This window comes from Plecotus auritus (assembly GCF_963455305.1).
Source record: "Plecotus auritus genome assembly, chromosome: 11".
Taxonomy (NCBI): Eukaryota; Metazoa; Chordata; class Mammalia; order Chiroptera; family Vespertilionidae; genus Plecotus; species Plecotus auritus.
This window is the reverse complement of record NC_137777.1, coordinates 54515270-54585667: the sequence shown is the minus strand read 5'-3', so window position 1 is coordinate 54585667 and position 70398 is coordinate 54515270. Positions and strand designations below refer to the sequence as shown.

Genomic DNA, 70398 nt, shown 5'->3' with positions numbered 1-70398 from the left:
ACTTAGCCCAGATGAAAGCCTATCAGAAACACAAAGGGGTTCACTCTCCTTACAGCAGGTGTGAAGTAAGACATAGGAATGAGCGCTAAGCACGGCCGTGGTATCCCACGGAGAAGAGGGGACCCCTGCGGGTGGAAGTGCGGGGCTGTAAGGCTCTGAGCGCGGGGAAACGCGTGACTCATTTCACGGACTGGCGCGGGTCCTGGTCTCCAGGGCGCCGCAGAGGTGAGGGCAGTGGCCGCTGCTGGGACCAGGCCTCCGGGGCCGGGGGCAGAGCAGCAGAGTGGGACGGCGCTTGCAGTGGGCAGGAGACAAGGGTGTGAGCAGCAGTCGGGCCGCAGGTCCCACGGACGCCGGAGGAGGCCGGACCGTGGAGGTGACCCGAGGACCAGAGCGTCGGGCATGCACGTGGGCGGGGGGCAGCCACGGTGCTGGGGTTCAGCGCGTCCACACCGGCAACGGGGCTCCTCCGCAGGTGCGTTCCCGACAGAGCCCAGTCACACACACTCATCTGTGTCCCAGCTGTGCCCAGCCCCCGGCATGGAGGGGAGGCGGGGGGAGGGGAGGCGGGGGGAGGGGGGCGGGGCGGGCAGGGATCCGACCACGGAGGGAAACGAAGCATGAGCCCGTTTCCTGGTCATTGTACCTGAGGTCAGACTTGGCTCAGTGCCTCCAGGGAGGACCTGGGCTGGGGATGGGGGAGCTCTGCCCAGCAGGGGAGGGCCTGATGCCCCGCTGGGGGGGGGGGAGGGGGGGCTGGGCGCCCTGCTGCGGGAGGTGGGGTGGAGCTGAGAGCTGCCTGGCGCGCCGCCCTCCTGCCCTCTCCGATGGCGATGGCGTCTCTCAGCACAGGCATGAGGCATGAGGCATGAGGGTGGGGCCCTCAGGGTCTCACTGTCTCGTGTGCCGAGGAGCTGGGCCCGGCCTCGGGGAGAAACAGCCTCGGCAGCAGCCGGAACACCAGGCTTCTCTTCCGCGATCTGCTGTCTTGCTGTTCAGGGAGGCCCGGCCAGTGAGGCGAAGCCCCGGTTCGGAGGAAGATTTGGTGGAGCTTTCGCAGTGGCAGTGCCTTCGGTACGGATTCGAGGCCCTGCTCTGCGGGTCGCTGCCCAGCGGACGGGACTGCCATCCACACGAGGCACCTCCTCCCCAGAGCCGGGAGCAAACTGCTCCACGTGAGGGTCGACGAGGAAGGGCCGTCCTGGGTCAGAGAGAGGGAATAGGAGGACTTGGTGGCAGTTTTTATTTTTAATAAAGGAAGTGTTACAAGGAACATGCTGTGTCCAGGGGAGCACACTGGGATTCTGCTTCTGATCCAGGAGCAACGAAGCATGAGGCCAGGGTGTGCTGAGAGGAAAGTTCAAGACTAGGGTGGAGGAAAACATGGAAAAACCAACACTGCCCCACCCTCCCCGAAAGAAAGGAAGAAACCAGAAAAGCCAATACGGGAGCGAAGGCAGGTGACCCCAGGAGATGGGAGGAGGGGCCCAGACTGAGAGCAAGTGGACGGCAGGGGCCATGACACGAGCCAGGACAAGTCAGAGCAGGGACGGGCAGACCGGCCGGAGCTGGACCATCCCGTGGCTGGAGCTCAGCCCACACAGAACAGGAGGGGTGACCTCGGCGGGAGGGAACCCCGCCCCCGCTCTTGGGGAGCCCCTCTGCCCCTGCATGGCGGGGAGCACCGAAGCCGAGTGTAGGCGCTGTGCACCAGTGGAATAAGACTTCGCAGTGGATCTTTGCTGCGCAGATTACAAGCAAGAAGACTTAAAACGGCTTCCAGGAGTTTCCTTCCGTCATTCATCATGCCGGAATTTTTCCCTTTCAAAGCTCATTGGAGGGCCAGCAGGAGAGGGCCAGGCTCCCCAGCAGGAGAGGGCCAGGAGGAATTATCCACAAAAATCCAGCCACGTTAGCAAGTTCTGAGGCAGCATCGGTGCTTTTCTCGTTGCTTCCATGCACCCTGTCCGCTTCAGTGCTGGGCACAGCGGGGGCTTGACACATTAGCAAGAAGAGAGCTTCGTCCAGGAAACTGAGACTGTGCAGTGTCCACGCTGTCCACCTTGTCCACTTTCTCCACATTGTCCACACTGTCCCTGCTGTCCCCGCTGTCCACCTTGTCCATGCTGTCCACCTGTCCCTGCTGTCCACACTGTCCCCGCTGTCCACACTGTCCACCTTTTCCACACTGTCCACACTGTCCCCGCTGTCCACCTGTCCACACTGTTCACCTGTCCACGCTGTCCCCGCTGTCCACCTGTCCACACTGTCCATGCTGTCCACCTGTCCACCTTGTCCACACTGTCCACACTGTCTACACTGTCCCTGCTGTCCACCTGTCCATACTGTCCACCTGTCCACACTGTCCCCGCTGTCCACCTGTCCACACTGTCCATACTGTCCACCTGTCCATGCTGTCCCCGCTGTCCATGCTGCCCACGCTGTCCCCGCTGTCCACCTGTCCACACTGTCCACCTGTCCACGCTGTCCACCTGTCCACCTGTCCACGCTGTCCACCTGTCCACTCTGTCCATGCTGTGCACTCTATGGTGGCCTCTGGGTTAGTTACTAGAGCCATTCAAGTCCTCCAATTAGATTCACGTCACTGGGTCCACACGCTCCTCTGGTTATGACAACTGTAAATTCCGATCCTTCATTCTACAGCTTTCAATGATCAGAGCAGTTCTAGGAATTTGAGTTATTTTATATTTAAAGCTTTCTTTTTAGTGTCTCCTGTTCCTACAAGAAAGAACTAAATTCTAGTGCCTGAGTAATTTCAAAAAGTACACTTGCAGTTTTTACGGCTTTCCTCTCTTTCCCCTGCGCCATAAGCAGAGTCTCGGATGTCTTCTGCACCAATTGCCCGGCTCTGGACTCACCTCTTCCATTCAAATATTTCTGTTTTCTAATATTTTCTATTCACTTATCTAAGACTAGTTCCTGATAGTCACCATGTGCTTTTTTTCTCGCTTCTATGCCATCTTTTTTCCTTCCCCAAATTAGTCTTTGGCACATCAATTAGTCATTATTTCTGTTACTTTGCAGAAAAAGCCCTGCTTTTCTCACAGGTCTGGCATCCTAGCAGTGTGACCATTAACTTCCCAATTCATGGAGCTGTTTGGTGTCCTGCCTCTTTACCAGGGAGGACATGTTTCGCAATAGTTACTCCCGGAATCTCTTTATAAGGAGATGTGCACACCGATGCGTGCTCGGCTTGGACCTGACTCATCGTGCTGGCTCACTGGTCTCTGCGCTTCTGAGAGTCCCTCTATTGATCAAGTCGGTATTAACCTTATGTGTTTCCACTTTAAAAGGTAAGTTTATCCTTGAAACATCAAGGCAAGGTGCCACCATGCTTCGATTTATCCTTGCAGATGGAGCACAAAAAAGGACATAGCAATGGGGAGGCACGCATTGCTAATTCTCAAGAAATCATCTTCGTCGATGGAAGAGTGGGTGGGTGCTTACACCAGTGACAGTTCCAGGCACCCTGCCATTATCCTCGCTTCATATTTTAAAGCAGGTGTTCAACACTGTTATCATAGTGGTGGAATTATCTCACATATATTTGCCATTTATTAGCTTCCCAATCCTTAGAATCTAATTCACAATTTTTAATTAAAAATGTGAATTCTAGACATATAAATTAAATATATATAATTAAATGATGGAAGATAAATTGTAAGTACTTGGAAAAAATGAGTACTTGATTTTTTGATATAAAAGTAGAACAGTATACTTGATGTGATTAGGAATTTTCATGAGGCTACTTATAATTAAACTAGTGGCCTGGTGCATGAAATTTGTGCACATTAAAAGGGAATTAATTAGAGGAAATATTTTAATATTGCTATTTGCCCTTTCTCTATAATAGAAATGTCAGAGATGAAAGAAAATTAGTAAAATGTATATGAAAATATTCTGTCAGAGTCTGGGGCATGCCACAGGACCCAGAGTCAAGTCCCCGCCCACCCACATGCACCTTGAAATCTCAAGAGTCCTAGACCTGGCTGGCCCCACTCCCGTCAAGACCCGCTGGGCAGGGGGTGCAGCCTCAGGTCCCTGCTGATCACTCATTACGGCTTGTTACGGGAACCCCGCCCCCATTGTGGGTACAGCCATTTTGTTTTACAGGAATCCTGCCTCTGCTGTGGGCACAGCCATCTTGTGACAGTGTGACAGAGTGAGGGTCAATTTGCATATTACCTCTTTATTACATAGAACTAGAGGCCCGGTGCATGAAATTCATGCATGGAGGTCTGTGTCCCTCAGCCCAGCCTGCACCATCTCCAATCTGGGACCCCTCAAGGGATGTCTGACTGCCCATTTAGACCTGATCCCAGTGAGATTGGGCCTAAATGGGCAGTCAGACATCCCTCTCACAATCCAGGACTGCTGGCTCCCAATCACTCACCTTCCTGCCTGCCTGATTGCCCCTAACTGCTTCTGCCTGCCAGCCTGGTCACCCTCTAACCACTCCCCTGCCAGTCTGGTAGATGCCTAACTGCTCCCCTGCTGGCCCGATTGCCCCCAACTGCCCTCCCCTGCAGGCCTAGTTCCCCCCAACTGCCCTCCCCTGCAGGCCTGGTCCCCCCCAACTGCCCTTCCCTGCAGGCCTGGGTCACCCCAAATGTCTTCCCCTGCTGGCCTGGGTCCCCCCCAACTGCCCTCCCCTGCAGGCTTGATAACCCCCAACTGCCCTCCCCTGCAAGCCTGGGTCCCCCCAAAATGCCTTCCCCTGCTGGCCTGGTCCCCTCCAATTGCCCTCCCCTGCTGGCCTGATCGCCCACAACTGCCCTCCCCTGCTGGCCATCTTGTGGTGGCCATCTTGTGTCCACATGGGGGCAGCCATCTTTGACCACATGGAGGTGGCCACCTTGTGTGTTGGAGTGACGGTCAATTTGCATATTACTCTTTTATTAGATAGGATAGTTACAAATACATTATCTTCATAAAAAAATCCAGATGATTTTTAAAGTTTGACAAGTCCTGAGACAGTTCTACCAGTAATAGGTAGAATTGTGTCCATTTGCTGTTGAAACTATGAAGTGTTTTTTAATTATTACTGATTCCAGAGAGAAAGGCAGAGGGAGAGAGAGAGAGAAACATTAATGATGAGAATCAACAGAGACCTCAACGTGGCTGGTGGGTGGCCCTGTCCCTTCATAACCAGAAGAATGTCCCATTAACATTCAGGCCAAAAACAGCCTTTCCCTGTGTTCCTCTGAGAACAGTGATCGGCGCTCGTCTGGAACTCCTGTGTCGGCTCCTCTGTGCTTTCAGACCCTGGGAGTTGCTCTATTTCCAAGTGCGCTGTTAGTTTTCACTTTAAAACCCCATTTCCTTGTGAGCACAGGCCCTTCCTCTGCTGGAGGTCATGCGGCCATTCCCGTAAGAGACCCCTGACCCCCATACAGACATCTGCGTGGATTGGAGGGGGAGGGCGGGAGGGCGGATACTCAGGTGCAAGGACAGCTGTGCCTCGCGAGTATTAGGGACAGGGTGGCGTGACCCTTGGCCCTGGCCTGAGACACACTCACCTCCTTCCTTCCCGAAATACTGTTCTCATAAATGGCAACATTCAATTTTTAAAATTTAAGTCTGTGATCTTACTTCCCTTTCCACGGCTTTCGCTATGAAGTCAAATAAGTACGTTTTTCATAAAGGGTCTCACTAATTTAAAGCATTTGAAAAGGTAATGAAAACCTTTTCGGAATCCAAAGAAAGCTCTAACATGCAGTTTCTTCCAGGTTTCATTCTACACTTCCGTCACGAGAGGGAGCGGAGGGCTGGCTAACCTGACCTTGAGGTTCCCCTTCCCCGAAAGGGAAGTGGGGGAAGTCAGAGGCCCCAAAAGTAGGCTGTGCAGTGGGGAGAAAGATCCTCAAAATAAATGGCAGTTGGAGTGTAACTGTTATTTCTCATTTAGGTAATAAGGAAAGAAAACAGAATATTCACGGTGCTGATTTCAAAGAAGAAAACACCTCCTGGGAGCCAGCTGCTCCCCGTGTGGAGTCTGCACTGGCGGATGGCAGGGAAGGGGGTCTCTGCCTGCGACCCTGGGACGCAGGTTTGCTCACACTCGGGGCCGAGCTCCGCGTGGCCGGGAAAGCCTGTCGGGGAAGCAGCCGGGGCCTCACTCAGCCCTGCACTTGGAGCACTGGGCCCACGTGGCCTTGGGGCCTCGGTCAGTACTGAGTAATTTGTAAAGGGAAACGCCTTAAAGTTCCCAGTCCCTAAACCCTTAATAAGCAAATGCCAACACCTCTCCAAAGGCCATTTCGGGTTCTGACTATGAAAGTGCACCAAGGTTACCTCTGAAGGCACGGCCCTGTCTGAAGAAAGAGCCTTATTTCTGGCAGACCAGGCCCTCGCCCAGCCTCGGCCACGGGAATTAAACAAAGAGAAAATGTGTGCATGCAGTGACAGAGCCAGCCAGTCATGCTAAGGCTTCGGATGAACAAAAACTCACATTTAGAAAAGAGGGTCTATTCTCACCTCATCCTTGGAACCATTAGCCAGGCACAAACAAGAAACTGCTGTTCCTGAAGCCTGCTCTCGCTGCCTCCTCGCCTGGTTAGCTGTGGATTCAAATGAGGTCCTCGCGTTGAGTAGACTGAGCGTTCAGCTCAATGACACCATTCAGCTAGATTCAGAGGGTCCCTCCTGCTTCTCACTAGGGGTTACGTCTGGGTCTCGTGACGCAGCGGGGCCGTGTCCCCGAGGTGCCCAGGCCAGGGTTCGCGCTGTGCAGGCCGGTGGGGCTGCCCCTGCAGTGCCTCAGGGCCTGCCTCTGCGCCTGCTCCCGGACTCCATGCCGAAATGTCTGGGTTCCAATTTAACTGAGTCATTGCTTAGCCTGGAGGCAGTTTAGTTTCCTCATCTCCAAAGCAGAGCAAGTACCCTTAGCAAACACCGCTCCTTTGAGATTAGAGAGATCTCAAGGTAACGTATGTTACATGTGGCAGGAGCCCTGGCTGGACACGCCGCCAGGATTCAGGGCACACGGATGTGTCTGGGGAGCTTGCCACCGAGGCACCTGAAATCTACCAGGTTCGCTGGAGGATCCGACGCAGGCACCCGAGTCAGGAGGGACACATCGGGTTCAGAAAGGAGGGCTGATCAGTTCAACATGACGGCATCTTTCTCTTCAAGCTCAACTCCCAACCGGCTCAAGACTCTCTAAATACATAGTGAGGAAGCTGGATAGTATTAAAGGCATCTCCCCTTTCGCCCCCTTCCCCCATATCCGTAATACCATCAACAATAAAAGTTTATAAAAACAAAAGAGGCTGGTGGAATTTGAATTGTTTCTGTCAAGGTGACTCCATTTGTACCGCAGGTGGTGTGAGACCTGGGAAAATTAATTACATGTAGCCATATATATCCATATATGTAATATCCATAGTACGGTATATCCATGTATAATATATAATGTATTATATGTCTATGATGTATCCATAATATATATTTGAAATATGTATTAAATATATTCTACATTTGCCAGCCTAACAAATATAGAAGGTAAACATTTCCTGAACTTTATCCTGTGTACTTCATGACTTTATATACAGTTTTTGGTGAGACTAATGAAAATTTCAGTTTCCATTTCTTTATCTTTGATCTGGAAAAGTACAGAGAAGTACCAGGTTTCGTCGGGCACCAGAAGATGGCTTGCACATTACCATGAACAATGAATTACTACTCGGAAGCAGATCTTGAATGATGGATGGAAATGCCCTCTCTATGTTTGGAAGCTGGTTATCAACGAAGATGAATCACCAGTACTGTTGACTTCATTACGAATGGCAGGAAAATCAGAAATAGCCTCAAAGGAGATTGATGAATAAGGTCTCACAGACATTCCCACTCCTGCCTCAAATCCACAGCAACGCACAGCCTGAAATACGGAATTCAGAATTTCAACGTTTCCTCAAACTGTGAGCAGACGAAGGGGGAAGAAGCCAGCACATTAGTCTGCTCACAAAGCAACTTCAGACAGTTCCAAGTCAATAATACGGTACATCAAAATCAAGAAAGTAAAACTAACATCTCAACAAAGAAAGGTGACAGTTAGGAATGGGCTGAATGATGTCTCCCCGAAATGGATATTGAATCCTAGCACCCATATCTCAGAATGTGATGTATTGGAGACAGCGCCTTTAGAGAGATGACTGAGGTAAATGAGGTCATCCATCGGGGTGGGCAGATCCACTATGACTGGGTCCTTTTAAGAAGAGATTACGACAGAGACACACTCAGTGGAAATACCATGTGAGGCGGGAAAGGAGGGGTGTGCGGGGGCATCTGTAAGCCAAGGAGGATGCTCAGAATGAAGCCAACCTGCTGACTCCTCGGTCCGGGACATCCAGCCTCCGGGGCTGTGAAGAAACGCCTGTTTGTTGTTTAAGCCCCTCGGATGCGGTCTGTGATGACAGCCCTGGGAGACTGATATGGTCTCCTTCCCCACACAAAGGAGGGGGAGCCCTAACTCTCTTGGATCCATGAACACTCTTACATCTGGATTGCGCCTGTGCTTTTCAAAGCAGCTTCACCTGTGGCAGCAGCAGAGGTCTGACAGGACAGGCCCTCATGACCCCATGTCACCAGTGAGGAGAGTGAGGGGCCCTGGGATCGGTGCCCCCCAGAGCCCGCCTGGCAGGAAGCAGCCTGGCCAGCCTGATGCCAAGTCCTCAGACTGGATCCCAGGGTTTCTGCATCTCCGAGGGGCATGCATTTCCTCCGCAGCCTGGATGAGTCTGAACTTCCCTCCCCTCCTTCCTTCCTCTCTCCTTGCCAAGGAGACGCCTGCTCTAGGGACTCAGGGAGGACACCCCGTGGGGCATGGGCTTTACCACTTTGGAAAGCGGTTCGTAATTTCACAGACATAAATTTGTGTTTCTAAACTTAACTTTTATTCCTAAAGAGAAAGAAAAGGACAATCTCTGTGTGACAGAAAAAAAACAAGTCATTCCAGCCCCTCCCTCCACCACCGCTCATGCTATTAGACCCTTCTAGGGAAGGGTTTAGGGAGGAAGGATTGCTCTACATACAAGGACAGTCCTCTGGAGAGGCAGGCTCTTTGTGGGGCTGAGGATGTGAGGACATTTGTATAACCACAGAGAACTTGGGGGACAGAGAGGGTGTCTAATGAGGGAGTTAGGAAGCTGAATTGATAATGTACTATGTAAACCCCACCATGGAATTCCCACTTCGGTGTCTCCAAGAGTTTTTCAGTAGAGGTCTACATTACTGTTCAATGATTTTGGGGGCTGGAATTCTCTCTCTCTCTCTCTCTCTCTCTCTCTCTCTCTCTCTCTCTCTCTCTCCACATGTCACACTAAACTGGGACAGGTCTTAAAGTGGGCCAATTTTATTTGAATCACAATTGTTTCCCCTTAGGTCCACTGAGAAGTGAGCTAGAGTAAAGATTAATCATGTAAACTACAGGTAAACAGTCAGAAAGACATGGAATTCTCTAGATCTCAAAATATGACTCCATACAATGTCTTCTAGATCAGCTAATACTTCTCAACAAGAGCCACTCTTAGGACTAAAAAGAAATCAGCCTCTCCCTCTCTCTCATTCTTTCTATTTCTCTTTCACCATCCATCTTTCCACGCATTACCCATCCATCCATCCATCCATCTATCCATTCACCTATCCATCCATCCATCCACCCATCCACTTATCCATCCATCCATCCATCCATCCACTTACCCAACCATCCACCTACCAATCCACCCACCCATCCACCCACCCATCCATCCATCCATCCACTTACCCAACCATCCACCTACCAATCCACCCACCCATCCACCCATCCATCCATCCATCCATCCACTTATCCATCCATCCATCCATCCATCCATCCATCCATCCATCCTTTTATTCCTCTATATGTCTGTTTACATATGTCTGTATATTATTCTGAGAAGTTTCTGTAATCTGTCTCTAGTTTGTAAAATCTTCCCGTATGCAAGTTCTAAGTGAAAAAATGGCCATAACTGAAGTAAGAGAGTGTGACTCTTGGAGCTCCTGCTCATTGCTCCACATCCTCACAGGCTGAGTGACTCATCTCTCACCTTCAGGACATGGAGCCAAGGGGTGAAGGAGCAAAGGACACCACCTTTCACCAGGAAAGGGCCTCCTGTTGTCTCTGCTCATGTCACTGGCCTGGGTTTCTTCGCCGCGCGGTGGCCTCGGGTCAGCCAGACTCCTCACCGGAGGCTCGGAACCCAAGGCAAGTGTCCCAAGAGAAGGAGCGGAAGGGCATGAGGTTTTTATGACCTAGCTCCCAAGCCACACGGTGTCATCTCCACCACACGCTGTGGGTTGAGGCAGGCACAGAGTCCTGCCGGTTCAAGGGGAGAGGGGATGGCCCCCCTGACCTCTCAGTGGGAGGAACGTCAGCTTTGGTTGTGAGAAGAGCATGTGTGTGACGCGGTCTGTGGCTGTTCTTGAAGATACAGCCCCGCAGGCAGCAGTGGGGCTGCAGGCCCTCCGCGTTCTGTGACGCCTGAGGGTAGAGATAAGTTCCCACTTCGTGGCCCCTCACTGCTCTCTCCCTATCAGGGCACAGGCAGGGGCAGCTGGGGCTGGGTGACAAGTGTCTCCCAGGAGCCAGGGCCACAGCAGCCCAGCAGCAGGGAGGGAGGAGGGCCGGCTTCCCCTGCCCCCAGAGAGGGAGAAATGTGCCAAGAGAAACCTGGGGCAGGAAGGCCTGCATATAGGAAGGGCTTCTTGGTTGTGGGAGGGAATGGTTTCTCCACAGGAAAGTGGTGCCTACCTTGACCCTGAAGGAGGTGGGGTCCCCGCTTCTCAGGTGTGCCAGGGTGGGGGTGGGGAGCCAAGAGCAGGTAGGCCAGGTGGCCAGGCCTTGAGAACGGTGCCGACCCCTCCAGGAGCTGCCATGTAGCGGACACTGAGCGATGGCCCCTGCACCCCGAGCCTGAAGCTCCCTTGGCCCTGGGGTGCACCTGGCCTTTGGGGGAGACAGAACAGGGAGCATCCTGAACTGACCAAGTTTGTCTGGAAATGGCCAGGTTACCTTGGAGCTCAACATATAACCTTTGCCTTGAGTTGTAGAGGAGGAACGTGACCAATTTTGTTTTTATATCGGGTCTGGCTAGCACAAATGGCACCCACTGTCCAGCTATTCCCGCCACCATGGGTGCTTAACCTGTTTCCAAATTTTCACTTAGAAATTCGGCTGCATGACAACTTCCCCATGTTTACTTATGCACACACCTACTTCTCCAGAAAAGATACTTTCAAGTGAAAATTCCATCGGTCCCTGCTTTCCTACAGGGACCTGCCTTTACCGGGGCTGGAATGTGGGCTACTTGTAGGCGGGGCCTGTGGGCGGGCTTTCCGTATGGCCCGTGTGCTTTCTGCAGTCAATGTTTGTCCAACAAATAATTCACATTTACGTACAAATAACTATGCTATCTTTTCTAAATTTTTATTTATTGATTGATTTTTAGAGAGAGAGAGGAAGGGAGAGAGGAAGAGAGAGACATCGATTTGTTGTTCCTTATTTATGCATTTATTGGGAGATTTTGATATGTGCCCTGACTGGGGATTGAATCCGCAATCTTGGCATTTGGGGATGACACTCTAACCAACTGAGCCCCCGGCCAGGGCCTATGCTGTCTTTACACATGTTTGTCTTTGAGAGAATTTCATGACCAACTTACTGCCAAGACAGTTCCCTGGTTCCTGAATGAGATGAAAGCCGGAAGCAGTCCCCAGGCCGGCGAGGAGCCGAGAGGAGCAGGTGGCAGCCGGGCTGGGGTTCCAGGAGTCAGTTCCATCCCCAGGGAAGCCCCAACTTCGCAGCCTCATCAACGGAGGGGTCGCTCTTCTAAGAAACGCGCTCAGTAGGCCTCACATCTGCTCCCCCAGGCTCCCCTGGGGACTGCTGCAGAGGTGGTCCCTGAGAATGCAGACACCACCGGCAGGAAGCAGCGCGTCTGAATGAGCTTCACAGGACCAGGAGGCCAGGGGGACGAAGGCCCACCTGGGACACTGGGCACCTAACTCCGTCTTGCCTGGGGCTACCTTGCCTGAAGCCAGAGATGACGGAGTGGCACTGGCAGATCTCTGGGACTTAGCGGATCTCACCTGTGACGGTCACTATTCTCTGCTGCTCGGGCTTTCCCTTGTAACCTGTCCGCCAGGCGCCGCAAGTTCATGGGATGAGGGCTCTGCCTGCTTCCGCGCGGCGTGGAGGCCGGCTCCTTAGCTGGCGCGGGGAGTTGACACCACGATGCCATCGCTGAGGTGGTGGGTCTCACAGTGCTGTCAAGGCCGGTCGCCCCCGCAAGCAGACCAGCCCGAGTAGCGTCACCGTGGAAATGGACGGCTCATGCCCTCTAACAAGTCCCTGTAACAACAGGGGAACCGCAGGCCGCGGATGGACACGAAAAGCCTAGACGATTTTTCCGTGAGTTTAAGATTGTTGAACACAATGCAACTAGAGAGTCCCAGGCCTTGGAGGGAGCAGCTGGCAGTCCCCTCCGGGCTGTCCCAGCGTCAGGAGGACGGATGCTTTGTTCTGTTTCTCTAAGTCAGCAAGCCCAGCAAGGGTCTGGGAGGAAGTCAGTGCAGTGACACAGGAATCTAATGAAGCCTGGCATGGCTCTCATTCTCACTTCCTGCAGCCGCTGGTCCCCGACAGGCCGGGCGGGTTTTCTTCAGGGCTGGCTTGTGGTGTTTCCCTGAGGGAGGCCCTGGCATTGCAGAGAGGCTCTAAGGACGACCGAGCCCCTCGCTCCGAGCAAACCAGGCGCCCTATCTCAGGGCTCCTCCTCACCCCGGCCCGCGGTTCGATTGCTTCCAATGGAGACTGTGTCCCAGGTGTGCGGCGCTGGGCGCTGGCTGCGTGCCCTGTGCCTATGCGCACCACGCTCATTCTGACAGCAACGTTAGGACAGCACCGCTGTAAGCCCATTGCAGAGAGGAGGACGCCGAGGCTCCTGTGCTGAAGGCACAGACCCTAGCCATCACACTGATGTCTGGCATTACATCCAGGAGGCCGGCTCCCAGGCCCCTGCCTGACCAGGGGAAGCCATCTCCTCAGTGACCACCCTCCTGGGCGCTCCTGGCCATAAACCCCTCCCCGCACCCCGGCCCTTACAAGGCTGCCAGGTGGCGGCCTGTTGGATCCCTGTGTGTCCTCCTCGAGGTCTCCCCCAGCACATTGCCTGACATGAAGTGTGTGCGCAATGAGCATTCTGAGCAAGTGATTTCCTTCTCATGAGAATAATAGTGAAGAGCCTTTCCAGCTAGGCCTCCTGGGTTCAGACCCCCACGTGGGTGCTGCTGTAACTGTGACTCTGACTCTGACTCTGGCTGTGGCTGTGACTGTGGCCGTGACTGACTGTGACTCTGACTCTGGCTGTGACTGTGGCTGTGGCTGTGACTGTGACTGTGACTCTGGCTGTGGCTGTGGCTGTGGCTGTGACTGTGACTGTGACTCTGACTGTGCCTGTGCCTGTGGCTTTGGCTGTGACTGTGGCTGTGGCTGTGGCTGTGCCTGTGGCTGTGGCTGTGACTGTGGCTGTGACTGTGAATGTGGGCGCTGCTGCTGCTATGACTGTGACTGTGGCTGTGGCTGTGGCTGTGACTGTGGGCACTGCTGTGACTGTGGCTGTGGCTGTGACTGTGACTGTGGCTGAGGCTGAGGCTGTGGCTGTGGCTGTGGCTGTGGCTGAGGCTGTGGCTGTGGTTGAGGCTGTGGCTGTGGCTGTGTCTGTGGCTGTGGCTATGGCTGAGGCTGAGGCTGAGGCTGAGGCTGAGGCTGTGGCTATGGCTGTGGCTGTGCCTGTGACTGTGACTGTGGGTGCTGCTGTAACTGTGACTGTGGATGTGGCTGTGACTGTGGCTGTAGCTGTGGATGTAGATGTGGCTGTGACTGTGGGCACTGCTGTGGCTGTGGCTGTGGCTGTGGCTGTGGGTATGCCTATGGCTGTGGCTGTGCCTGTGGCTGTGGCTGTGGCTGTGGCTGAGGCTGTGGCTGTGGCTGTGGGTGCTGCACCTCCTCCCCAGGCTGCTCAGGCTCCACAAGGGGGAGCTCCCGCTGGACCTGGCCCCGGGGATGCATCTCCAGGGCTCCAGCTCACACCTGTGTTTCTTGAGTGGAGATGGGAACACACCAACATCAAGGAAATTCCAAATCCCATTCCTCGAGGTGAATTAGGATTCAAAGGAAGAACTTGTTAACAACTGACATCTTACAAAACGCCAGTATTCCCCAGTCCTCAGCGGCCGGCAGGGTTCCCATATTTGATGAGTGGGACCCTCACCCCTCCTGGCGTGAGAGCCATGAGAGGACACCACCTGTCAACGACTGCCCCAATGGGCTCCTCTCCGCGGCTCGGCGAAGGACCCCCCGCAGCTATTTAAAGACACAGGCACCTGGAGACGGAGCCCTCAGCCTGAGGGGACCAGGGGGTCTGCACGTGGGTGGTCAGGTGTTGCGTTTTGTCTTTCTGGGCCCCCCGCTACATGACGCTCCTGTCCCCCTGGCCCCCCGTTTCTGGAGAACGCAAGGACAGCCAGGGCCTGCCGAGAGGTCACCTGGACACAGCCCGTGCTGGGCTTCGCCTCACAGCTGCTCAGCCTGAGGGCCTGCCACCAACCACTCAGCCCTCCGCCGGGCTCAATAAGTATCAATATTTAATCTCCTCGCTGATAAAAACTGTGGTTGAGGTTTTTGACTCAAAAATGTTTTAGTAAACACTGGCATTTTAAGAAATCGAAGCAGGTGAATTATTCATGCCCAGGAAATAATGGAGCTACGAACATTATTGAGTTAGTCTCGGCCACCAGCTTATTTCTGGTTTCTCACGTGAATTCCTCCGTTTATGAAGCCAAGCCTGTGAGGAGGATCCACTTCACCGTCTTGTTGATTAGAACACGGACATTGGTTTGGAGTCGCTGAGTCAGTTGTACAAGATGCTGGCCAGTCAGAGGCGGAGCTCAGGTTCAAGTCCAGCCTCTGACTCCATGCCCAGAGCTGAGTCCCCGAAAGAGTCAGGGTTTATCTAATGCATTATCCATTTTTCACAACAGTTTGAGCAGCAAAGACTTTGTTGCTGGCATCACTGGCCAGCCCCACAGTGTGGCCGTGAGCACTGGCGGCCCGGTCAGTCCGAGTGGCTGGCACACCGTCCCTGTGACGGCCCTCGGGGAGCCAGTCCGAGTGGCTCGCACACCACTGTCCATTTCCATTCATCCGTCCATTCGCTCACCCACTTCTTCCACACGTGCTCTTTAAGGGGCAGCGGTGTGCCAAGCCCCCGGGTGAGCACTGGGTAGGTTAAGCAGCTGCTGTCTGCCCTGGAGAAGCCGGCGAGGTGATTTCTAAAAGCAGCCAGGTAGATGTGGCCCCCAGCCTGTGCCGGGCTCCGGGGGTGCACAGCGGGGCCAGGCACGGGCTACAGGGCGAGGGAGACCTTCCTGGGCGGCGCTCAGCCCGCTCTCTGTTTTCCAGCCTACATCCTGCCCGTACGTACAGACCGGCGGTGCCAACCTGTTCCAGCTCATGGCACATAAACTAATTACCAGAATCCCAATTTGGGCTCATTCACACCGGACGGCTCTTGTTGTGTTGGCTGCTGTCAGTTTTTAATCCGTCGGTAGGGGAAGAGCGGTCAGTGCCCCTGACTGAACAGCCAGTGATGCATGTTTTAAAAGTCCTGGCGGTGCACCGGGTGACGATTGCTGGTGTGGGCCATTTGAAGTTGTAAACCAGATCTGAGCACAGTTCCTGTGTGTTGTGAGTGTGCAGACCGGGGTGGAGATGACGTGTGTTATGGGTTGTATTTTGTCCTCCCCCCAAAAGATACGTTCTAACTCAGCATAGGGCTTTACTCGGAAACGGGGTATTTTCACAGGCATCCACGTTAACCTGAGGGCATTAGCATGAGCTCTCACCCAATATGGCTGGTGTCGTTATAGAAAGGGGACAGTGGGACACAGAGACAGACACACTGAGGAAAGGTGAGGAGGAGGTGAGGAGGAAGCCACGTGGGGGTGGAGGGTTCAAGGGTGTGTCTGCGAACCAATAGTCCTAGGAAGCTGCCCCCCAACCCCCCACCGTTCAGCCGGGTGCGGGAAGGACTATTGTTCCCTGCAGGTGTCGGGGGTGGGGGGGGGTGCCGCCTGCCGTGATTTGAACTTCCAGCCTCCAGAACTGAGAGGCAACACGTTTCTGTTGCTTGAAGCCCCTCGCCTGTGGCGGTGCTCGGCCTCCCGCCCCGGGAAGCTGCGGCAGTATGATGGCATGTCTTTATGTCTAGTGGCTTCTTACGATGGAGCTACTGTCGACACTTGATTGCTCAAAATGCTTGTAAACATGGAAAGGAAGCGTCACACACATCTACTTACTGCACGCAGGCTCCAGGAGCCGCAAACGACCGAGAGCAACCTGTGTCTGAGCTTCGTGCCCCGTGGCGACCACGGAAGTGCTGATGGAAACGGGGTCAGTGGCCTTGTCCCCCGGGAAGGGACCAACACAGACACACCGCACAGAGGACCACAGGTGCCCCAGCTTTCCCAGGAAGGAAGGCGGCCGTCCTCCCAAGTCAGGGCTGTCCCCAACGTTGTGGTGGTTGCTGTGCAAAGAGGAGGTGAGAGTCCTGGCCGAAGCCCCTGTCCCCAAGCCGGGTGGCCCGGGGGCTGCTGGGAACGTCATCTTTTCTCAATTGAGAAGCTTGTGGCTGAAACCTAACACGAGAGCCCATGCTTTCCTTCTTAAGGCCTGGGCACCCCAGCATCTCCTCACCCACCATGGAAGTCTCTGGAATCAACCCCAAACTCATTCAACATTTCTGTCTTCCAAAGAAACACGGAAGTGGCGTGTGCCGACCGCAAGCAAGATGCACAGCGGCCCAGCACACGGCGCCTGCGGGAGCTGGGGCTCAGCGGCCGGTCCCAGGGACTCCAGGAGTACAGTCCACGGTGCCTGCTGGTGTTCTGTGGCCACGGGTACAACTGCTGTTGGAAGAATTTTCAGGTCACATTGTTTGTAGTCATGATGTGTGGCCCGAAACTCGGAGACTCACCTCTGTTGACCTTCACATGGTTTTCTGAGGAGCGTTTTGTCCCGGCCGTCGGAAGTCCTCCTGTGGCATCTGTCTTAGCCACAGCGTCCCCGCTCTCTGCCTCCCTCAGGAACCAGCCCCCTACCTGCAGGCAGGCTCCTGGCACAGCCACAGCTTCCACCTTCTCTGGCGCATCCAACTCCTCAGCGAAGCCTGGTGACGGAGTGGTGCTTCTGAAGACACCTGCTGGACGGCTAGTCCGCTCCCGGTTCTACATGCTTCCTTTGGGCTAAAAGGTGCAATACAAATAACCACCACCAGCCATGAGCTTGCCTCGTGCCACGCTGCTGAGACCATCACCTAACTGTGCGTGTGTAGCCTTGTCACGGCGGCTACTGTCTTGTTTTACACAAGAGGTGGAGCTGGCACAAGAACCATCTGATCCAAGCGAGCTCCCTGCATCCTCGCGGCCAGAGGTCCTTCCCAGGAGCTGCGTGCTTACGTCACATCCTACGGCATTGGGCCCTTAGGGATGATTTTTGGCCTGACTTACAGGATGGCATCGCAACATGTCCCTCGAATATGCACATAAACCGGCAATGTTGGCGGTGCGGGCCCGTCAGAAGTTATCCCAGGTCTCTTGGTCCAAAAGGCTGAGATTCTCCTGAGTAACTGTTGCTGGTCTCAGGGCACTATGCCTGCAGCTGGCCCTGCCCTCCTGCACTGGCCCCGCCCCTCTGTGCTGGCCCCGCCCCTCGTGCTGGCCCCCGCCCCATCTGCACTGACCCCGCCCCCTCTGCACTGCAGCTTGAAGCCAGGAGCCAGCTGTGGGCAGCCTCCAGCTAGCGAATATTTGGATTTCTGTCTATCAGTTTTACCATAGATTTATTACTTTCCTCCCCACACTTTCCTCTGGCCTGAATGCTCTCCTTTATTTATTTTTGTTTCTTTCCATCGTATGTATCTTTAGAACCTAACCAAATCTTTGATGAAAATTGGCAGAGTATAGTCAATAAATAAATACAATGTATTCCAGTGTGATTCTAATTAATTTGTTTGGAAAGATTCTCTCAAGGGTTTATCATATCAACAGAACTAGTCTAGACACTGTACATATACCGAAACCTCCAAATTAAGAATAATAACATAACCCAAATATTCTTCCGATGTTTGAAATACATTTTTTGTTCTATTTCTTATTATGGGCCAAGCAGTGTCTAACCCAGCCGTGGGCAAACTATGGCCCGCGGGCCGGATCCAGCTGTTCTATCCGGTTCTCTTGCTCTCCCCTCCGCTCCTTTACTTTGAATTTATATTAGTTCACACAAACATTCCATCCATGCTTTTGTTCCGGCCCTCCGGTCCAGTTTAAGAACCCATTGTGGCCCTCGAGTCAAAAAGTTTGCCCACCCCTGGTAACCAGAAGTATGAAGCTAAGACTCAGGAATCCCAGACTCCGGTCCCTGCTTACTTCCACACACAGTGCCTTTCAACCTCGGTTTTAACTGTACTGAACAGTTCAGTGCAGGAGGCTCGGCACTCAGTTACAACCCAAGCGCGTTCACCCAGCTAGGGGAGGGCATCAAGAGTCTCTGTGACATCCATTCATCCTTAAAACGACTTTTTCTCCTCTGAGTAATGTGCCAGAGCTCTAGGCCTGACATGTAACCCGTTGTGTAACCCTTTACATCAGACGAAAATGAAATGTAATAACAGGACTCAAAAGCAAGCCAGCGTTGCCTGTTAGGACTACTGACCCAATTTCATGGAGAAGAGAAGGACCAAGCTAAGCGATTCGTCAGAATTTCTCAAAGCGGCCACGTTAATTCAGTTTCGTTGTCCTGGTGTTTATCTCACTCACTAGGCACTCTGGCCTTTTCTAAAAAGTGAATTAATTACTAAGCAACTTGCAAGGCCAGTGTGGCTCAGTGGTTGAGCATCGACCTATGAAGCAAGAGGTCATGGTTTGATTCCTGGTCAGGGCACATGCCCGGGTTCGATCCCCAGTAGGAGGTGTGCAGGAGGCAGCTAATGGATGATTCTCTCACATCATTGATGTTTCTATCTCTCTCTCCCTCTCCCTTCCTCTCTGAAATCAATAAGAATATATTTTTTAAAAATTATTAAGCAACGTCTGTAAAGCTCCTTAAGTCAGCTTTTTCTTCCTTCCCAAGAGCAATTCACAAAGTAGAGGCAGTTAAAGCTTCCACTGATCCATTATTGACAGCAGGCAAGCTAATTGAGGGGTTTAGGATTTGTTCCCACATCTTTTATTTCCCAGGAAAGGGAGAGAAGATAGATGTTTTAAACTTTTTAACTATTTACTTAAAAACTTGTATTTTATTTTTGTTTTTTTCACCACAGCAGCATATGTCCACTGTTCTAATGGAGAACTCTCCAACTAATAGGCCTCTTAATTTTTTATAGTTATTTCCAGAGAAGATTGGTACTGAGTTCGTGAAGGCAAAACAAAATTCCTAAAAGCTATTGAGAAAGGACAATGGAAATAATAAACTAACCTTGAAATCGTTGCCCTCTGAGCACATTTTCAATCATTTTTGAAATGGTCTGACTGTATCTCTGGCTTCCTGGTACAACGATTTTAACATTACATAAACTCCATCTTTTATTAAGAAACCTGAGTTATACCTACAAGAGGAGCCCAGTTAAAATCCTTTTAGTGACGGACAGAATTCTGTGTCAAAGTCATCAAACATTAAATTATGACCCTGCTTGGGTCCCGCTCAAGGTAGAGCTGACCTTTTGAACCAAAGAATCTCTTTGCATGAATCATTTGTGCAACTCTTTCTAACCACTGTGACTGACCAATGAAAATTACAAGGAGTCTCATAATCTCGGGAATGTTATTTTGTTTTGTGTTAATCCTCACCCGAGGATATTTTTCCATTGATTTTTTTTTTTAAAGAGAGTGGAAGAGAAGAGGAGAGAGAGAAACATCAATGTGAGAGAGACACATCAATTGGTTGCTCCTATACATGTCCCGACCAGGGCCGGGGGTTGAGCCTGCAACTGAGGTACATGCCCCTGACTGGAATTGACCTGGGACCCTTCATTCCCCGGGCCGACATCCTACCCACTGGGCCAAAGCGGCTAGGGCACCCTGCATGCTGGAGTGTTTTCTGTCGTGAGTCACTGACAACCCGCCTGAAATGGCTTGAACTTGGACAGGAGGTTGATGGGCTCGTGTATCTGGGCCCTCAGGTGCCAGTGGCTTCAGAGTGTCACTCCCTTTCATGCCCTGGTCCAGCTGCGCTTGGCTTTGTCTTCAGACGGCCCTCCCCCACGGAGCAGAATGGCTCAGAGCGTCGGAGGTCACACTCAGGCACCAGGAAGAGAACAGTTTTCTTTAATTTTTCTTTATTAATTTTTAGAAAGAGAGGAAGGGAGAGAGAGAAAGAGGAAGGGAGAGAGAGAGAGAGAGAAAGGGAGAGAGATTGATTTGCTGTTCCACTTAGTTACGTACTCACTGGTTGATTCTTGTATGTGCCCTGACTGGGGACCTAACCCCCAACCTTGCTTTTGGGAGGACGCTCTAACCAGCTGAGCTACCTGTCCAGGGCCAGAGAGATCATCTGTGTGAGTAATTCTCTGAAAAGCAAGCAACCCCTCCTCAGCCAACGCACCCGTGCACTGGTGTGAACTGGGCCTCGTTCCTCTTGCAGAAATAATCCTGGGGCCAGAGAAGCGCCTGCCCTTCTGGGCTCCTCCCAATCTCCATAGGTGGGCTCCTGTGCCAATCACCATGGCAGGGGTGGGCCTGCCCTGACCTTGGACCCCTCAGAGCTTCCCACCCCAGACCACAGGCTGTTCACCAAGCAGGGACAGAAGGGTGCCACGAGACAGCCAACGAGACACCCCAATCCCTAAACTCCTTCCAGTGTTCTTTTTTTTCAACTTTATTCACAGGAAGTGGGTGGGGGCGACGTGTGGAGCCCAAACATACACAAAAGTGGTTAAAAATAGCTTTCCGGCGGAAGCCTAAAGGTGATGGCCAGGCCCATCTTCCTGTTTCTGGGAGCCCACCAAAGACCTAGACACTGAACGTGCTTGAATTCTAGATCAAAGAGATGTGGTCTTTCGCAATATTTGCCTTAAAAGGCTGTCCTTCTAGGGTCAGCAAGCTTTGACCGAAGGCCTGTGTGCATCATATTGATTTACGGCATTTTCCGTTCTACTTGTGTGACAGCACGTAACTTACTCAATGCCCTGGGTCGCAGGTGCCTGTCTGTAAAGGAGGGGTCATCACACCTCCTCGCTGTGCCATAAAGATCGAGGGAGGCATCCGACAGGTGGGGAGAGGAGAGGGAGGAAGGGACAGAGAAACTCACTCACCACCAGCCGGAGCCAGGCCTTGTCTCCCCTCACACAGGCCCTGGAGTTATTATCTCCATTCCTCCCGATGGCGAACCAAGGCTTAGGGGAGCTAGCTTCCTTCTAGGGCTTATCTGGGGTCAGGCCTGGTCTAACCAAGTTCCAGCGGGGAAGGGAGGGAGTAGGGAGAGGCCAACCAGAGGACTTAGATGCATCTACGCAAGGCCCATGGACACAGACAGCAGGGGGTGAAGGCCTGGGGCGGGGGGCGGGGGAGACCAGCTGGAAGGGGGTCAATGGAGGAAGGAAAAGACATATGTAATACTTTCAACAATAAAGATTTAATTAAAAAACAAAACAAAAAGGAAACCCAGTTAAATATAATGCCATCCAGACGCTGGCAGAAGCCTTGTCACGGAGCTGGGACCTGCGGCTTTACTTCTTGCTTCCATCTACCTGAAGCAGAAGAATACTGGTGCTGAGTAAAGATTCTTAGAACCGCCAGCCAGCCCTGGCTGGGGGGGCTCAGTGGACAGAGCATCGGCCTGTGGACTGAAGGGTCCTGGGTTCGATTCCAGTCAAGGGCACATGCCTGGGTTGCGGGCTCAATCCCCAGTGGGGGGCGTGCAGGAGGCAGCCGATCAATGATTCTCTCTCATCCTTGATGTTTCTATCTCTCTCTCCCTCTCCCTTCCTCTCTGAAATCAATAAAAATATATTTTAAAAAAGAACTGCCATCCACCCTAGCTGCTGGCCGCGTGTCACACGGGGGTCACCTGTGTGAGCGCGATCGCAGGAAGAAGCGGCGCCTCTGATTCAGAAGGGATTGCGGCCACTTACAGTCCCCACCACACACAGAGGTAGAACGAGGCGGTCTTGCCCATCACGATGGAAGAGGCACAGTGAAGCGGCTCTTGTTTCAATTCCAAAAGGAGAAAGTCCTTGATCAGCTGCCTTCCTGGGGACAGGAGGCCTGGCTCGCAGCCCCGCGTGGAGGCGGCCAGGCTGCGCTGGGCGTGCGTGGCCTCTGCCCCGCCGCAGGCACTTGGGTTATCAGGAGGAGAGGACCGCTCGGGCCTCCGGAGGGGCGGCTGGGCATCTACATGCAGGGCCGAGGCCCTGCCGGCTTCCGCCTCCCTGGTCTCGGTCCCAGCTCTGTCCCTCCTCGGCCTGGCGGACAGCCTCCTGCACCGGGTGTCAGGCTTTGCTTCCTGTCCCCGAAGACAAAGAAGAGAAGAGAAAAGGAAAGGAAAAAGAAACCTCTCTGAAGTCCAGAGGAGCCAGAACACAAGGCGTTTAAGAACGTTGGAAAGTGAGTTTTTGTTTTTCCTCAAAGACTCAGTGTGTTAACACAAAACCAATGCCCGCATCACTTCCTTATTCAAGCGGTGCCTTTGCAGCTAGCAGGCTCCGCTCGATTCAGCTGAGGCTGCAGAGGCGCTGGAAGCAGGCGCACCTTCCCATGTGTGGAAGCGGCGCTGCCCTGTGGGGACCGAGGCTCTGGAACGACCCAGTGCCGGGGGACACGTGAGCAGGAGGGCCACGGCTTCCTCCACAACGGACGTTCCAACGACACGTCCTGAGACGCCAGGACATGAGTGCAGCTCGATGTGTCCATGTTGTTCCCTTTGGCATCCATACAAATGCCCTGTGGGTGTCTGCCTCTCGTGGAGGCAGCTCTATACACCGTGAGAGCACACGGGGCTCCGCTGTCTCTTTTTTCCAGATGGGCAGTGATTTTTGGCGCAGCCATTAAAACTTCCCATATATATTCCATCCATTATTTAAAGGACAGTGGGATTTTCTACAGACACACATTGTAACACAGGTACCTGGGAGACAGGCGAGTAAAATCTCAGCCAGTGCACTGCAGGCTGGCTCCCAGCGCGGTGGAGAAGACGTGGGATGTGTGGGAATGCCTCCCTCCCCCAGCTGCTCATTGAATTCAACTAGGTCAGCGGAAAACTCGACCCTGGCGCCGGCCAGCCCAACAGCTCTCTCTCCCCGTCTGATGCTCGTGTTCCCACACGCTCATTCCGGAGCCGCCATCCACAGCTAATGGCCCATCTGTCCGCGGACCTGTCTAACCTCAGAGGTGTTCCTTGAGTTGCACGCAGAAGATCCCAGTGTCCCACGGGGCTTGCAGCACGCTGACTGGGCTCTGCAGGGAAAGCCCGCCTGGCGGTGGGGGGCCGCGGCTCACCTGTGGGCTGGTGCATGGCCTAGGCCTGGACAAACCCACGGCCACGCACGCCACGGAGCTGTGCAAGGTCCAATCATCTCAGCTCACGTCCCTCAGCTAACAGCTCAGGGTGGTGTGAAGAGTTTTCCCTGGGGTGCCCTTTAAATCCTCAAAGCAACCCTAACAAGCAGGAACCCTAATTATCTCCAGTGAGCGAAGAGGGAGCTGAAGCGGGAGGTCACATGCCTCACCTGTCCTCTCACCGGAGGGACAGCAGCGCCCGTGCTCACACGGCAGTCTGCCGGCCTCGCGCTGAGCTCTGCCTCACCCTACCTGCGCCTCCAGGCGGAGGCCGCTGCGCCCCGACCCTCGGCGAGGACCTGCCTTGGCCGGAGAGAACACCTCTGATTTGGAGGGACTGTGGGAGAATAGCTACTACTGAGCACTTGCCAGGAGCCAGCTCACATTGAGCGGGTGTCCAAGGTCACACGGTTGGAAGACCCACCTCTCAGTACGACCCTAACGACTCTGTTTCCCGCTCTAAACTTCCTTTCATTCACAACACTCTCATTTTTATGTTTCTGATACCTTTCCTATTAATGTCTGTTGATAACAGTGGTGCATACGACGTATCGACATTCTTTTCCTCCAAACTGACATGGCGCATACTAGTAAGCTCTGCAGAGTCGTCAGCAATAAGACAAGAATGTCAACCTGACATAGATTCGTGGTCTTCCTTTCAGAAAAATGACAGTGAGAGCCCGGGAGGAAGGCCTGGCAGGTGGGAGCTTGTCTGGCGCCACGGCGGCTGCAGAGCGCCCCGCCGACCCGCGGGAGGAGCTGTGGTCTCCTCGACCAGTGGAGGGTTAGGAACACCCCTTCAATGCGTGGCGCAGGCAGCAGTGCAATAGGAAGCGACTGGGTTTTGCTTTCTGGCTGCATAAATGCTTTCTAGACGTGGAAGCAAATGGGGAAAATGCTTATTTACATCCTCTGGCAGTTTTGGTTGCTATAAATAGAAAGACTCCCCGGGATGGTCAGGACATACATGGATTCTGGCGGCATCAGCCAGAAAGGAGCCGGGGTCCTCAGGGCGGGAGGAGCGGAGGATGGGGCACGGGGGTGGCTCACAGCTGTTCGAGCAGCGCCCGTCTGCCCGGGCTAATCCTGAAGACTTCACTTGTCGCGTCGGGAGGGGGCCCCTCGTGGCTTCTCTGTCGTAGCTGATACTTATTGGTGCTCCGAGTGTGCTGGCGTTCTGTGACGGGTTCGCTCACAGGAATGGGAGGTGATTTCTCGTATTATCCCCTCACATTGCAGATGAGAAGTAGGAGATTTAAGGCGATTAGGAGCTCGCCCCAGTTCCTGCAGCTGAGACACAAAGCCAGGCTTTAGTGCAGACCACTGAACTGCAGAGCCAGCACGACCTCGGGCACTTGTCACCCCAAGTCCCCCTCCTGTTGGTGCCCAGGCTTGTTCAAGGCCTTTCCCATCTTTTAAGTGAGATTTATAAATACCTGTTTGTTTTGTGCAAAACAGACAGAGGTGAGGAATGAAACGCTGGATAAATAAAAAAGTAATTCCTATCAGCCTTCTAAAAAATTGTGATAAAACTTACCATTTTACCCCTTGTAAGTGTACAGTTTGTAATATTAAGCACATTCCACTGTTGTGCAACCATCCCTGACACCCCCTTTGTGAAACCATGTTCCTTCCGTGCATCTCGCTGCTCTGGCAGCCCTGCGGGGGTGGGGGGTGTGGAAGGGCGAGGGCCAGGTCAGTGCTGAGGAGGAGGGGCTGGGTGGTCCCACAGGAAGGAGGGTCCGCTTTCTGACCCAGCATGGGGTGGGCAGGGGGAGGGTTGGGGTGTGTGTGAGAGGAAGACGTCCCTGTCCCCCTGTCCCACCCATTTTCAGAACCAAACGTGGGTGGTTAGCGGAGCAAGGACTCATGACCTGGTCAGAAGAGGCAGCTGTCCCTGTGGGGGGCTCTCCCTGTGTGGCAGGGGGTCCCTCATACCTGACCCCTGGGCTATGATAGGAGTGGACGGGACCTGGCGACTGGAGGCGATGGCGGGGATACGTTCCGCTACGGGTCCCTCCCAGACCAGATGGAAGATGTCAGCACACGCAGATCGGGGGCCCAAGCCAGGCAGCCTTTAACCAGATTCCCTCACAGAAAGGCCACCCCCAAGAGGCCAGCAAGGACCGGGGCGGCTCACAAGTCCAGGCCCGCTCCCTGACCCCCAGGCACCTCGCTGTGGCCGGAGCGGGGGCAGAGATATGGAAAACCCTGCTGACACAGCGTAGGCTGAGAGGCCATTCATCCGCTCCCAGGGCAGCTGTGAATTCCGTCTGCTCCGCCTCCTCCCCGGCGCAAACGGGCAAGGACCTTCGGGTTCCTTCAGTCCCGAGTGAGCCGACATGGCTCACCCCACAATGAACCGATGGGAATTAAAACCGCACTCGTCCACTCCTCCAGCATAAAACACAGCGCCCCAAAGAGAAACCGGGTTTTATTAGAGGATATACCCAAAATACAACATTTATGAACAGAGGACATGTTTTCTGGGTGGAAATATACTGTGTCAGTTACAATGATACCAATTGTTACAGATCCTGCCTCCTGGACACTCTGCAGCGCAGAAGTCACTGAGTTACAGCAGAAGTCACAGGCAAGATGACTTTGCTACAAATAAATACGAACTTTAAAATTTCTCTTTTGTACAACATCTTGGAGTCAGAACATTGGTCCCATCTGGTTCACTCACACAGAACCCTGAGCTTTTTACCTGATTCACGCACAGGCTCAGCGCACCTCACGTGCAGATCTGAGCCACCTCTTCCTGTCTGTTACATCTCCGTGTGAGGCTCAGGCCACGGCCACGCACTGCGACAGGCAGGTTCCTCTCGGATCCCTTTAATCACTTCTTACAGAAAGGCCACCACCCAGCAAAGCACCGCCCACTGCACTGCTGCCTCGCGGGACAGCAGCCGGCTCCTCCCACGGGAATAGTAAGCGCATTGGGGGGGGGGGGCGGGGGGGCAGGAAGGGTCTAGGGGGAGCCCAGCAGCCAGGGACGTGGAGCAGCGCTCTGATTCGCCTCGTGGGCCTGTGCTCCGCGCTGGGGCCTCGGATGCTGGGGACCGCGCCCGTCTCACTGGAAGGACGCCCTGACCTGGCGGCCGTGCAGGGGCTGCGGCGGGCGCCAGTTGTCCACCATGAATTCTTCCGGCTCCCCTTCCTTGTTGAAGTTAAGCTTGCGGAATGCCTTGATCTAAAGGACACAAAGAAGATTAAAAATGAAAAAGAAACGTTTCACGGTGGTGCTGAGGCATGTGCTGGGTCACATCTGAAATGGGCTCCCCTATGTTCACAGCAGCAGGTATCCATGTTCACATCTCACGGGACCCCAAGATAACCACAGAGTGCACACGCATGCTTGCACAGACAGATCCCTTTCCATGACACACGCTGGGAAGTGCTGCTGTTGCCGGGGAGGACATTTTCCGTCCTTTCTGCGTTCCTTCTGACTTTATACCTCTGAGGTGTAACATAGCAACAATCCTAACTGAAAATTAAAGTTCTGCTTCTGCCTAGGGAGGGTAAACCACAGCACCTGTGCGGTTAGGTGGGGTCCAGGGTCGGCCAGCCCAGAGCCGAGAGGCAGGCCGGCGTCTCTGCTTAAAGCGCAGGACACCCGAGGGCTGTGCCGAGTGGGAGCCCAGTCCTTGTCTTGGTGGATCTTTGTATTTTTATTTTATTTTATTATTTATTTGTTTATTTACTTTTGGTTAATCCTCACCCAAGGATATTTTTCCATTGATTTTTAGGTAGAGTGGAAAAGAGAGGGAAAGACAGAGAACATCGATATGAGAGAAACACATCGATTGGTTGCCTCCTGCACGAGCCCTGACCAGGGCCTGGGCCAGGGAGGAGCCTGCACTTGCCCTTGACTGTTGTGGAGCGAACACGACAACATTTGGAAGCCCCCGCGAGATAACCAGCCTTTGCCTGGTCCTGTGACCGGAACCCACCGGGGTCCCTGGACTCTCTGACCCAGGGGGAGATCTCTGAGAGACGTTCCTCAGCCCCGGGACTGGTAGAGGTCAGAGACCCCACCTGCTAAATTTCCTGATTGACTCTGATTGCAGCTGCCTGGACCTGGTTCTTACCGGTAAGAAACTTATTTCTGGTTCTGTGGGCGCCCATCTAGTGTCTCTGGAAGGCTGGACGCAGTGCTACTTCCGAGACCAGATCCGGGCGCACGACTGTGCCCGGCGATCCTCAGTCGGTTGTCATTGTCTGTTATTCTGTGTTATTGTGGTCTAATGTCTCTATCATTAGAACGGGTCAGTCTGCTTCACGTTCTTCTGTCTGTACTCCCCTGCAATGTGTTTTGAAAAATTTTCAGGAATTCAAGTGGCGAGCGGATGACTACGGAGCCTCCGTTAACGCTTTTGATTTACAGAAATTTTGTGAGTGGGACAGGAACGGGGAAGTGCTGGCGCAGGAGCGCCGCCGCGTAAGTCAAAAACTCAGACTGTCTGGTGTATAAATGTAAGTGTGAGAGTCTGTGTGAAGTGAAAGCTACTTTGTGCCATCTGGCTGAACACATGAGAGTATTTGTTATCTCTTTCTGTTGTTTAATTTGTTTAAAGACAGTGCACATCCCTGCTTTAGAGGGAAGACAGTAGAGAACTTTTAATTGCTTTTCCTTGATTTATAATTTTGCTGTGTTAGTTTAAAATTTTGGAATTCTAGGGTTAATTTAAAGGTATAAAATTTGTGAAGGTTGCCAATCCAGAGAAGTTTAAACAAAGGCTTGTTGGGTTAAGATTAGTCATAATTAACTGCTTTGTAGGCTTTTTCAGGCCTGCTAGCAAACAGAATCATGTGGTCCCGAGAACTTCGACCTGCCTGCCCTTCCTGATAGATTTACAGTGGGTCTCTGGGGGAGAAAGAGAGCAGAAAACTGCTCTGGAGCAGGTGTGAGAAAGGGTAGAGGTGGTGGAATTCACTCTCAGCCTGCTGAGATAGAGAAGCCCTAGGCTGGGGGACAGGGGATGGTTGGAGATATCAGAAGTGGTGAAGGTTGAGATCCTCTGGGACCTTGGAGTAAAGAAGGAAAATCTGGGAGGGAGAGCAGCTGTTCCTTAAGTGTAAAAAGCCTGGTTATACAGGATCTCAGACTGCTTGCCTTATGTCCCCTGCTAAGGACAGAGCAAATGGTTAATGCAGAAAAGGTGGGGGGGCATCAGCAGGGAGAGCAGGCAGGGATAGGTTTTTGTTGATTTTACTGGCTACAACCCTCTCTGCTGGCGTCCTTGGTTTCTTACTTATCTTAACTATGCTAGACTCAAGGCTTTCTGCAAAACACAGTGGATCTTCCTCTGCCCCGTTTTCTTCTCTTTAACCCTTCCAATACACATAAAGAAAATATCATTGTCCGAGCCTGGCAGGGAGGGGTTACTGGGTACTTCTTGGGCGGTGGTGGAATATTCAGAAAAGGAACTTTAAGATATAATATCTTTAATGTTACAACTAGTTTGTTTTAAAAATCTCTCTCAAAAGGAAATATTTTTACTTGTTCTTAGTTTTATCACAGAAGGTCTAAGTCATAAATGTTAATCTAAGAAATTCTGGCTGTTTACTTTTTAGGAATCATTAAAGGATTGAGGTTTCAAAGAATAAGGAATACTGAGTAGAAGGTCTGAGGCATGGTTATGCATTTTTAAAGGACATAGAAAGAAGGTATGAAGGCTAATTTAGAAGTGTAAAATTTATAAAGGTTGTGTATGTAATAAGAAGGAGAAGAGAAATGTTGAAAAGAAATCAAATAATACAGGACAGTAAGCCAGGAAGAGTAAATAATTTGCATTTTGCCTCCCTAAACAGAGGGTAAATAGCTTATGCCAAAGTACTTAGGGAGGGGCTGATAAAAGAAATCTAACAGTTACTGTTTGTTATAATACATTCAGAAGATATTACTTTGGAAAGTCCATAAAAAGGACTAGCAAGGAAAATTCTATCTTAAAGCAGGTCAGTATATTTTTCTCCTTATACAATTCCTCCGAAATTTGGCAAAACTTAATAAATAAATCATGGCAATACATTTCTTTGCATAAATTCAATAAGACCAGTTTCCAGTAGTGGTTTTATTAACCAGAAACTTTGACTGGAGTATCATGTTTTAAAGAGCCCTGCCTGAACTCTGAAGACTTGAAGCCAATAAGAGTGCCATGGAGAAAGCCTGGTATCCTGCTTGGTAACCCTGAAAATAGCTGGTGGTGGAGCATCAGGCCCATGCCCTACCATCACTGGCAGTTGGTCAGAGTAGAAGGGGAGCAATAAGGGCGCCTCTGCATCCCTGCAGGACCCCCACACACTCTGAGCCGCGACAAGTAGGAGGGCTGAGATGGGCCTTGAAGCCTAGGGCATGGGCCCGGGTAGAGCCACTACAGGTGAGGACTTCACCTAACTCAGCAGATACTTCAGGCAGGCCTGACGGCAGCTGGATGGCTTGGCTTCCTGGCCCTACGGGGCACATTAAGATTCAATCATGAAATTCCAGCAAAGTTAGTCAGTTACCATTCTTGTTATGTTTATGCAAACAATCAGGCCAAATTAAATACAATAGATAAATTAGTCTTGATTTGGCTCTTTTGATAAACATGGGGGTAATTTTAAGAAGAAAAATTCTATTTCAATAGAAGTTATTAAAACCGAAAGGTTTTCTTTTCCTTCCACCAGACCATTTGTTACAGTTTGTCTCCGCCAGGTCACAAGCCCACCTCCTTCTGTGCCCAGGCCTCATTGTCCCTCTGACAGACAGCAAGGATCTCTTGGCTCTGAGAGAAACCTCTGACCCGCCTCAGCAGGAAGTAGCTAGAAGAGCCCACCGATGTCCATTTTCCCTAAAAGAATTCAGAGCCAGGATCCTTGAGGTAATATATTAGGCAGTTAGGCAGATATGAGCAGAGCAAGGACGATGGGCCAACTAGCACTACCAGATGTAATTAAGTCTTTCCATTTCTACCTATGTTCGACAAGGGGACTCCCCAGAAGCAAGAGGGAACGAGCCTTCAGATGAAGCAGCCCAGGAGGCTGCCCTAAAACCAGTGGGGCCTCTACAGATTCTAGTGACTCTTCCAAACCCTGAGCTACCCACCTCACCAGCTTACATGGAAACCCAATCTAGAAAAGCTGAAATCCATAACCAATCTTTACTCAAGTTCTTACAGGCTTTACAGTCCACCCAGAAAGCTGATCCGGTCCATCCTTCCACCCTGGTGACTGTTTGGATAAAGAAATTTGCCACACAAGGACTGACTCCTACCTGGAAAGGACCACCCCCACAGTAGTCAAGGTTGACAAGATCCCGATATGGCTTCATCACACCTGGCTTAAGACAGCTCAGGCAAAATAGAGAGTCCAGGACTCTTCGGACCCTCTACAGATTAGTCCTGGCCCTCATTCCGGGCCCTTATCTTTTAAACAGGCCCACTGACTTTATTCAGCAGAGAATTAATTCTATCAAGCTTATAGTCCTCATAGGTCAATATAACTCCCTCGCCAACAATAACCCAAAAGAGTCAATGATTTGACTCATGTACATAAAACCAGTGGGGAATGTTAGAGAGTGGGAATTTCTGAGCATGCTTACTACTCCCATTCCAGAGAGGCCGTGGACTGTGCCCCAGATAGAGTTGTCAGTGCTGACACCAGGCCAGGCCTTGAGATGCGGTCTCACGGCCCCTTCCCAGCACGTAGGCCTTCTTTCATAGAACACTGTCAGCTTTCTGAAGAACAGGATGACCCTGTGAATAACATGGTCGTCAATGGCATGATCCTGACATTACTTGGGAAAAACTGTTTTGTCCTTGGGTTACTTGCTCTGCAAAAACAGGATGTGGTTAATGTGCTTAAAAGTGGTCCTGCACAAAGGGTCGGGGCTGCTCTCTGGACTCCCTGCGTGGAGAAAGGCAGAGCCGTTGCTGGCTGGCCGGCCGCCCAGCCGGCTCTTAAAGGCTCCCTAAATTTTAATTTGGTCTGGACTCCAGTGGTCGTTCACCCGTGTTCGCTCCACAACATTGACCAGAATCAAACCCGAGACCTTTTGGTTCACAGGCTGATGCTCTGTCCACTGAGCCAAACTGGCTAGGGTGAATCTTTTATCTTTTAAGCAGGAAGAGAGAGAAACATCGGTAAGGAGAGAGAATCATCGATTGGCTGCCTCCTGCACACCCCACACTGGGGATCGAGACTTGATCTGAACTAATGAAGGAGGTCAGCGGCCACCAGTCAACAGCCTGAGCTATCTGGTTCTGTAATAGTCCTACAGCCACCCCGACAAGGTCAACTTTGATTGAAGTTGATGGCGGTGACCTGCCCTGTCCCTGCCCCGCTGGGACTGCAAGGCGTTAATCACCTGCCCGCACGGACCGCACTGCACCCAACGCACGGGGAGGGGTCTGTCTCGGCCGCCGGCCACACTGGCCGCGTGGACTGAGTTTAATAGTTTCTGCAAGGCCCGCTCGCCTTCAGAAGTCAGGGAGCTGAGGAGCATCCTGACGCCGTGTAACCTTGGGCATGACGTGTCATTGCGCAGGGCTTTGCTTTCTCAGCGTTCACAGAAAAAGCACCCATTCGGTGACAGGCACCTTGCCCACCGCATCCTCCGTCTGTCCATGTTTATAGCCTAAGGTTATGGTTAATAACGAGCAATGTTTATTGCGTGTTATTTGCTCAGCTCTGCACACACTGCTCCGTGGCCAGAACACCAGGAGGAGGACACCAGGTCAGCTGACTCCACAGCTCCCGCACCCGGCCCGCCCGCCCGCTGTCGGGAATCCCACCTGCTCGCTGCTCAGGCTGATGGGCTCCCGAAGCACGATCCAGGTCACGCACTCCAGCAGCGGCGGCGTGGTCAGCGAGCCGGGGTAGGTCCAGTAGTCCCAGCTCCCGGGAAGGAGACTGCATGGGTCGAAGTCAGTGAAGTCGGCGCTCTTACCCTGGCACAAGGCGACACTCAGGTTAGAGCCTCATGGTCGGGGGAGGCATACATAACAGCCACAACGCTGCGTTTTTAAAGAGAGGTCCACGCCCCAGAAAACAGAATAAAAGGCGCATAACCGAGACGTCTGCCCGAAACACAGTCATGAGCAGGAGAACCTGACTCCTCTCAGCCTGGTGCCCTCACAAATGGCCAGTTTCATTCTGTTTGTGGCTGAGTCATCGTTCCTTCTGCATCACATGCCCTTTATCCGTTCACTAGGCCGCCCCCGTCCTGGCTGCCGTGAATGATGCTGTGATGAGCGTGGGGAATTTCAGGCAATGGGGCAGAAGGTTGGGGTGCAGGTGTCTTTTTGAGTTAGTGCTTTCAGATCAGTTTATTCAGGAGTCAAGGGCATCAAGCTAGAGGTGGGGGGTGAGCATTTCAGAAGTCAGAGGCTGCTGTGAGGATGAGCTTTATGGAGCCAGGGCTGCCACGGGCGATTGCCGTATTTAATTTACCCCGATGCCCACTGACCTCAACGCAGCTGTGCTGTAGGAAGGATTTAAACATGGGATGAATCAATTCAAGGAGGCCACAGAACAGAAACCTCCATGAGGCGGGGCCCTATTCACGATGTTCGCCATGGTATGAAGTGGCTGGCACATGGCAGGTCCTCAGGAAATCCCTGCCAGTGGGGTGAGTGACTAGCTGACCAGGCGACCTTTCGGCCTCCTCCCCGGCATGAGCCCCTGACGCGCACATGGACGCGTGGATGGGGACTCAAGATTACATGTAAACACAAGTCTAACTTGGACGGGCATCAGGATCAACTTTTGGATTAAAAGAGTTAAATATGTAAGCAACATTTTACCTCTATTAATTGCTCTTCCAAACACCCCTTGTCAAGCCAAAACTATTCCATTTGAACAAAAGCATTTCCCCAAGCCTGTGGGGGTGGCGGGTCATTCACGGTACCTTTGTTTTAATGGAGCCCAGCGCGTCGATGACCTTCTGGAGGCCTGGCTTAGCATCGCCGACCTAGAGAGAGACACAGGACAAGTTGCTGGATGACAGGGGCACCACACCTGTTGGATCTGAGCAGTTCTATCATAAAATTTCCCTAAAGTGTAAACCCAAAGCCTGCACTTGCTACCTGGCCCCACCAGACCTCCCCACGAACGCTGGCCACGGCCCCGCAGCCCGAGGCGAGCTCCACAGTCTCTCCAGGGCAGCAGCGCTCTCCAGCTCAGAAGGAAGGACACTGGCCCCTGCTCGCCTGCACCTCCTCGCAGGCCTTCGCCGCCTGTCCGCCCTTGCTTTTAACACTCTCCCCCGGCTCTCCTGCCCTCCTGCCTCCCCACCCCCTCGGCCCTGTGTTCCTTTCATCATTTAACCAGCGTCTGTCCACGCCTCTCGTGCTCTCCTTGGATGGTTTCACAGACACAGTCCAGCATGACTCACCAGCCCAGGGACTCCGCTGGCTTTCAACTGTCTGGATGGCAGCTCAACCTCTGCCCCGTTGCCTGAAATTCCCCACTATGGAGCCCCGTCCTTTAGCTCTGCAGAGCCTGCCCTTCCTTCAGCATTTGGGGGTTCCAATAAGTCCCCTGGTGTGCCTCTGTGGGGTGCAGATTGTTTGCAGCTAAAGTCAAGCTAGCAAACTTCTACCCCTCCTCCCCACTTTAACTGCTTAGAAGAATTTGCGTTAGAGGCTGTGCTCAGAAGAGGTGATCAGAGATAACTTCTTTGTCAGAGCTGTAGGGCAGGGAAAACTACTGATTAGAGGGCTGCTCTTCTTACCTCCTGCAGTGACCTGCTGGGGCCCCAGGCTCCTGCCCCTCTCCCCTCCCCCCCCTCCCGCCCCAGCCCTAGCTCGGATGCCTCCCAGCCCAGGTTCCCTCTCCTGCACAAGGTCTCCGACTCCCCTGTTTGCGGGGCTCCCACACAGACGTCTACTCCACTGGGTGACTTCCTCTGCCTCCTGTCTATGGGGCTGCTGGGCCGGCCAGGAGAGCCTGAGGGCAGAGGAGAGTGTGTCCTCCCCACAGCCGTCTGTCACGGAACAGCACTGTCCGGCTGCAGGTGAGGAACGAGTGCCTGCGGGCACCTCTCCCAGGGCACATCTTCACATCCACCTGACGCAGCACCAACGCCTCGCAGTCCTCCTTGGTCCCATCTCCACCCAGGCTCTCTGGAGAATGCCCCGTTGGCTAGAAGTGTCCTGTCTGGCTCACCTTCTTGAAAACGGGGGAAGACCTGGGCCGTCCACTAACCTTCAGAAAAACACCCAGAACAGCCAGCCCATCGGGCTGTTGGACGGCCGTCTTGAAGTCCTTGTACTTGGTGTTCCAGTGAACCAGGTGCAGCTGCGGCGGGAGACAGCACACCGTGAGGAGGACGGAGCAGGGACCCAGGCCCCTCCCCACACCGTGGTCTCTGGGCATTTTAAAGGCAAACCTTTCCTTCATTTTGATTCTATTTAAACTGTTGGGCATACTAGCAAGTGGTTTCATCAACAGCAAGAGTTGCCTACTCTGGGGAAGACGCAAATTCCGTTTCTAGGGTTGTGTGAAAACAGGGCCCTCCCACCTGAACCATCCGCTCCGCCAGCGCTGTCCTTGGGGAGGCGATAAACAAGTGAGGCCTTTTGTTTAAAAAGTGGCTCCCCTGTTTAAGCTGAATCCACAAAGTTAAGCTTTTGAAATTAATGCTAAGTATCACTGTGTTTTTCCCAGAAGAAAGCAAGCACAGGTCACCTCTGCAGCGTATTTCTTCTGATCCACTGTGTGCTCCGAGCCCTGCCCATCGGACGAGCCCCAGTGGAAGTGGAACTGAACCAGTCGGTAGGTGTCGACGAGGGGTCCTCCCTTCAGCACTGAAATGTAGAAATACACGTGCATACTCACACATGTGCTATGAAACGCACATTATAAATGTTCCATTTGAATCCCATTGCATAGGACTGCATATCTGCCCCACAGCAACATTTTCACTCTGAAAATTCAGCCGGGGCTCAGGTGTGGCCCACTGTGCGGAACGGAATGCGCTGTGGCTGTTCCTCACACGTGTTGCCTAAAGGACGCTGCTTTCCCATCTGTCTTCTGAGCACAATGGCACTTCTCTTCTGGGTCTGCTTTGGGGTCATAAGGTCAGGGCAGAGAGGAGAAATATTAAGGACGCTATCGACTCCTCTGTGAGTCACATAGGAAGTTCGTTCCAGGCATTGCTGGCCAGCGCAGGCCTCCAGCACATTCGCACAAAAAACCTCTCTGGCCGAGACTGTCCCTAGGCGACTCAGCTAACCTGTCAGAACAGTCCTACAAGCCAGAATTTCTGAAATATCAGCATTCTTGATCTCAATGCTATAAAATCCTATTTTCCTCACACTGGCTTTACAAATTCTTTAGTAGCAGTGACCATCCAAATCCAAAAGCTACTGACTAGCTTTGTTTCTTTAAATTTTTTATTTAACCTCTCTGACCTTAACTTCTTCATCTGTAAAATGGGTACATTCAATTGTTTACTCCACTAGGTACTGATCACATACTATATGCAGTACTAACTCCAAGAACTTCAAATTCTAACTTGAATAACTATCTCATGATTCTACTATTCTGGTATTAATTACAGAAAAATCAGTCCTAGAAATCACGGTGTTAGACCACAATGTATCTGTAACTAGTTGTGTCTTAAGAGAGGATTAAAATAGTAAGAGGTCACTGCTTCCGCATTCCCTCCAAAAACTTTTTACCTGACTTGTGTGTATCAATGGGATTTAACCAGTATATTTTAAAGCTTTTAAAATTAGTTTAGTTCTACTACTTCAACTTTAATTTTTCCAGAACTGGGATTAAACATCTGTTCCCATAAGTATACTTTGTTAGTCTTGGTTTATAATTCATAAAAGAATGAGCCCACACTTTGGCTTTGCAGACCAAAGGGACCAAGTCTGGGTGGACAGCAGTCCGTTGGCTTCCCTTGAGCTCAATGTGCGTACAAGGTAGCAGCACACACTCTGCTACGGGGAGAAGGTGAGCCGGCGGGAGGTTCGGGAGAGGCCTTTCTGTGGCTCCTGGGGGGCCTTGGCTGCGGCTCTGCTTTTCACGGGCAGGAGAAAGAAAGAATGAAAAATCCCATAAATCATAAATAGTGCTATGTTACAGAGCTGCTAAGAAACATGAATTTGTATGTTTTCTGATAAAACTCACATCTCTTAAAACTTAATAACAATTAATTGTGAAAGCTTTTTTTAACCTCATAAGTCTGAGAAAAGAATTAGCCTTATCACCCCAAATAGGCTTTTTCAAAAAGGAGATAATTCCTATTTTTCATAATTATATAACCTTAAAACAAAATACTTGTTTATGAAATAAATTGATGTTGGAATTAATTCCTTTATAACTTTTTAAAGCTACTAACTAACTGGCTGGCTGATCATAAAAACCATTTGTAACATCGTTAATTCTCCCAAGTGGGAAAATGAGTTAAGTAAAATCTGAGCTGACTGATCTCCCTCCGGGTGAAGAATCTTGTCAGAATCTTAAACTTTAAAGATCATGCAGCTTAGAGCTAGTTCCTACTCATTCCCTGGCGGACCTTAAGATTCCGTCCTCATTTACTTCTTACAGAGAACATTTAGAATCAGGCAAGAGTACATATGAGCGTTTATTAAACAGGGCTTCCTAATACTGAATAGGAAAAGTAAGTGAAGCTCTGGGCTCAATGATTAAACACATTCCGTGCTAATCTGTTATTACCGATACCTGTTTCCACTCCTATTAAAATAAAACTATGCTGCTACGTAAATTGTAAGCCTGTTGTAATTTTAAAAGATTATTATAGTTAATGTTTACTTGCTATTAAAAGCAGCATTTCTGGCCTTCTTCAATTAGTTGGTTATTTCTCAAAAATCCTTAACGTGAAGTCTAGTCAGTGAAGGCCCTCAAGAGCATTGTTATAATAATAGCTTGCCATGAGCTGTAATAAAGGCAGCACCTGTCTTTTTAACTGAGAAACAGCAAAGACAGCATGTGTTGGAAGATGGGAAGTGGATGCCTCTGGGTCTGCTTATTTACTTGCTTTACGTTGGCTGTCTCAGGTCACCATCTAATCTTCCCCCATTTAAAATGAAACCTGGTTTTCTACTGCAAAAATAAGGTTTAAAAATAGCAGAAGTTGTTTCTGTAAAAGGCAACGAGGCCCGTGGGGCAGCCGAGGCACGGCCTACTGCCTGGTGAAAACGTGCTCCACGGGGAAGGACAGACCCACACGGCGCCCATGTGGCCGAAGCCCTGATCCCCCCACAACCCCGCCTGGGTGCTGCGGCCTTTCACTGCTGTGACTGCCTCAGGGGGTCACAACACAACTACACACACACACTGCAGAGCAAGCACCAAGCATAGTCTAGAGACGAATCTGTCTTCCTGTACAGATTACGTGGGAAAATTATGTCTAATATAGGTTGTTTGTAGAAATTAAGACATTCACTCCAGTCATACTGAGATAAATCAGACCACCCATACAAATTAAAAACTGAAATTTTAACACTTTTGAATTTTTTCTTCCAAATCACATGAGCACTTAATATAAAATGCATCCAAATAACAAAGACCTCAGTGGAAGTCAATAATCTCTCTTAGATCCAAAATACAAATAAACTAACCTGATGATCTTTGGTTTGAAGTTAAAATTTAAGGAGTTTTCTATCAACAATGTGAAGAAATAAATCCCCTAACACAGCATTTCCAACAGGTGAGCCACGTGCTCCGTGAATAATCAGAAGACCACACTGCACCCCTGTGGCCTTCCTGGCGGCGGCGGCCAGGCCTCCCCACAAGAGGAGAGCAGACGTCCGGGCGGACCAGGGCGAAGAGCACGGCCCGCACCCCTGCTTCTGAGGAGCGAAATGGTAGGCTGCCCCTCGCTACAGCAGACACACGGAAATGGAAGAGAACAGTTTGTAGAGGCAGGTGGATGGCAACTGTCCAAGAATAAAAAAGAGACTCCAATATGTGCACACACAGGGCATGGCAGCCGCTGGACAGGAGCTGAGCGGGGGTAGAAGTTCACTTCTGTAACACACCCCGGACATGGCATGAGTGCTACTGAAGGTAGACTGACTTCTACAATATGGACTGCGAACTCGAACGCAGACACACACACGCACACACACACACACACACACGCACTTGCATGAACGTGATCGGTATGGTGTGCTGCCGTTTGGTAGGGCTGGGTTAGGGTCCTGCTTTGCAGGACAAGCCCTTCCATTGGTTGTGGTTGCTTCCTTCCGATCTAAGATTGTCTGTGGAAGGGAAGTTTATCAGCGTCAACAGCTAGTTCCTGAAAAGCAAGCAGGACCCAGAACATGCCCCAGAGCAGGTCTGCTCGCCCGGGGCCAGCACAGTCGGCTGCCTTCCTTCTTCTTTTTGAATTAATATAAACAGATACAAACATCCCAATTTCTCAAAAAACAAAACAAAAAAACACAGCACAGAAATAATGAGAGCTGTGTATGGATTAGCCCAATAATCCAGACATTGTTTTTCAATGATATTTGCCTCTAACTTTGCAATAAAGCAGGAGAGTTTTAAACTCATTAATAAAAGTTAATAAGTTAGCAGGAATTAGGAATTTTGACTGCTGTTCTTTTCTCTCAAATAGAGCTAGTAATAAAAGATCTCAAGCAGGGGGAGATATTTTTTAATAATTAAAAAACTCTAACAAGATTAACGATTTTTCATTAATTTAAGGTGGCTTGTTTTTAAAGGAATTTAGAAGATTGATGAGGGCTTTAACCCAAGCTTCCGGTCACAGCCCATTACCTCCACAGGCAAAGAGAATTCCTTGGGCTTAAACACAGCAATAAATTCTGCCGGCTCAGCTCCCAACTCCCATGTATTTCAGTTTGGAGATAAGATAGCATTTAGGATATATTTGAAATTCTGAACCTCTGAGAAGTGCTAAAAGACTGAAATCTCAGTGAGGGAGGGAAAAAGAAATAAATTTAAGGGTTTAAAGTATAAAATAAGTGGCAAAGGATATAAAAAATGTAAGCACCCTAACAATAACTCCTAACAAAAGGAGATGTTAAACTGTCGACTTAAAGAAATTGGGTGACCTGAAGGATGAATTATTCTGAGACTTACGTGGACAGAAAAGCGTAGTGTGCTGGAAACGGTGCGCGCTATGTTAACAGTGGTTATTTTTTGAAGGTTTCTATTCCCTTCTATTCTGAGGTCCCCAGGCAGTCACTCCGCAGCCGGGAGGCCAGCCTCTATCTCCTAACCTGAGAGTCCAGGATCTTGAAAAAAAGTCTAAGACTGTTCCCCTGCCTGGTACGATCACTTTGGTTCTGTTTTAATTCTGTAGGTGTGTTTTCCCTTAACATCAGTATTTAATACATTCTGCATTCTAGAAAAAAGAAAAAGCTTCCTTGTTTAACCAAAACAACTGAGGATGTTGCAGTGTTTGGACAAAGTTACAAAGGAGCCTTTCACGTGCGAAGAAAGCAGGTCTTTCTGCGCCCGCCTGTCCGGTTCCCGCGCCTCCCGGCCAGTGCCAGCAGGTGCTGTGCCCTCGCAGCCTCAGGCCTACCTCTTCCTGCGCCAGGAGCCCTCCAAGCCTTGGCCTGGGCCTCACCGAGACCCGGCCAGCTCAGCCCTCCCGTTTCCTCCACCCTGCGAGACTTCCTGACCCAGCCCGTCACTCCCATCTTTTCCCGAGGTGCCAGCCCCTGGCAGGCCCTCGGTGCTGCCTGCCCTTGCATCTCCTTGTGTTAGTGATGATTTTTAAAATGAGAACTAAGTGAAGCCCACGTGTCCCCACGGCGTGGATTTGAGCCCCTCCCTAAACTAAACCACCTGTGTTCTCGGTTCACAATCTAAACACGGCCCCCGCTTTAAAAATGCACGTGTGACCCACAGAGATGGAAAGCCAGGTGATCAGCCCCTGCCGGGGAGAAACCCACCAGGTGCATGGCAGGACGCACAGCTACCGCTTGGTGCACGGAAGAAACCACAGGACACCTTTAATATGATAAATGGGACCTGCAGATACAGTGACAAACAAGACGTGGAACCCCATCGAGTGCTGGCAGTAACCTTAGAGCTCAGCACACCCTTCCCCCTCAGGCGGACGCCACCCTCACTCCAGTTTCCCAGGTAAGAAAGCAAACCTCTGAGAGGCCAGGCTGCTGCCACCCAGGGCCACGGACCCCAGGCTAGGCTCACAGCGACCACCAAATGCTGACCCCCCTTCCCCAAGATACACGCCACTAACACAGTGCACGGTTCCATTTGTTTTCTCATTGTCCCAAGAAAGCCTGTAAGCATCCAGTCGGCACGTGGTTTATAGTGGATTCTTTGTGGCATCCAGGGAGGTCTGTAACTGGGATACCCATGGAAAACAATGATTTCATTGGCAACACTGAATGCACATTGTCTCTTTAAAAAAAAAGCTGACAGCTGCAGACTAAAGTAGCTGACTTCTTTTGTGTGTTTTTTTAAATAACCAAACATGAAGTGTTATAGCTCCTTTCTGTGTGTACAATAGCGCCAAGACCTTCGGCCTTGTCCTATTACCATCTCCACACAACGGAAAGAATTGTCTCCTTTACAACTTAACTCAGTCGCCGAGCCTTGCTGCTTGGAGTGGCGGGCATGCTGGGGAAGGTGATGCGGCAGAAACCCACAGAAGTGTCTCCAGGGGACACCGCCCCCCCGCCCCAACTCTAATCCTCAAAACCTAGGAACTCGTGACACTACACCGGAATGCCTGTGTGTCCATGTGTGCATGCGTGTGCGTGCGTGTGTGCTGGGTGAGGTGACCCAAGGCACAGGGTGAAAACACTTCTCAGATCATCTCTACATTACCCTCCATCAACCTGTCTTCCCAAATCACTATTTAGAAAGCCAAGTGTCAAGAAATGTTAAAATGGGGAAGGGGTAGGGAAGGACTTTTTCAAAACGGTGCTGCGTGCACTGGGTAAGTGCTGGGTGGACGGGGAAGGCCTCTGACGGCTCTGGTTACACTGACAGAGAGCTGCGGGCCAGCCCTGCACAGTTTTAGCGGCACCATCGAGCGTTCCTTCTCATTCGTCCCGGGGGGCCCCTCCACAGCACCCGCTGTGTGTTTGCAGCAGCGGTCACTGACCTTCAGAGGGCAGCGCTCGGGAAAATAGGGCAATAACATCACCCAGTGGGCAAAGAGGCAGGACTACGGCTGAATGGCGGGGGAGGGGGGCCTCTATTTTTAAACAAGGAGAAATACAGCATTCAACGAGCACCCTGAAAACAGCTCATTACAAACAAATGGTGGTAATTGGTTTTGTCAGTAATGGGCCAAGTATATCCACCAGCTCTAAACCATCTTCATCTGTGGAATGAATTTCTCAGTAGATACCACCTTTATCGCACCAGCCCAACACCCAGAAAATACTCCGAATTTTGTTTCCAAGAATTTGAGGGGGGGAGGGAGGTTGTAGGTTTTTATCCTCACCCAAGGACATGTTTCCATTGATTTTTAGAGAGAGAGGAATGGAGAGAAATATTGATGTGAGAGTGAAACTTAGAACTTAAAAGTTCTAATTTTTAAAACTATGTTTTTGTTGATTTCAGAGAGAGAGGAATGGAGAGGGAGAGAACAGACACTGTGAGAGAGAAACAGAACTTGAATGTTCCAATTTTGCGAAACATCACTGTTGGTCTTTCCTGCCAGGGACCTTGCCTCTTGGAATTTTCAGAGGCAGGTCCCAGGTTCTCAATGCCTGCAAGGGACCCGGGACTGTTTCCGGGAGGAGCAGCCCAGGTCACTTCCAAGTGATCGGCCGGCCCTTCTGAGCTGGCACCTGTGCCAGTCCCCAGCCTGCCTCTTCAGGGCTGAGAAGGGTCCCCCTTCACTGGGAAACAGCTTTTGGGTAAAAGGCACCAGTTATGCATTGATCACCGACCTGCTGTGTCCTGGGAGTCGTCAAACTCCACGTTGAAAGCGTGGCCATTGTTGAGGATCCGCTTGGACACCGCCTGCTTGTAGGACACAGTCAGGGGCTTCAGCGCAGGGTCGTGAATGGCCGCTTTGGTGTCAACGTTCACAGGGGACTGGCGGTTGCTCTTGGCAATGGGGAAGTCCTTGTGCCAGTGCTCGGGCCCTGGGTGGGAAGGGACGCGTGAGCCCCCATGTGGGGACAGGCACCCCACTCCCCAGGAAAGGGCAGTGATGCAGGTTCCCATTGGGCGGCACCACCAAGCTGAGCAATCTTTGGGAAAACACCCTGCCTCAGTTTCCCCTTTGTACTGTGGGTTAATAACGCCGTCGTCTCCCATAGGGACCGCCGGGAGAATGGGCATCCATGTGCGGGGAGCAGTTAGAGCCCACGGGAGCGCACACAGCTCCCAGCCATTGCATGTCCTCTGACTAACAACCCAGATCCATGGCGGGAAGCCAGCTCCTGGTGACCCCCTGACATTAGGGTCAGAGGTGAAGGGTGAACTCCGTTCAGGGCAAGGAATTCTACCTGCAGAGAAATGCCAGGGACAGGCCGTGCCTGTGCTGGTGCAGAAGCCTTAGCCACAGGTGGCGCTGAGGATGGGTGTGGGGGAGCGGGGTCCCTGATTTCTGCCACCAACACCTAACATTTCCCGTTACAACCTTTTCTCTCTTCTCCTGGGTCCAGGTAGGGGGGTGTCCGGGACCCAGGAGGGGCTGTCCTCCTGTCTCCCGCTGAGGGTAACCCCCCCTCCCCTTCGGCCTGTGCGCGCCAGACGCGGGGATTGGGGCAGCGGACAGGGCCGGGGCGGTGGGCACCCCGCGCATGGGGCCGGCGCTGAAGAGGGAGGCACCCCGCACAGGGGTCCTGGGCCGCGTGACCCGGCGCCCACGGCCGGGCAGGTGCAGAGCCGGCGGCGCGCACTCACCGTTGTGCGGGCCGTACCCCCAGTGGTGGGACATGGTGGCGGCGGGTCGGGCGGGGCAGGAGTTGGCGCGCGTCCAGCGGCGGCTGCTCGGGGCCGGCACGGTGTGTCCGCGGCCGCTCCTTCACCGGCTTTTATAGGCTCCCGCCAACTTGGTGCCTGGGGCGGCCGGGGCGGCCGGGGAGGGGCCGGCGGACCTGGCGGCGGGAGGTGAGGGCGGAGGTGCGGTCCGCCCGCAGCGGGGGCAGGCGGGGACAGCGCCCTCCAGGCTGCGCCCGCCGCGCGGGGAGGGTCTCCCGCGGCCGCGCCCGGGGACCTGGGCGGCACCGACTCCGCGCTCCGGGTGGCGCGGGGCGGCGGGGCGTCTGCGCGCACCCTCCCTCCGGGCGCGGAGTCCGGTGCGGCGCCCACGGTGTGGCCCCGGCCCCGCGCTTCCCTCCTGGCCCATTGTGACCGCATCCCCGGCCCCAGCCCGGCGGCGCCGCCCGCGCCGGGGTCTCAGCCCCGAAGGCCACCCGGAATTCCCGCCCAGGCCGGCGAGCTCGCTTGGGAGCCGGAGTCGTGACCTTGGGGCAAATGGGATGCGGTCGGCGGCTCCGTGCGGAGAGCCCGCGCCCCCCGCTGGCCGGCCGCGGAATGAGGCCGGGAGGCGCGGGAGAGGACGGACACCGCAGCCCAGCAGAGGCAGCGGGCAGGGTAAGGTTCCCACCGAAGCCCCAGCCCCTGCAGCGGCCGGCCAGCGCTGACCCCACACCCATCAAGCGCGAGGCCCCTTCCCTGAGTAACCGGCTTTTCAGACCTTGAAAAGTGTCCTGGTTTTCTCACGTGAACTAGCAGCACTTTCCTGTAAGTAGTTAAATCCACTGAGCTTTCAGGAGTAGCCGAGCATTGAAACATAGTTACCCAGTTTCCAGTTCAACCAGAACAGGAATGAAAAGATTAACTGGGACAATGACACTAAAAAGGGCAAATTAGGCATTTTCAACATCGTATGTTCCATGAAGCTGCCTCAAGTGGCACCAGCAAACACGGTTTGGTAAGAATGCAGCCCTGCTCTACCTGGTTCTCTGCGGGGCCAGTTCCCCCTCAGAGGACGTTGACAATGCCTGGGGACCTTTTGGTTGTCACATGAGGGGTGCTCCTGGCACCCAGGGGTGCTGCTCCACCTCTACCCTGCACAGGGCAGCCCTCCCACAAAAAGCATCCAGCCCCGAGTCCGGACACAAGGCCCCAAGGCCGGAGCCCTGTCCCCAGTGCCTGCTACAGAGGGTCTGAAAGCCGTGCCTGTGGGGGCACACGGCCCCCAGGCCGTGCTGTGCCCAGAACCTGCCCTCTCTCGTCTTGTTGGCGGGAGTGGGTAGAGAAGACCAAAGCTCTCCTGTGCACCGTGGGGTGACCGTCGCTTCACCTCACTGAGAGCACCTCCCGGGTGGGCTCTCTGCCCAGTGGTGACCCTGCTTAGTCAGGAGCAGCCTCACCCGTGAGGAAACATCTCTTTGCTCAGGAATCGCCACTGGGCAGGGGTTTACTTCCTTTTGAAACAGGAATGAATGAGCTTCCACGCAGGGGCATGTGGGCGCCCCAGTGTCTCCTCCTGATGAAGGACTAGAGCCAGGATTCGCCAGGGCAAAGCAGGGGGTCCTCCCCAGGTCTCCCTCTCTGCGTCCAGGGTCAGCGAGTCCCGCTTGATGGACGGGACGGTGGGGGAGACAGTGGACTGCGCCCGAGGGTGCTTACATTTTATTATCTATCTATATATCTATATCTATATCTCTACCTATATCTATATCCATATCCATATCCATATATACATATGAACACTGTGTGTCTATCATTTCTGTTTAAGTCCTGGTCATGCTCTAACACTGTGCCCTTGTGGTCTGCTCTGGCCACAGGCTGGACTCATTGCTGGCCGAGGGTGCAGGAGGCCGAGTCATGTCTTGCCAGGCACCTGTGCCCTGGCTGTGCTATCTGCCCCCCTTCCGCATGGCGCTGATATCACCGTTCACCACTACTTCGTGCCCAGCGTGCGGGCATGGTGCTCATGCCCGATAAGCCCTGGCCCCGCCGTGGCTGCCTGGTCTACGACTTCTCTGGGGTAGTGTCACCCCTTCCCATCCTCCTTCTCTTTAATATTTCTTGGCAGTTCTCTGGTTTTGTTTCATTTCTTTCATACTCTATACATAAACACCTTGAAAAACATGAAACTCTTTCAACAAGAAGGTGTGCGTCATTTGTGTATACTTCCGCAGTCACAGCGAACATGGAGCGCCTCCCCCGCTCAGAGCGCAGGCGCTTAGCGAGCTGCAGGCGTTCTTGACGCCCAGGCTGCGTGGTGACTCCTCTGGGGCCTCTGCCCTCCTGGGGCTCAATCAATGTTTCGGTCAATTAAGCTCACAGGACAGAGGCTGAGCATGCCTCACCATCATGACAACAGGCCCTCTGTTAGAACAAATTAAAAGGAAGAAATTAGACCTCTGATGAAATATTATTAAAATACTTGTTTAATAAAAATTATAATAGGCCGTTTAGATCATCAAGTTATGAGCTGACCCACAAAATGCCATTCCCACCACCACCACCTCCAACAACAACATATACCACCACCACCACCAGCATACCATCCCCACCACAACCACCACCACATCCCAACACCAGCACCACCAACAACACCACCACCACCAGCATACCATTCCCACCACCACCACCTCCAACAACATATACCACCACCACCACCAGCATACCATTCCTACCACAACCACCACCACCACCACCACATCCCACCACCAGCACCACCAACAACACCACCACCACCAGCATACCATTCCTACCACCACCACCAACACCACCACCAACATACCATTCCCACCACCACCACCAACACCACCAACAACATACCATTCCTACCACCACCACCAACACCACCACCACCAACATACCATTCCCACCACCACCACCAACACCACCACCACCAACATACCATTACCACCACCACCACCAACACCACCACCACCACCAACAACAACAACAACATACCATTACCACCACCACCACCACCACCACCACCACCACCACCACCCCGAGTTTGATTTCTGGTAAATTCACTGAGTGAAAGCTTTTCCCCCTAGGAAATTCTCAGCTATGAGTACACTCTAGGTAGTGATTACAAGAGCATGAGTACGTATGTGGAATGTAGCCTGTGTTGTCTGTGGAGGGTAGGAATTTACCTGAATGGACCACCTGGTTGGTTGGCATGGGACAGAATATGTCAGTGGGAAAGGCTTATTGAATTTTCAAAATTAGCCAACTTTGTGCATCTCTGGCCACAACAAACTGAGTTAGGAAGACTCATCCTTATAATGGGTGGGCAGTTACTGTGGCATCTTCACACAAAGCTCAGAACATGGAGCATGAAAGTCACAAGTGGGAAAATGGAGGTGAACGCGTGGAACTTCGAGTGCTAGACTTGACCTGCTGATTCCTGCCACTGCTCCAGTGTCACAGGCTCATTGCCAACCGGCCTCTTCAGTGTGCACAGAGAAGCAGGTGCTAAAGGAGATAAGTTTCTGGGTAGAAGATATGCTTTATAGCTCCTAAACATGCCTCTCCCAAACTAAGTGAAATGCATTTTTTAAATTTAAATTTGCAAAGGATAGGGTTTGACCCATATAAAGCTGCTTCCCTTTCCCATCCATAGTTTCTTTACAGAGAGGCCTTGGTGGTGGCAATAGAAACCCCTGCCCTCTTCCAAGAACTCCTGGGATGGGGACAGACCTCACACCAGCTCATAGTTGTACAGTGTAATTCAGTATTTTAGGATTCTCATTGCTTCACCCATCCATACCCACCCATCCACCCACCCACCCTTCCATCCATCCATCCATTCATCCATCCATCCACCCATCCACCCACCCTTCCATTCATCCATCCACCCACTCACCCTTCTATTCATCCATCCACCCACACACCCTTCCATTCATCCATCCACCCACACACCCTTCCATCCATCCATCCATTTACCCACCCACTCTTCCATTCATCGATCCATTCATCAAACCATCTACCCATCTACCCATCCACCCACCCTTCCATTCATCCATCCACCCACCCACCCTTCCATCCATCCATCCACCCACCCACCCACCTACCCTTTCATCCATCCACCCATCTACCCACCCACCCAGCCAGTCAGCCATTCATTCACCCAACCACCCTTCCATCCATCCACCCACCCTTCCATTCATCCACCCATATACCCACCCACCCTTCCTTCCATCCACTCATTCTTTCTTCCTTCTTTCCTTCCATTCTTCCCTCCTTCCACCCATCTGTCTGTCCATCTGCCCATTCCTCCATTCAACAAATACATTTTGAGCACTGACTAGGTTTCAGATGCTGTTAGGTACTGGGGCCTCAGTAGTATAACAAGACAGGTGGAGTTCTTCCTTTTCTATATCCTTCCGCCTCCCATTACTCATCACACACACTCACACACACACCAAGTTACATCACAGATGAGATTTAAATGTACTTAATGCTCCAAAAATTGGTTCCCAGTGCAAGAACCCACCCTACGTCTTCCCTGAAGAGCAGCCTCTTTATGGCTGTCTACCTGCACCTTCCTGCTTAGTTTTCAGTTCTTCCCCAGATGGCCCTGCTCTCTGCCTGCTCTGCTCGGCTCTGGTCTCCCTCCCTAGCCAAGCCCTCTCCGTGGGCCCCCAAACACCCACATGTCCCCACCCGCCTCAGGGCCTCCATTAGGCTGACTCCCCCCAGAAGCAGAGGTGGGAGTTCTAGGACCAGATTGCACAGTGAGTTCAAAGGCTGCCTTTCTAATGTACTTTCATGGGAGTTAAGTGTCCTTGGGGGGAAGAAGTCCCTTGATCACATGTGTTAGGAACCATTCAAATTTTAAATGAGTCAAGTGAGTATGACAGAAATTTATGGACATGTTGAAACAAAGAATATGCACATTTAATAGCCAAAATATTTCCCTTGAGCTCCCAGGCCCCTCCTCTACCCGGGGATGATTTAAATACAAGGGAGAATCCGATGCTGTTTACTGCAGAGTCGAGTCTTACTGGCTAAAATTAGCTCTCAAATCGCTGGGTTTTGTGCCGCTGCTCTGCACTCGGTCCCCGGTGACCTCGCTGTTAGACGCTCTCTCGCTCCTGCTGATTACCTGTGATTATCACCTGGTCAAGTTGTCAGGTGGCTGCCACTAGGCACCTTCAAATCCAAAGGGGTTCATTAGCTCCCAGTTCATCTCCTTGATCCTGGATTTCATGCCTCATCTCTTTCATTTCCTTTTGTGCAGTAAGATAGTCATCCCCAAATGTATACTGGCAGATGTGGGCGACTCACCCAGGGCTCTGACTCTGCAGTGTGCCCAGACAAGCCCAAACTAATTTCACGGTGGAGACCTTCTGTACTCACCATGAAGATGGCTTTCCCCTGTGTGCAGTCCCAAATCTCTGTCCGCTGACACTGAAAGGTCAGTGAAGCGGGGCACACCTCACCCACCTCTCTCCTTGTTTATTTTCTGGGTGTTTGCCCACAGTACCTGTTATCAGGGAAGGTGCCGAGCTGTGGAGCAGGGCCTTCCCCGGGAGAGTCCCCAGGCTCCCACCACGCCCCTAGCATTGTGCTGGTTTCTGGTGTGGCCACATTGTATGGGACAGAGGCCATTGGCTTGTTTCTAAATTCCATTTCCCCAGTACCAATTGCAGAGGGGGCCTGTTAGAGGGGTGTGCTGTGGCAATTCCTGTAGTATTATTCTAGTTGACTAGAAGTCAGGTGCATGAAAATTCATGCACTGGAGGGGGGATCCCTCAGCCTGGCCTGCCCCCCTCTCACAGTCCCTCAGGGGTGGGAGGCGACCCAGCCATCAGGGGAAGGCAACACCCCATCACACCTCTGCTGCTGCCACTGCCAGCAGCGCAAGCCCTGGCCCACCCTGGTTACCTGCGCCTCGGGCTGGCCCTGGGCAGCTGGGGGGCTGAGGGGACTGGGGGACTCCGGAGGCAGGTGTGCGGAGTGGCTGGGCCTGCCTGGGGGTGGGCCTAGCCTTGCCACACGCCTGCTGCCCCGGTGGGGCTGAGGGGACTGGGCGCCACCATCTTGTGGCTGTGGGCACCACCATCTTTGAGGGTGTGGCAGTCAATTAGCATATCCCCTCCTTATTGGCTGTTGGCGCTGCCATCTTTGCAACAGTGTGAGGGTCAATTAGCATATTCCCTCTTTATTAGATAGGATGACATATGGTCCATGATGCTGATAGAGACATAAAGAACATGACCTCAGGTACTGAATATTCCATTAGGACTGTTCTTGGTTAAAGTATAATCAGTGTACAGAAGGTAATTGTTAACCTTTACTGAGTTTATTACATGCTAAAGTAACTAACCCAAGAGGTTTATATTAACTCAACCCATTTAATACTTAAAACAACCCTCCTATTCACAGGTGGGGAAACTGAGGCACGGAGAAATGAACTTGCCTGAGGCCACGCAGCCAGCAAGCATTGTGTGACTTGAATCAAGGCCTCTGGGCAGGGCTGTGGAATGTTTCTTTCTCGTTTATTTACATTTCAGTTCAATAACTATTGTCTAATTCCCCAGGCCTCATTTTTGGCTCTTAAAGTTTTCAAAAATATGTAACAATGCCTCACTGTCTTTTCTTTGTAGATGCACAGTAATGGTTAATAAGCATCTGAGAGGAGCAGAAAGGGTATTCAGGAATGAAACAACAAACCTCATGGCTCTGAAACACAGGCTGGCTTTTTGTCATTTTTATAATTGTTGTGCTGCCATCTAGTGGCCTAGATGAAAATAACATACAAACATGGCTTTATTTTTGCATTTTAAGTCTGCTGCCTTAGGGTAGTTTTAAAAAATCATTAAATTTACATGCATTAAATCTGAAAAAAAATTAATCTGACATTCACAGTTATCATTATTTTTCTTTCCTTTCTCACTGATTCTTCCTCTGCTATAGTATGTTATGCTTACATCCAGAATTACTCTTTAATCCTATCTAATAAAGAGGGAATATGCTAATTGACCATCACGCCCTCACAAAGATGGGGGCACCCACAGCCAATAAGGAGGGAATGTGCTAATTGACTACCACGCCCTCAAAGATGGCGGCACCCACAGCCACAAGATGGTGGCACCCAGTCCTCTCAGCAACGCTGGGGTGGCCCGCGCATGGCACGACTAGGCCCACCCCCAGGCGGGTCCGGCCACTCTGTGTGCCTGCCTCCGGTGCCCCCAGTCCCCTCAGCCCCCCAGCCGCCCAGGGCTGGCCTGAGGCACAGACAAGCCTCAGATGGTGGCTGCCCAGCCACCTAGGGCCGGCCTAAGGGATGACCAATTGACTGAACAGCAGGCTGTGTGGGGCAACCAGGCTGGTGGGGGGGCCGTGAGGGGCAACCAGGCTGGCAGGGGGGCAGTAAGAGGCGACCAGGCTGGCGGGGGGGGGGTGACAGTTGGGGGCAACCAGGATGGCAGGGGGGGGGGCAGTTGGGGGCAATTAGGCTGGCCGGGAGAGCAGTGAGGGGTGACTGGGCCAGTTGGGGGGGGGGCAGTTGGGGGCAACCAAGGCTGGTAAGGGTCGGCAGTTAGGAGCAACCAGGACGACAGAGGAGGGTAGTTGGGGGCAACCAGGTCAGCAGCGGGGGGCAGTTAGGGGTGACCAGGCTGGCGGGGGCGGGGGGGCAGTTAGGAGTAACCAGGCCGGCAGGGAGGGGGCCATTGGGGGCGACCAGGCAGACAGGCAGGTGAGTGATTAGGAGCCAGCGGTCCCGGATTGTGAGAGGGATGTCTGACTGCTGGTCTAGACCAGCAGTTGGACATCCCCCGAGGGGTCCTGGATTGGAGAGGGTGCAGGCTGGGCTGAGGGGACTGGGCCTCTAGTATCAAATAAGAAGACATTAGAAGAGAAACTGACATCTAATTATTAATCTTATGTGTGGTTTTGAACCTATGAATTTCTTTCAGACCAATTTTGTTTTTGCCAACTCTTACTTGAATGTCTGGCATACTGATTTTTCACACATAACCAGCTTGTTTATAGTTCATACCAACAGTATTTATTTAGTGATCACAGGTAGACACTGACACCTGCAGTCTGATATGTTCTGTGTAGAACACCCAGCACCCACTGACCCACATAGAGAGCTTCGGGTCCGCGGTGCTGCACAGTCATTTATCGCTTCATAGACATACTGTCAGCCCTTAGAGGGGATTATAACACAGGTTCACCCTGGAGACCTAGCACTGCTCAAATTCAGCAAATTCTTGATTCTGATGCCCATTCAGAGACTTCTCAGGATATAATCATCTGAATATTATGACTCAGTTCAAAGTAGTTTCTGCCCTATGTTGATTCTGCTCTGCAGAACAGAAGGCGGCCCGTGCTGTCCCTCCTCCCGCAGCTCTTGGCCCACTCCCTCTGCTGGCTGTGGGCCTGAAATGCTCGTCTGGAGGTCTGTGCACCACCAGGAAATGACCCCCCCCCCCACCCCCGCACTGAATAAGGTTCCAGTGTGGTTTCACTGTTCAAATGGACATTTATAATAACTCAGCACTGTGAGCCCAGGGAGAAGTTGGAGGAAGTGTTAAGTTGGATGATAATTGTGAACAATGACCCAGACTGGGAGTCTGGGGCAGGCGGGGGGGCCGGGGGGAATAATGTGTTACTGGAAAGCTACCACCTGAAGCTAAAGAAATCATTTTCCAAGGAGATCTAAATGAAATAAGATGAGCAAAAACCAGTACTAATTTGAACCCTGCCGAGTAAAGTATTGTTCAAGAAGGTGCGTATTTGTCCTGTGTTCATCATTTATTCACTGAATATTTATTGGACATGTGTTAAGTACCAGGTAACATGGGGAATGTCAGTGTCCAGACTCATATCTGTGCCTGACAGAGCTCACAGTCCAGGGAGCTTGCTCCCCTGATCAGACGGTTTCTCTTTGGACAGTTCTTGCCATGGAGCTGTGTACTTGCAGCCTTGTGGCTGGCACGGATATGTGTGTCCGCGTGGAGTGTGCCCTGGACACATTTCACGGTGCTCCAGCATGATACGGCAGGACTACCTGAGAGGATGCGCTGCGCATCTCTGCTAATTGAACACTCCACGCCTCCTAATTTCAGGGGATTTAATTAACACATCCAGTTCGCACTGACCAACCTGGTTTCACTTCACCCAAGTGGCAATCCATTAAATTACTTGCCCTCCTGGGGCTCTGCTGCCTGACCTCCCGCCTCCCAGGGCTCTTGGCCCAGCACCACTTCACTTTCTAAAGTCAGTTAACATGAGCCAGTGAGGGGATGAAATGCACATCAACGTTTATGTCTAAAGACAGTAAATGGTTTGAAGGTCTAAGTGGATGGACTTTTAAATATATATGTATATATATTAGAGGCCGGGGATCGAGCCTAAACCAGCAGTCAGACATCCCTCTCCCTCTCACAATCTGGGACCTAACTGCTCACCTGCCTGCCTGCCTGATTGCCCCTAACTGCCCCCCCTGCCAGCCTAGTCGCCCCTGACTACCCCCCATGCCGGCCTGGTTGCCCCTCACTGCCCCCCTCTGCTGGCCTGGTCACCCCCAACTGCTCCCCCACTGGCCTGATTGCCCCTCACTGCCCCCTCTGCCGGCCTCATCTCCCCCAACTGCCCCCCATGCTGGCCTGGTCACCTCCAACTTCTCCTCCCCCCCCCTCAGCTGGCCTGGCCCGGCCCTCACTGCTCCCCCTGCCGGCCTGGTCGCCCCACACAGCCTGCTGTTTTGTCATTACTGTGAGGGCGTCCTGACCAATTTGCATATTACCCTTTTATTAGTATAGATACTAGGGCCCAGTGCACAAAATTCATGCACTCGGGGGTGGGGTCCCTCAGTCTGACCTGCACCCTCTCGCAGTCCAGGAGCCCTGGGGGGATGTTCGACAGTCAGACATCCTTAGTGCTGCCACCTAGGCAGGAGAGGCTCCCGCCACCGCCGTTGTGCTCACCAGCTGTAAGCCCGGCTTAGCTTATTATGCTTTGATTGATTGAACGGCGACCTGCAGACCAGACACATAGCATATTAGGCTTTTCTTATATAGGATTGATTTCAGAGAAAAAAGGGGAGATAGAAACATCAGTGATGAGAGGCAATCATTGATCGGCTGCCTCCTGCACACCCTGCAGTGGGGATCGAGCCTGCAACCTGGGCATGTGCCCTGACCTGGGATCGAACCGAGACCTCCTGGTTCATAGGCTGATGATGATGCTCAACCACTGAGCCTTGCTGGCCAGGCTAAGTAGACGGATGTTTGATGTGTTGGACCAGGGTCATTCCTTGTCCCTCAGGAGCACCTATGGTATGAACCCCAAATTCTGAACCAGCCTTCAGACCTCTGGAGACTACTCTCAAATTCATGGCCATGTGGTCCTTTTTCAGCTTCCTCAGAAGCTCCCACAAATGGTCTTCGCCACTCCAAGGGGGTGTAGCATCCAACCAAACTCAGCACGTGAGGTTGTTATCACTGCCCCTCAGTCATCAACACAGACTGTTCTTAGTTTTACTCTGTTTTGTCATGTGCAACCCTTCATTCAAAAAAAAAAAAAAAACACAAAAAACAAACAAAAAAAAACCAGAAAACACACACACCACGGCACGGAACTCTGCGTTCATAGCTTTATTATTTTGCTGATCAGCCGCCCGCCTCACTGCACGTCAGACATCGCCCCTGCCTGTGCCAGGAGTGGTGAATCCCACCCGCAACTCAGACAGAGAGCCGGGCCGTTTAGTTAACAAGCATGCAAAAATCAAAGGAGCGAAATTAAAAATAAGTGGTCCTCCTTCCGGGAAAGAAAAATATTAGGCCACAGTCAACCACCTTTAGGAAGAAAAAATTCAAATACCAGGTCATGTTTTCTTAAAACACCTCGTCGAATGTGTCTTTGTTTCATTGATAATCAAAACCAGGTCATCTTTACAGGAGCTAGAATTTTAATACATCATGGGCCTCTGTTGGTTTTAGTTAGGGTTAAAACACATTCTCATCTCAATTCCTGTCTGCTCAAGTTTAATTGCTATATGACTTACCCATGCCTCCATACCTCATATAGAATTACTCACTAAGCTGTTAAGATGGACAATGGATAGTGTGAAAATGGTAAAACTGAAGTTCTGTGAAATTTATGACAGAAAAATGGTGCCCAATAGTCCTTTTCCTGTATCTTTACTCCGCCATCTCTTTTTTGAAACGGCACTACAAATGCTACTTTTCTAGGAGAGGGGATCTTCACAAAGGCCGCTGCTTCCGGCTCTTGCTGTCGTCAGTGCTTGCATCGCTCATCGCTCGGGTGGAGACTGAAGTACACGTGGCACAAGGAGCACGGAAGGAGGCGGGTTCCCCTCCCGGAGGGCTCACTTGAAGGAGGCTCTCACCACCCTGCCCTTGATGGGCTGGGGTGGGCGCCAGTTTCCCACCAGGGGCACCGGCGGCTCGTTCTCGGCGCTGGACAGGAGGCTGCGCAGCTTGGCCATCTGCGGGGCAAAAGGAGGTGGTCAGCTCCACGCCGGACCAAGTGGACACACAATGCGTGCGACCGAGTTAGAAACCCATGGCTTTTAAACAAGACCGGCAAACACAGCACCTGCCTCCCATGCTCAGTCCAGAGCTGCTGGGTGACCGGTTACCGGTAGAACAGGCCTTTTCTTCACGTGTGAAAACTATTTCATGCAGGACCGCATGCCCCTGGTCAGAGCCTCCTCCCCAGGTTCTGAAACTGTTCGTTTCACGGAGGAAGGGACAACGTCGGTTTAAAGTCTACCTGTAAGTCGTCTTCGCTGGGTACATGCAGGAGCCCATTGTTTAAAGGGCGGAAGGAACTAACAATCGCGCTACATTTAAAATTTTCAGAACGGATTCTTTTTCTTTAGGGAGAAGAATTTAGGAAATTCTTGTCAGTGATGCTATATTTCTATATGAAAATATTTTAGCTTTTCTCCTTTAAGAAAATTTCCTCTTTCAAAATATTTGTACCAGAGAACCTGATGGTTAAACCTGATCTGTTGATGAAGACAACCACGTGAACTTGAGTCCACGAGGCAGAGAAGAGACGCGGCTGCCTTAGGGATGGGAGACGCCGGGAAGCCCACGTTCCGCCCCGCCTCCCGGGGCTGCCCGCTCCCCTCCCCCAGCCTGGCCTCCAGATTCCTCCGTGACAGCTGCCACACCTTCTTCAGATAAGCAGTAAGGAGGGAGTCAGGGTGTTGGAGCAGACAGGCTGCAGGTGGGATCTCAGCTCCTGCACTTGGCTGTGTGATCACCAGCTAATGACTTGCCTTTTCTGAGCCTCAACTTACCTGTACGATTCCTCACAGGTGACACCCCCTCCGCAGGGTCAGCACCTCCTCCCCAGGCCTGGAGCGAGCCTCCTGCCTCCTACCCTGCACTTGGATGCCTCCCGTGAACAAAGTGCTGTTCATCGAAACCCATAAGTGTTTCCAGAGCATAAACTCGGTCACTGTCTAGCATCACAGCCGCCTGGAAATGGTATGCGTTATCCTGGTGCCCGAGGAAGTCACGCTGTGGGGGTGGGACAGGCTGACTGTGGCTGTACCTGCCGGGCCCACTGTGAACCCCTGGTGTAGGGCAGCTCTCTGAGCTTCCGGGGGGCAGCTGTACACTTTCAATTTAGCATCACTTCCAGGGAGCCAGCCAGCGCTGCGTCCATGCTACGGCTCACCTGCTCAGAGCTCACGGTCATGGGCTCCTTGAGCAGCAGCCACACGATGCACTCCTCACAGGGCGGTGTGGTGAAGGAGCCGTGGTAGGTCCAGTAGTCACGGCAGGCAGGGAACAGGCAGGATGGGTCGAAGTGGGTGAAGGGCACCTCCTTGCCCTGCAGGGGGTACGGTGGGCAGGCGAGATGGGCAGGTGAAGAGGCAGGTGCACTAAGCGTGCACACCGCTCTCCCCAGGCCCTCACCACTGTGTTTGTCAGAATAAATTCAAGGCCGTAGAGACAATGGAGCTTTTAAACAAAGCGCATGCCTTCAGAAATAAAGGGCAAAGGGCAAAGGGCAGCAGGTCGGTGAGGTCTGACTGGCTCTGGGACAGTCCTATAATATGTTATTCCTTTTCCGCTGCCGGTAGAGCTGTAGTTCTATCACTTCTCAACAAAAGAGAAACCTCGCTGAACTGCGACAGAAACCACGCACGTCAGTTACTCTTTGGGTCTTAATGTAGAAGAGGTGCAGGTTCTGCTGAACACGGAATGTTCCCGCATTCAATGGAGCAGCCGCAGACAACTCCAACGGGTTCATTAGGGGTTTCCTGTGAAGGTGACCATATGTGGGTGCTACCAGCAGCCACACATGGCACTCTGCAAATGTGTGTGCATGTAGCATGTGTGTAGGTGCTGTGCATTGTGTGTGCATGTTACACGTGGGTGCATGTGCTGTGTTGCACGTGTGTACATGTGTGTGTGTGTGCTGTGTGTTGCATGTGCATACATGTGTGTGCAAATGTGTGTGTACATTTGGTGTGTGCATGACATGTTTGTGTTTGTGTGCATGTGATGTTTGTTGAATATGTGTACACATATGGGGGGTGCCTGTGGTGTGTGTGTATATGGTGTATGCATGTGGTTGTGTGTATGTAGTGTGTGTGCATATGGTGTGCGTGTGTGTGCATGTTATATATGTATATGGTGTGTGTGTGTGGTGTGTACATGTGTTTGGAGGATGGCCATGCTCATCCACTCATTGAGGAAGCAGTTATGTGACAGACTGACAGTGAGCATTACATAAGCTAATGCATGTGAAAGTGCTTTAAAGCTGTAAACATACAGATATAATGGTATCTATTTGCATATACGTGTTTAGCATACTCAAATTTGGCAACAGAATTCAGGTGAAAGAAATACACTTGAAATGTAGAAAGAGAAAGCTGACAGATCTCATTCTCTGTTCTCGGAGGGAAAAGGAGGATTTTTTACCTTTGTCTTCACTTTGTCCAGCGCATCGAGAATCAGCTGGAACTCGCCTTTCTCACGTCCTATCTGTAAGAAAATAGAAAACCAATAATTACACTTTTCCTTTCTCCATAATTTAGGACTGTCTTAAAAAATAATTTTGACCTTCTCCATAATTTAGGACTGTCTTAAAAACCAATTTTGACCCATCCATCTACAACCAGTACTCATAACTCTGCCAGGAATCCATGCAAAGAAAACATAAATTTCTTTCTCCCCCCCAAATTTCAGAGTTTGCATTTTCTGAACTAAATTTGGAATCCAGGCCTCTGAAGGACAGAACCACAAAATTGCATGTTGATTTGTTTCTGTGTCCTTGACCTTCTTTGCAAAGTCGTTCCATGTTTTTCTTTTTTTAAATAGAATTAGAACCGGGATGGACTCAATATACCTAAAACTAGACTCCCGTCTGTCTTTCCACCCAGACCCACCCCGCTTCCTGTGGAGCTGTGTCCAAGCGGGACATGACCAGTGAAGGAAGAACGTAAGACGAATCAGGTCATTCCAAAAGAAAGAAGGCAGGTTTCCACGCCTGGCTTCAAGTCTAGATTATGTTGCCACTAAAGTCTTGTGTTAACGACACTAAGGCCTCTTTAAACCGAGGCTGGCTCAACAACACACACATTCTCCGCTGAGACCAGGAGCATGTGGCCTCCCTGAGCCTGGGGGATGTGTGCCCCGAGCCTGGGGGCCCGGGCATCACAGCGTCCCCAACATCGGCTTTGCTGGTGTGCAGGCCGTGGGAAGAGTACTGGGACAGGGTAATGGGCCACGCTGCCCACCAGCCCTCCACGCCACCCTCATCTACAGATCCACATCTTGAGAAATATGGCAAAAGGTACACTTTTAAGGGAAAGCAGGCATTTGAGCTGGTGTTAGCAGAAATGCCTGCATTAGTTGAATGAATACTGAAATTCATTCTGCTCCCGTTAAGCAAAAGGAGGGAGCGAGCGCGTGCCACCCTAAGCGTGGGTAAGGACGTCAGCCTGGAAATCACACGTGGTCATGCTGTTCCTCACCTTCAGGAAGATGCCCACCACGGCGATGCCATCCGGCTGCTTCAGAGCTTCTCCGAAGGTGTTGTACTTCGGGTTCCAGTGCACCATATGCAGCTGGAAGCAGAGAGGCTGTGAGCTCATCCCCAGCGCCAGGAAACGCGTCAAGTACCCACAGGACACCCAGTGGCTCTCCGCCTGAGGCCGCTGAGAGCGCAGAGAAGCTCGTGCGATTCTAATCGTAACAGCCACCATTTGGGTGACATGCCGAATGTTCAGATGTGTATAAAATGAGGACAAGTAGATTTAGGTCTTTGCAATAGACAATGGATACAAATTGAACTATGAATTCAGAGCTCTGCTCCCTCCTCTGACTGAGACAGCTGGGTCTGCTGCCCCTGCAGTCACAGGGAACTGGGAAGTAGGGGAAGCAGGGGACGTGAGCGTCTTCATAGCTCCCTCCTGTTCGCAGCCGGGGTAACCTCATCCTAATGCGGAACGTAGGCACCAGGTAAATTAGTCCAAGGCCCATACTGAGCTACATAGAATGGCAAGGGAATACAATAGTTCCTAGCCGTGGACACTGTTTTATTCAGTGTCAAACGTGAGAGATGACCCCGTGGACAGAGGTCAGACGGCAAGCCCCGCCGTATTTACAAGGAGCACACTGAACTTGGGTGCGATGTCTAGAGGCCTTAGCAGTAGTGAGTGTCTCGCGCCCTGAGGGGGGCTGTGGGCAGATGTCCACGGCGAGGGCCTGTGGGTCTCCCAGAGTTAGTTCCCCCAACAGCCTAGCTGCCTGAGAGTGTCCCCGGCCCTCACTTCCTGCGCTGCCCGAGCTGCCGGGAGGGGGGAGGGGCGGGAAGATGCTGGCCTGCGGGCACCCTTCGCCTCCAACACTCTTGTCTTCATGGAGAGAATGTGCAGGAGGCTTGTCTTGGTTCCTTGTAATTCGGGGCCCTGATCTGAGCTACAAATCGTGCTTTTTAAAAATGGACTGAGACAAGGAGTAGCATTTGCTCATATTAAGTGTTGTGTGTGTGGACATATGTGCATATGTAATCACATACACATATGCACAGCCTTCACTAGGAGACGGCAGGAGTGCTGGCAGAATTCCAGAAGGCTGTTCTTAAAGCACCGCGTTCTTTCCAGAGGCGCTCAGGGCACAGGACAAGCTGCCGGACTTGGAGCCGGGCTGAGGCCGAGCCCTGCACTCCGCCCTGGAGACGTCTGTGCCTCGGTCCCCTCGCCTGTCCCTGCCTCGTGGGGCTGCGAGAGGGCACAGCAGTGCTCACCGGCAGGCATCGTGCTGGTGACCGTTCCCTTTCCATCCCGTGGCTGGGACTTCTCTCTATCCAGCTGCTGTCCAAGTTCTCCAGGCCACCTCGGAAGTCTTCCCTCGGGGCGCCCACCCGCCCCCTTAACTGTTAGCTGCTAGCCCAGAAGGTTGGCAGCCTCAGCTTAGGCGAAAGGACCACAGCTCTTTGCTCAGCTACCACTGGGCACAGGGCGGTGGGCGCGGCTTGGCTGTTCCCCGGGGTGGGGCTCCTACCTCGGCAGCGTACTGCACCCCGTCCACGGTGTGCTCGGAGCCGTGGTCGTCGGCGGAGCCCCAGTGCAGGTGGAACTGGCGCAGGCGGTAGGGCCCGCTGAGAGGGCCGCCCCTCAGCACTGCGAGGAGAAGCTGGTCAGCGGGGAGCTGGCCCCTCTTCACCCCACCCGATGCTGCCCTGATGCCCGGGCCAGGGGCACCGGGGCCACACGGGCCCCCTCTTCCAAGAGAGTCTTGGCATCTATCAAAGCCAACGCTGTTTCCGTCCTGTCTTGCTTGTTTGCTCCCATTATTATTTTTAATGTCAATTTAACATTTATGAAAATAAAAGCAAAGCAACAGGGTGAGCCTTGGGGTTGTAGACAAGCAGAGTGTGGGTGGGCGTATGGAGCAGTGGGAAGTGACTGACCTGATAGCCAGACAGATACCTGGCCCTCCCCCCTGCCCTGTGCCCTCCCCCCTGGTCCTGCACCCTCCTCCTTGGCCCTGCAGGGCCCTCCCCCTCCCCCTGGCCCTGTGCCCTCCCTCCTCTGCCCTGTGCCCTCCCCCCTGCCCTGCGCCCTCCCCCCCTGACCCTGCGCCCTCCCCTCTGGCCCTGTGCCCTCCCCTCCTGGCCCTGTGCCCTCCCCCTCCCTCCTGGCCCTGTGTCCTCAGGCAAGTTGCTGAACTTCTCTGGGAAGGTGCTAATAACACCAGCATTTCGGGCTGCTGGGAGGATGAAAGGAGATTAAGGGCTGAATTGCTCATCATGGTGCCCAGTGGGGCAACCACTGAGCAAAGTGAGTGCTTTTCTCCAACTACTTTCCTATTCCAAGCCAGAGCTGCCATGCAGACGGTCTGTTCCAATGAGAGGAGGTGGGAAGCAGATTTCCCAGGGGAGCGGTCAATGAGCACAGCGAAACGAGAGCTCTCCCAGGCAGGAATTTGAGCTGGCTGTCCAAATGCCTCAGTCCTGTCACTTCATTTGGTTTCATGTCACTCAGCCTGGAGTGAGTTAGAGGCTGAACTATTCCTTAGAGGATATTGGGAACTATGCAGAGATCTTCAAATCGAGATTTAGGCCCTAGCTGGTTTGGCTCAGTGGATAGAGCATCGGCCTGTGGACTGAAGGGTCCCGGGTTTGATTCTGTCAAGGGCACATGCCTGGGTTGTGGGCTCGATCCCCACTGGGGGGTGTGCAGGAGGCAGCCGATCAATGATTTTCTCTCATCCTCGATGTTTCTGTCTCTCTCTCCCTCTCCCTTCCTCTCTGAAATAAAAATAAGTAAGTAAAATGATTTAGCGATAGAAGCTAGCTCAACATAGAACTCAGTTCTAGAAAGGACTGCCCGCCGACGGGCCCTGAAGCGGCCCTGGAGAACCACAGCATCAGTCTTAAACGACAGAGCAAGGCTCCCATGAGCGTTGGTCCTGTGGGAACCACGGCTTGACTCGCTGCATGTCCTGTCGAACTGCTGGAACAGTCACACCTGGACACACGCCTCCAAGGTGTGCGGACGAGCCCACGGCTCTGCCACGAAGCCAGCCATCCCTGCTGACCCCATGGCATGTCCATGGCCCAACCTAATCCGTACTGTTTCATGCTGTTGTTTATCCTTCCAACTGGCATTTGATTTAAATGGAGAAGGGAGAGAAAGGTAAGAGATAAGCAACATAGATTACTGCTTAAGAAAATATCAATTTCCATGATATTCCTGCCTTGGCACTCCTGGTAGGAGGAATTGTGGCTCTGTTCCTCTTTATGGCATCATTGAGAATCTTCATTTATGTGCATCAATAAGGATGGTTTTAACTTTTTACAAATATGGTTATAAGAAGATGTATTGTTGCACATCAAGCACCAAAATATTCAGGGAAGACTCTTACCTCGTATACAGGGAAACAGCCTTTCTAGTCAGCCCTTTAAAAATGCCACTGATTTGCTAACAGTGTAGGTATAATAAAGAGTTGTTTTAAAGACGGGATTTTTCATTTTCACACACATACACCCAAGAAGAAACTGTCAGGTACTTAAAAACACTCTCCCGGAGGGTCCATCAGACAACCCGAGGGAGCGTGAAGGGCGAGCCTCTTCCTCACACTCTGGCCCTGTCCTCCCCCACGTCCGCCCCACCCTCACGTCAGGGGGCCGCCCACTCCTTTCTCTGTCCTGTTCCTCGCTTTGTAGAACGGAAGCTCTGCCAAGTGTGGGGGGAAGCTGAGAACCCAGGGGTGACGGCCCGGAACCCGGAGAGCTCTGTCACTCCCCTGTGCGCACTGCCCCACCTCCCCACCCAGCTCCCTCTCGCCGACAGGGCCTGGCCACGCAGAGTGTGTGGGCAGGGGCATCCCCTCCCGTCCCTCAGTGCTCCAGGACCAGAGCAAAGGCGCGTCATCTCCATCTTCAGCGACGAGTGTGCCTCTCCCACTAACGCTGTGACGGTCCTAAGTGTTGCCAACGCCCCTGCGGAACCCGTGAGCTCTACCTGAGGGCCATACTCACTGGAGCGATCGTAAGTGTCATCAAACACCACCCTGCAGGTCTTGCCATTGTTCAGGATGCTCTTGCAGGAGGAGGGGTCGTAGGAGGCCGACCAGGGCTGCAGGGAAGAGTCGTACTTAATGTCCTTCGTGTGCAGCTCGATGGGCGACTGGTTGTCTCCCTTGGCGATTGGGTAAAGCTCGTGCCAGTGGTCAGGACCTGGGCAGGCAAGGGGGGATTTGTTAACTCGGGGCACAATGCAGACCCTGGTTCTCGTGACTAACACAGCACGGCTGCCGAGGGGCTTGGACGGCAGCCTGGGACCCGGCAGCCTGGGACCCGGGCTCGCAGGGGCAGGTCGGCTCCTCCCGCACCTGGAGACTGAGCAGCCCGCCCTCGGCTCCAGGGACCAGCCTGGAGGCTGCTTTGTGCAATGGACTCAGGGCTGAAAGACTGGCCACAGGAGGTGTTCAGAGCCCGCCCTGTCCCCGCACCAGGCTGAGAGGTGAGTGCCTGCCTGGCCCCGACTTGGGGAACTCAGAGCTGGACCTGCGAGGTCTGGCTCCTGGGAGGCAGCCGTCTTGGGAAGAGAGCCAGCCCTGCCCCCAGGGAGTGACACCCGCTCCGGGGAGCGCTGCCGAGATGAGGGCAGAGGCCGGCAGCTTGGGCGCTGGGCAGTGTCCCCTCGGACCCTCCACCCGCGTCTTCGGGAGCTGCCCAGGGCCTGCGGTCTGCGCAGTGCAGGGCGCCCGGCCTTCCGGGACTCACCATTGTGGCTGGCGTAGCCCCACTCCTTGGCCATGGTTGGTCGTCTCAGCTGGTGGCTGCTGCCCGCTGTCCGCAGAGTCCGCTGTCTGCAGAGTCCCCGGGAGCTGAGCGCCTTTTATCCAGCTCCCCACACCCTGCATGGCCTTATTAGGTCAGCAAGGAGGGGGCGGGGGGCTAGGCTGGCTGGGGGGGTATTCAGGAGGCGGGGTGGGGGGAGCCAATGAATGCCAAGGGCTGACAGCTGTCGGGTGGGGTGGGCGGAGGTCCCCGTGCCACCCCCTCTCCCGTCCCATCCCCTGGAGCTGCGAGGCTGCCCCTCCCGCGCTCCTGGGCACAGATGCGGCGCCTTTCGCCTGGTGCCCCCTCCCCCGGCACCATGCATTATTTTTGGGGTAAACAGGGTGCTGCAGTCGTGCTCAGCCGCCACCTAAGACACCCCCCTCGGGCGCTGGCGCCTGTGCTCTGTGGACCCCGTGACGCGCTGGAAGGAAGAGCTTGTTGGCGGGGTGCGGGCTCCCTCGCAGGGACTTGAAAAGTTTTAGGAGCGCGGGCGGGAGAAAGGGCCGGGGAGGGCAGGTCCCCCTCCATTATCCTGGAGCCTGAGGAAGCGCCTGTCCTGGAGCCCAGCGGCGTCCCGCAGACCGGGGTCCCCTGGCCGGGAGCGAGCTGGGCTGGCCCTGGGGACCACAGAGCAGCAGCGCCTGCGCCCCCAGCCCCGCGCTGCGCCCCCGCCAGGGCAAGTGAGAGCGCTGCAGGCTGCAGGCATGCACACAGTACGCCCGCTGCTCAAACCACGACCCCGCCTCCAGGACAAGCGGGGAAACGAGGAGAAAAGGCGCAGTGGAGGGTTTCCAGCATCGCGCTGCGCTCCTCCCTCTCCAAGTTGTTTTTAACGTGACGATCGGCGAAAGGAGAGGGAGCCGGCCACGCAGGGCCACGTGCCAGGGAGATAAATGTCTCTTGTGCTGCACAGGGAAGGATCAGCGTGGTCGATACTTACATTCTCAATGTCTCCTTAGTTCCAGGCAGGGGTGATGCAAAAAGACGGCCCTGAGAGGCAGCCCCTTTCAGAGCCTGCCCAGGGCTGCAGCCCGCAGGTCCTCCTGCCCACCTCCTATCAGGCCGCTGCTGTGCCTGCGGGATTAGGAAGCTGGAGGAGGAACTCGCACGGGCTAGCTCATCCCCCAGGCATGTGGAAAGACTGAGCCGCTCGTAACCTGGACACCGGGGGAGTCACTCCCCGGGTATTTTTGTGCCGGGATTACTGGATCCACACAATAGCCCTGTGGAATCAAGAACCCAGATAGTTCGGAAAATTCGAGCAAACGCAGCAAAGCTAGTGCCCGACTCAGCTCAAATGTCAGGTTGGGTGAGAAAGTCTATGGTATTGGGCTGTCCGAGCCGTTTTCTGCTTTTGCTGGGATAGTGTGTTGTCTGTGGTTGATGAAGGTTTTTATATTTGTTGAGGGCATCATGATTTCTATTAGTAAACTATAACCTTGTTCAATTCATTAAATTGTTACAATCACTCTTCCTAGTACGTGTGGCTAAAAGATTGGTAACTGAATTTCGTGCTATTTGACATAGTTGTAATACAGATAAGGTGTTTAATATGACAAAGTCTTTATGCCAGGCAAAGCCAACAATCTAGGAATTCTTCATATTGTTACTGTTTAGGCATAGAAGGAGTTTTAAAAATGAATTTTCATTCATAAAGTTAAAAGAATGCACAATGAATAAATAATAAAAGACTTGCACAATAGCACATAATTTCAATTAAACACTAAGTAAAATTTGCAAAGTGAAATATTTAATAGTTTTCGGTGTGCCATCTTGAAAAATGGTGATTGGTGTTTTCATTACTTTCTTATAAGGAATTTAATAAACTTTGAAATTTCGAGACAATTTAGATCAAATCATGTCAGTTCTGGCCACTATACACTTTTCAGAAACCACAAATTAATTATCTGCATCTTAATTGATTTATTCCAGCATGTTTGTCTACAAAAATTTCAAAATTCCCCGTTGACAGAGCAAAGAGATCATTCTAAATTGTATCCAAGATTTTGAGATTTCTGGAATGGCTTAAAAAAGAAAACTGTTAGGTACACACTGAGATGAATTGTGCCAGCGAAGGAATGAGGAATGATTAACTACAAATGATCTCCCAGCATCCTGACCGCTTCTCCCAGCAAAGCTCACACACTGGGCAATTTGTAGGATCCCCCGCCCCAATGAATATGTTCATACAGAGGAAGGAGGGAGGGAGGGAGGGAGGTAACGGAAGGAGAGAAGGAAAGGGGGTGGAATATGAAAAGAACAACCGGAGGGTAATGTGGGTAAACAGAAGTTTGGGGGAATCTCTGATTGTGGAAGTTTCAACTAGGCTATATGTTAAATTTATAAACTTGAAGACCTAAGGTGATAACATTTAAATATATTTTTACTCTTGATTTGGTATTTTATTTTTCAAGATATCAGGCAATAAAACTCAGTTAAATCTTCTGCAAGTTGATAGCATTTAGTGCTTCTAGTGCATCAGGAAAAAAAAAGGGGGAGAACCTGCCTCCATACCTTTGCTATCAAAACATAAATTAAGATTTGAAGTAATTGCATAATTGTGCTCAAATATTTTATATGCTACAGGGGCCTATATTTTTTTTTACCACATTTTTATTTTTAGAGAATGAATTCTGTGATCTATATATAAAAATAAAGCTCAATCACTAATCATAAAGTAAAAATATTTAAAATTAAAATCAAAGAAATATAATAAAAATGAAATATATTTGATAAAAATCAAATCTTTTACATCTAAAACACCAAATCTAATTAAAAAAACAAATTTTTAAATTAGTCTATTTAACTGTCATATATAACACTAGAGGCTCAGTGCACAAATTTCATGCACGGGGAGGTGTGTGTCCCTCAGCCCAGCCTGCACCCTCTACAATCTGGGATCCCTCTCACAATCCAGGACTGTGGGCTCCCAACCACTCGACTGCCTGCCTGCCTGCCTGATTGCCCCTAACCGCTTCTGCCTGCCAGCCTGATCACCCCCTAACCACTCCCCTGCCAGCCTGATCGACGCCTAACTGCTCCCCTGCCAGCCTGATTGCCCTAACTGCCCTCCCCTGCTGGCCCAGTCACCCCCAACTGCCCTCCCCTGCAGGCCTGGTTGCCCCCAACTGCCCTCCCCTGCTGGCCTGGTCACCCCTAACTGCCCTACCCTGCAGACCTGCCCTCCCCTGCTGGCCTGGGTATCCCACTAACTGCCCTCCCCTAAGGCCTGATTGCCCCCAACTGCCCTCCCTTGCAGGCCTAGTCTCCCCCAACTACCCTCCTCTGCTGGCCGGTCACCCCTAACTGCCCTCCCCTGCTGGCCTGATCACCCCCAACTGCCCTCCCCTGCAGGCCTGGTCCCTCCCAACTGCCCTCCCCTGCTGGGCATCTTATGGCGGCCATCTTGTGTCCACATGGGGGCAGTATCTTTGACCACATGGGGGCAGCCATCTTGTGTGTTGGAGTGATGGTCAATTTGCATATAACTCTTTTATTAGATAGGATAACTTTTACCTTCCTCCCTGAAAACGTCAGTTTTTTTTTTTGTTTGTTTGTTTGTTTTTTTGCTTTTTGTTTCTTCCCAAGAACATTTTCGGGAAGCTTGGCTCCCCACCTTCTATGTGAATGTGGCAGGCCCAGGCTCGAGTGCGACCCCAGTGGCAGCTGAGCCACTTGATGGGCCTTCCATTTTGGCTCTGTTCAGGGCAAGTTCACGATGAGCACTGAGGCCTGGCCCAGATGTCCCTGGCTCATTGCACCCCCTGGCACAGGCTTCCCCTGAGGCTAGGAGCAGGCAGTGACGGGGGACCCCAGCTCTGCACTGAGATCTAATCCTCAGGGTTCACAAACTCAAACTCTTCTCTTTTCTTCTTTTAGAATGTAGTAATTGCACATTACATGGAGGACAGCTCATGCATTAAACGTTAGGATACCTTTACTTAGGATCAAAGTTAGATGACGGAGTCTCGTTTCCAATAATGTAGGATCTGTTTTGCTTGTAAGATGAACCAGTGGGATTGTGTTTAGTTTCCACATTTCATAGCCGGTAGATAGCCATTTGCCTCAATTTCTCTGGGGCCTCAGAAGTGTCCTCTGAGCAATGGGGTGCAGCGCCTGTCTCCCAGGGGTTGGTGCGCTTACCGAGAGAAGGCGGGGCGCCCTGGGCACCGCCATTCAGCACTCTTAGTGCCTTCTCTGGCCTCGGCCCCTTTTTCTAGAATATGAACTGTGATAAGAACTAAAAAGAATATGATTCCAACAAAGAATAGCACTTTTCTGGTATATTATTTGATAAACGAGCTATTAAAAGTGAGATTCAAACTTCTTTAGACGTCATTCAGGGTCTTCAGACGTCTGCCCTCCCTGCTTTCCAGTGGCCTCAGCCTCCCTCTCCGAACCCGGCCTTAGCTCCAGCGTCCTTTCCATTCCGCCTGGGAAGGCCAACCTGTTCACACCACAGGTGCGGAGGCGGTGTGCCTGTAAGATCTCACAGCAGGTGCTTCTGCACCTTTAAGATCAGCGCTCTGGGAAGCTTGCCTCCTCCTCCCCAAAGACAGTCTAACTCAAGGCTGAGCCATATTGAAGTTGCAGTGACTTTTTTATGTGTGATTTTAACCTTTTCTGGTGGGGACACTGTTACCGATGTGACGTGAATTATTTTGCTTCACTGGGAAAAACCAGGCACCAACCTCACTGGGAAAACCCCAAGCCCCTGCTTCCTGTGGAGGCTGCGGCCTGGGCTGCTCAGGTGCTGCTCAGGGCGGTTGGAACTGCTGGTCCCTCCACTGGTCATTAGCACCAGGCGAAGTGACACACGTGCAAGCACTTGGTCATTGGTCATTATTCTCACTTTACACATTTAACTGAATAAACATTTAAGAGCTGGGAGTTTTCAAGACATCATTTTAAAAACTATAAGGGCTATTTTGCAAAGCACAAGCCTGGTAAATCTAAAAGCAGGGCCCCTTTGACGGAGGCTAAGACCAACAGTAGTTAATATATTAATGCGACATTCAGCAGGGCTGAAAATCAGCATAATATTGCCCTGCTGTTGGCCAAATGGCTCAAGGCAATACCCTAACCTGATAATCCTTTTACTGTTTACCAAACTTTAACTTGATATGCCTGTATGCATTTCTAAAGGGCAAATGTGTATTGAAGTGAATAAAAGCAGACGGGACCAAGTTTTGAGGGAGCTTCTCCACTAGAGGGTAGTTTTCCTCCTGTCCCCCCCCCCCCCCAAGCCTTCTAAATTCATATTTCTTGTCTAGTGCATTCGTTTGTGCACAGCCCCTTCTCTAGATCCTGAATCCTCACTGCAAAAGGTTGTGGTGCCCCTTAAGACATTAAGAGACAGTAGAGATGACTTTTCATCAAATTTCTGAAGAACATAGCAGAAAAATCTCTGCATTGTTTGAATTTTATAGCCTTTACAGTCACTGAGTATTTCTTTATCTTTCCAACGTAATCAAGACTAACAGAAGTCTTAGAATTAGTGGAATATACCACATAGCTATTTTATCCTATTTATTCCAAATGAATAATAAAAATTAAGTAACCTATTTTTAAAATATTTTATGTTGATATAATTGCAAAATTTTCATTATTTTTTTCAGTCTAATTGAGCTATAATGGACAAAATTGTAAACTATTTAAATCCAATTTATACATTGTTTGTTTTGTATGAATTTATTAAAATATGAGATAAATTATTTTAAAAGTAAAGTATGCATCCCAATTAATTGTTCTACATATACACTGTGCAAGGATTCCTGCCGTCTATTTAACACGCCATCACTCGCCTATTTACCCCTGTGTGTGGTGAACACTTAAGTTCTGTTCTCAGCAGATGTCAATTATACAACAGCGTTGGCGCCTCGATCTTATCCATCTTGTTGCTGAAAGTCTGTGCCCTTTTCTCAGGCCCTCCCTTGTGGGGAAGCATGAGACTGGAGTTGGCTGAAAGTTGCAGCCCCTGCCTTGACTTTTCCAAACAAGTCTGATCCCTTGGGTGTTTTACTAGAATCTTTATGTTTAGACTTCAAAATGTCCTGTTTGAAAGACACTACAGATGCAGGTGCTTTCTCAGGGATGCTCACCCTGCTGGTTGTGTCTAGAGCAGCCGTGGGCAAACTACGGCCCGCGGGCCGGATCCGGCTGTTCTATCCGGTTCTCTTGCTCTCCCTTCCACTCCTTTACTTTGAATTTATATTAGTTCACACAAACACTCCATCCATGCTTTTGTTCCGGCCCTCCGGTCCAGTTTAAGAACCCATTGTGGCCCTCGAGTCAAAAAGTTTGCCCACCCCTGGTCTAGAGGTTAGTTTTAGCTCAAGCTGTTGTGACAATAAAGACCTAAGGAGGCAGGCAGACAGGGCTTTTCTGGCTCCTTGTGCCAACTAGCCCCTTAGCTTCTCTTTCACAGAAATGTGTCGGAGTACTCATTCACCTCTTGTCCAGGGTCTGCCGGTCAGCCCCAGCAGACTTCCTATTTCCAATTTTCAGTATTTTAAAAGTAAAACTTTTTCTCCATAACATGCTGCTTAAAATCTTCATTTCCTCTGATGTAGGTGCTGTAAAGCCTGGGATAAGCTATTATTTCATGGCCCAATAAGAAAAGAAGATGCTGCCAATTAAACCACCTTACACCTCCTTTTAACAATCCCATCAGTAGTGGGTCAGCCTGCCTTATACACAATGTAAGACCCAGCTAGGGTTCATTATTTGTTGTCTTTAGAACATTTTATTTGGACACTTCTGATTTTGCCTGTAAATGATAAAGATTATCTTATTATTGAAAAAACAACCCGCATAATTTCTGCTCAGTTATGATTCTATAATATTGTTTGTTACTTTGTTTTATTCAACCACCTCACACCACATTTTAAAAAATCCCTTCAGCAGTGGGAAACCAATACATCTTCTTGATTTGTAATGTTTTTGGGAAAAAAATTATTTAATGTGATGTAATGTTAATTTCTCTTACAAATTACAGTCAGTAGAAAATCCTGGCATATAGTTTGGTCTTTGGTATTAAAATCACTGAAA

General features: G+C 51.8%; 2 protein-coding genes across 4 annotated transcripts; both read right to left on the bottom strand.

Moving 5' to 3' along the window:
• Window positions 1-26065: 26065 nt before the first annotated feature.
• Window positions 26066-43779, bottom strand: LOC308236839 (carbonic anhydrase 2-like). The gene is made up of 7 exons (XM_080646950.1): window positions 43477-43779; window positions 42513-42710; window positions 35320-35438; window positions 34837-34929; window positions 33539-33601; window positions 32424-32579; window positions 26066-26842 (listed from the first exon to the last, which is right to left on the bottom strand). Exons 1-7 carry the CDS (start codon window positions 43508-43510, stop codon window positions 26723-26725), a joined length of 783 nt encoding a protein of 260 aa, XP_080503076.1. The 5' UTR covers window positions 43511-43779; the 3' UTR covers window positions 26066-26722.
• Window positions 43780-54146: 10367 nt separating this feature from the next.
• Window positions 54147-64507, bottom strand: CA3 (carbonic anhydrase 3). Of its 3 annotated transcripts, none has more exons than XM_080646947.1 (8): window positions 64289-64507; window positions 63289-63422; window positions 62542-62739; window positions 60060-60178; window positions 58529-58621; window positions 57474-57536; window positions 56221-56376; window positions 54147-55015 (listed from the first exon to the last, which is right to left on the bottom strand). In XM_080646947.1, exons 2-8 carry the CDS (start codon window positions 63320-63322, stop codon window positions 54896-54898), a joined length of 783 nt encoding a protein of 260 aa, XP_080503073.1. In that variant the 5' UTR covers window positions 63323-63422; window positions 64289-64507; the 3' UTR covers window positions 54147-54895. The 3 variants fall into 3 exon arrangements, with proteins under 3 accessions (XP_080503073.1, XP_080503074.1, XP_080503075.1); XM_080646948.1 differs by having other exon boundaries at window positions 63289-63431; window positions 64289-64424; XM_080646949.1 differs by lacking the exon at window positions 64289-64507 and having other exon boundaries at window positions 63289-63436.
• Between the last annotated feature and the right edge of the window lie 5891 nt (window positions 64508-70398).

Coding starts and splice junctions, on each gene's coding strand:
- LOC308236839 (XM_080646950.1), bottom strand. CDS start 43,510: ATGTCCCACCACTGGGGGTACGGCCCGCACAACG. Junction 34,930..35,319: donor AGAAGAAATACGCTGCAGAG/GTGACCTGTGCT, acceptor CTCCCGCCGCAG/CTGCACCTGGTTCACTGGAA. Junction 32,580..33,538: donor TGGGCTCCATTAAAACAAAG/GTACCGTGAATG, acceptor GCCTTGTGCCAG/GGTAAGAGCGCCGACTTCAC.
- CA3 (XM_080646947.1), bottom strand. CDS start 63,322: ATGGCCAAGGAGTGGGGCTACGCCAGCCACAATG. Junction 60,179..62,541: donor TGACACTTACGATCGCTCCA/GTGAGTATGGCC, acceptor TTCTCCTCGCAG/TGCTGAGGGGCGGCCCTCTC. Junction 57,537..58,528: donor TGGTGGGCATCTTCCTGAAG/GTGAGGAACAGC, acceptor ATTTTCTTACAG/ATAGGACGTGAGAAAGGCGA.